Raw genomic sequence first — 72,089 nt, forward strand, 5'->3', positions numbered from 1 at the left:
TTCCAGCCAGCCTAATTGTTTCAGTGAGTTACAGTGATGGGACAAAAATTTGACCTTGATGGCAAATTTGGCTATTCTGTTGTAACACATACCAAATTTGGATTTTGTAGAATTTTGGATATTAGTGAGGATATGGGCACCATAATGGAAAGAGGGTAATAAAAAGGTGGTAGAGCATACCAAACTTTTGGTGTGTTTTTTTGATGTTATTGTTTATGTGTAGGTCAAAGTTAAGGTTTTCATCTATAATAATGCCTAGTAAATTATTGTGTGGAAAAACTTCTATAGTGGTATTGTCTTGAGCATGTATATTGAAGAGTTTTTTATCTAAAGGGAGGGGGGATTCCTAGGGATAAAAACTACTAGTTTAGTTTTTTTTCAGATTTAGGGCAAAATGATTGTTAAGCATCTAAGATTCAGTAGAGTTATGGGCATTCTGGGTGATGTGCTGGAGTTCAGAGTTGGAATTTGCAGTGCGTATTATTGTAGAGTCATCAGCATACTGGATTACTGAGCATTGTGGGAGAGTGGAGTGAAAGTTGTTAATAAAGATGCTAAATAAGAGACGACCAAGAATGGAGCCTTGGGGTACCCCTGTGGAAGTATTGAAAAAGAGATAGTAAGATAGTTACCATTTGGTGGATTGCTGCCTATTGGAGAGATAGCTACTGAACCATTGTAGGGGAGGTGGGGAAATGTGGAGGGTGGTGGTATTGAAAGCTTTGCAGAGGTCGAGGAAAAGAGAAGTGATTATTTTGCCAGGACCCTGTGCCCGCTTAACTGGATCAAGGAAGGAGAGGAGGACAATAGTGGTGCTGTGTCCTGGACTGAAACCATGCTGAGTATGTGATAGAATTTGGTTTTCAAGCAGGTGGCTGAAGAGTTGGGCATGGATGCATTTTTCTGGTATTTTAGAGACGGGTGAGAGAATTGCTATGGGCCAAAAATTTGTGGTGCCTGTGTTGATGTTGCCTTTGTATAAGGGGAGAATGAATGTTTTTTTCCAGATGTCTCGGACAAAGGATTATTTAATCTATTTGTTAATGAGTATGCTGATGAGATAAGCTATAGAGTTTGCAGCTGGCTGCAGGAAGTGTGGGGGTAGATTGTCAAGGGCCAGAGTACAGGGTTTTAACTTAAGTTTAAGTCTTTTTCTTTTTATTGTGGGGGTGGGTATGGAGAAGAATTATAGGTTGGAGTTGAGGGTAGAATTGCTTTCTGGGATGATTTGGTCATCAGCTGTCTTGGTGGTGGTGTTGTTAACTGTAGAAAAGGTGGTTAGGTTAGCTATGGTGTCAATGAAGTAAGAATCGATGAGGGTGGCAAGTTCGGCGGGGGTTTTGTGTGGGCCAGGAGATGGGTTGCTTTGAGAGCCTGGGTGTAATAGTTGGTTGATGTAGGAACAGAATTTTTTGGGATTATTTTTATGTTGGCTTTGTAGGTGGAGGTAGTGGACTTTTTTATCACTAGTTATTAAATGTTTTGCCTGGTTACGGAGTTGCTTGTAATGTAGTGGTTGCTTATATTGTATTTATGTATTTATATATTTCATTTTGCATTGAAAGTGCTTGCATAAGTACTACAATATGCCAGCTGGACTTCAGCAATATGTTTGCACAGACCAATGGGAATTGCTGGAGGTGAAGAATAAGAGAAAGAGGATCTTGGAGACACATACCATATCTCTCAACCTGGAAATATCAAAAATCTGGGCAAGGCCCATGAAAAATAGGTACAAATCTGTACGCTGATTAACATACACTTTGCATACATAATTATGTAACCCCACCCACTCCAATGGAATTGTGGGATACCAACTTTCAAACGCTAACTGAAGAACAGACAACCAAAATATGGCACCAAAGTCCCCCTGCAGCCATTCTAATGTCCCATTACCTGGCTATTTCACCCCCATTTACTATAAACACTAATGTTTGCATACTGCTTTGCTACTATAATGATTATTTGGATTTTATTTTTACATTTTAGCACAACGCACAAACACTAAGACATCTGCTAAACAAAGCAATACTGTTTCACAATGAAAATAGACTTGGCATTTAAACTTCTCTGCCCTTGAAACTCACATTCATTGAAACAGCACTGAAACCCACACCACATCCAAAGAAAATGCATCTGGCCAGTGGTGGATAAAGATTACCTTTGGGCCGTTTCGTTTTCAAATCTTAGGCCCCTTGCACACAAAAGAAGAAACATACATGTGTTCTTTGATACAAGTTTCTGACTTTATTAAATTATATTCCTTGTATAATACAGCACACCTGTCAGACTTAGACTGCATTTTAAATTTATTATTTGAACATTTTTCCAGTAGGCAATGAAACAAAATGCATGCACCAATAATGACAAAACTGCCCAATTCAGAACATTTCCATCATAAAAGTCTACTTCCACAGACACACAATCACATTTTAAATTTATTGTTTGAACATTTTTCCAGTAGGCAATGAAACAAAATGCATGAACCAATGAAATAAAATGCATGAACCACTAATTACAAAACTGCCTGCCCAATTCAGAACATTTCCATGCTCCATCATAAAAGTCTACTTATACACACACACACACACACACACACACACACACACACACACACACACACACACACACACAGACACACACACACAGACACACACAAAGAAAAAGAACACATCTTACATATCCCTTTTTCAGAAATAAAAATAAATGACCATGTGGTTTGTAATACACACTTCATTACAGTCTTCAGCTTTTATACTGCCTCACTGACATTACATCTGCCATAATTTTTCTCATTCTGTTTTTAAACCTGTTGCTGAGTACTACTCCACATTCCTACTGGAAGAGGGGAGAGTTATCCACTATCTGGTATTCAAATGTTATGCTAATTAGATGTCCAGACCTTTGGCTGGATCATGTACCTACTTTTCAAGGACCTGTGTACCCATTTTCAATGTCTGCAGGTTGAGAGGTATGCTAGGAAGTATAACACAGTCACTATGGGGAGTCAGTGATTTCCTGGCACCCCTCCAGCTAAGTTTGTATACAGTAAATTAATGTAGAGCAGCTAGAGTAATACTGACACAATCCATTCGTTTAGTTGTTTTCTTTCACAGCTCAGCTTAAAGAAGCAGCAGATTTCCAACTATTATATTATCTTGGTTACTACTAAAATGGACGTTCTATACTGAGAGCAAGCAATACTACATAGAAACACAAAGAACTAACTTCTTCACATGAAATGTACCGACACAACATTACTAATATTATAACGCCTGAATATCCGACAAATCTTCAATCCTTTCAAATGCACAGCTTGCATACATACCAAGTGGACTAATTTCGGTCATTGAGTTAGTAGTTCTATTCTACATAAAAAGTGCCTAAAACAATACTAGATCTACCCTTTCAGAGCAAATTGTACAAAACAAGATACACTTACACTTTCACGTCTACTTTACAAGTTTTGCAAGGGCCCCCACAATATGGTTACACATTCTTAATCATGTTGTCTTTCATTGTGCAATCTTACTAAACAGTTTGCTTTTTCTGTTATCATTGTGTACAGCGGTGCACTTTACTCGTCAATCACAAAACATGCTCATTAAATGCTTAGCTTGGTATATTACTTTGTAGCATATTTCAACCCATTTACAGTGATAGAAATCTCCCCTGCTGCAAACACCACTACACACTACTCTTCAATGCTAATATACAGACAGATAGAAAGGTACCTGGAAACAAGAATGAAAAAAAAAAGAAATGTCTACATACAATCAAGTAGCTTTAGGGTGAAAACGAATAGTAAACACAGCAAAAGACACTAATATGAGAAAGTGATGCTCAAGCTCAACTAGAAAAGGGAAAGTACTAGAAAAAGGAACAACAGTAACAGATAAGAAGAGAGGAGTACAGGTTATGACACAGGAATGGAACATGGAAGCTATACATATACAATCCAATGGACCAGGTCATACATTTACCCTGCTTTCTGTAGCTCCTTCAGGTAAATAAGCGTGTTGCAAATCCTCCAGCAAATAATGATGCAGAATACTTTAGCGGATTATCCCAGCTATACAGACCAGCTTCCAAATCAAATATCGCTGACAGCGAAATTCTAAGGTTGGATGCCCAAAAGCCAAAGCAAGAGGGTTGTCGGGCACCTGAACTAATCCTCCCCTCCATGTTAGTCCTGCTCGCAGGCAGCCAGATCCATAATAATCCATTTGAAGTGTGTCTTCTCACAGGCAGCCAGAATCCAAAATGCTTGTTACTCGTTTCCTTCCTGCTCGCATGCATTCAAAATAATACTGTCAGGGAATGCGTGCACAACGTACAAGAGAGCTGAGTTCTGACAGGCTGATGGAGCTGACGTCATTGCGCACACAAGATGATGTCAGCAAAATGCGGAAGAATTTAAAATTAAAAAAAAAAAAAAAAAACAAATGCTGGGAAAATCGGAAATGAAGGGGTGCCACTCGGGAATCATGGCACCCCATTTCTTTTACCCCAAAACTCGGTATAATATGAGTAATTCGGGATGGTTGGGAGGTATGACACATACATATTCTGGACTTGTACTGAATTACAAATGTTAAAGAAAGATTTAGAAAAAATGTTTGAGAAATTAAGGAGGAAAGTAGAAATTGTGAGGGAAGACCATTACTTTTGGCTTTGTGTTTTTTTATCATTTCTTTCCAGACCTGATAAGGGAGGAAGGATTAAAAAATACAGGAGCTAGTATGGATAATAATGACTAAAAAAATGGAAGAGATAAGAAAACCCCACAATGAAAAAGGTGGAAAAATTGGTGCAGGGTGTAAGGAAAAGGGAGAGGCATTGACAAGGAAACAAAATCAAATATTTATAAATAAATGTCTCATGTGGCTGAGACTAGTACAGCTAGACCTGACAGACTAAATGAAAGGGAATCTGGTGATTAAAATGTATATTTAACCAATAGCGTGTGTAAATAAGTATGGATATTTTAAATATATCTGTACAAAATGTCATACATACGTTGTGATACAGCAGTGTTTGTAAGCTTGGATACAGGCAAACCTGTACAGAAATGCTTCAATTGTGTGTGTTTGTTGAAATACAGAAAATTATGTGAGTGAAAAGGAGTATATTATATACGGGAATTACTGCTGAGATGATTGATAGTAATCTAATTACAACACTGGGATCATCAGATTTGGCCAGCCTCTTTTCATTCAGTCAGTACTGTTTGATAGCCAACCAGTGATGAATTATGGAACACTCCATGCCTGCAGTTTGCACACAAGTAAAAACAAGTTGCAATACAGGAATCTTACACATAAAATGTACTATAACATGGGTCATGCTGCAAGTAACATCTCAGGGAATGGATTTAGGGGGAACGTACTGTGGTAATAAAGCAAGAAGAACAGTACAATAAAACAGTTATGCTAGGTAATATATCAAGAACAAGGGTGTCAAGGGATAAAAAAGGTACTTTTATCATTTCCAATGGTTCATAAGGGCCATATCTGTTATACTGCACAGTTATATTTGCTTGTTTTAAGAATGAAACAATAAGCCTATCTTGTCTTCCTTCCTAGGTCACACTGGAAAATGGGAACCAAAATTCTGCGAACATACAAGTAGTAACAAAAAACTAAACAAGGTATAGCATCCCTAGCATAACATCAAAACATTAGCAGGATTAACGGTCCTGATATAATATGTCTAGCGGAACTAAAATCGGGTAAATAGCTTTTACTTAATACACAAAAAAAAATCACATTGTGACTTTTTAAAGATCCCTTTATCATGGTCGCTTTGACAACATCACTGAGCATATTAAATTTAAACTTATTTCCACAGAGATAGTTCTTTGCCTAGTAGACAAAATAAACCATTATATAACAGGCCCTGGCCAAGCCTTTTCAGGGCTCCTCTCATACTGTACAGTCTAAAACCCTCCAAGTAAATAATCTCATTCATGAAGCAATGTTTGCTAAGCACAGGCCCTGGGCTGGCTGTGCACAAAGGCTGAGTTATCTTTTCTCTGAGAAGCAATACTTCCAACTCTAAAACAAACAAGACAGGCAACAGTGTAGAATGATTTTAAATGGCTCATTTTGATCAAATATTTTAGCAAGATAGAACACTTACGCCTTTCCTGTGATTAGAGTGCAACTTCTATATTTTGGTGCAGTTACCCAGACAAAAGAAGGGACACATATTTGATTTGAGGGTGGTAACTGTGAAAATATTTTACTGCTATGGAATATTATCATTCTAAATCTAAATATGTAGTAACACTGGATTTGTAATACAGAAAATGAAGGGAAAGTTTTACAAAATGAGACAAATTCTGGAATATATTTTTGATAACAGCATCTAACTGGAACCTTGGAGTGTCACAGTTTCAACAAAGGAAAATTGCAGAAAAGTAAAATATTCAGTCACATATCATATTAGAAACACTGTTGAATACTAAAGTGATAACAGTGAGTCAGTACATGACATAGCAGTAAGATGCAGAAGCAAACACCCCTGCAACAGAATATGCCCAGACATGTTAAAACAAGCTCATGTTCTAGTTCTATATGTTATTGAATTGCTCTGGCCCTTCCTAATCGCTTTTTTAGCACAAAACACAAGCAGCGCTTCTGCACTTTAAGATTGTAACTACAGAGCTAATGTGTTTATGATTGTTCTAACCAGAGATTAAGTTCTTGACACATTTCCCAAAGAACACAGCTCAAAGGTCAAAGAGGAATTGAAATCATACACAGTGCAGTCATTACTTCTCAGAAATGAGGCACACCCTTGTTTTCATGTGATAGACCGTAGCTCTGATACGATAGTGGCAGAAGAGGAAATGCGTGCTCTAACTTTAAATGAAGGAGGTAATACTGACAACAAGCATTCAATATGGAGTTATATTTACGGTACAGCTGGCTTGCCTTGATATGCATTGATTTTCACCAGTTAGGCAGCAACCCTGAGACAAAAACTCAGTACACTCTCAGAAGCAGTCAAGCAATTAAACATTTTCTAACTACAGGAAGATTAAAAGCGAACACTTGCACTGGAAGTATCAGGCGAAGGACAGGCACAGACATGTTTCTTTGTATGGGGTACTTGCTTGTTGATGCAGTCAGTGGGTTTAGTATATTCGCACTGATTCCACCTGGAGTATGATACAGCAGAGCCCTCCTTGTAACCTAGGTGTAGCTGGTGGAATTCTCTGTGACTTAGTGTTGAACCTTTTGGTGGTGATTCTTTTTCTACTGCACTGTAACAGAGGGATATTCCAGCAACATGTTAGTGAAGAATGCAAATCATTATGATAGCAATATAAGCAAAAGGTTAGGGAATGGTGTCTATTAATAACAGGTTATCTGATGTTTTCTGCCTTGGAACTAGTAACCTTTACAAATTCAATGTCAGAAATGAAGAAAGTTTTGCACAATGAAATATCAGCTAATGATAGTCAGTAGAAACCCAACCATTCCAGATTAAATACAGTTTTATTGTATATAACTGTGTTGTCAGACAGTATGTAATGTGACAGTTTCAGCAGGCCCCTCCCCAAGTTAGGCATGCACATAAGTATGCTCTTTTCTCTGGAAACAAGTGCAGACCACTGACATAAACAAAGAGATTCTGGACATGACACAATCTCCTAGTTGAACTGCTTCCACACTACTGTAAATACCCGAGGGGGGAGGGTTCTTTCCAGCAGATGTAACTTACAGAAGGGAACTAGATGTTGATTAAGGCCCATCTTGTTCATGGCTTCACTGTTGGTGTAGGGTCTGAATGACATGTTTAACAAGAGGGTGGTGGTTATCAAAACACAATCTCTGAAAAGCTGATTTGTAAGACTTTTAGAAAAAAATGAGATAGATCAGAAGGACAGTCCTTAAACAGAAATGTATATTTATAATTCTCCCAGATTCAGATGAGCTGAAGTCTATGAAAATTGAACAAGTGAGATCAAGGCCTTGACATCTGTATGCAGGTGCATGTATATTAAACATTATCACATGCAGTACCAGTATTAACAGTTATAGATGAATGGGAAGATTTAGATATTGAACTTTTAAAATAGGGCTAAGCATTCTCTTGATGGACTGAGCTGATTTGCAAAGCCTTGGCACAAACAGAATTAGAGGATCATAGGATGTTACTAGACTATTGGCCCTGAGGTCCTTATGAGCCTAGCCAAGAGTTTAGCCCATGTTTAGTCAAGTCAGCACCCAAAGCCTCTGTCCAGCAGGGACACCGGTGGAATACCAGGGGTGTATTTTCTGTTGCCCATCCAGTTATCCAGGTTGCGCTTGAAAAGGGATAATAAAGTATTCTGCTTAATGTGGAGAGGGAGTGTATTCCACAGATGGGGTAGTCTCTGGGACACAAATCTATCCCGCCAACATGTCCTATTGATTTCACAGACCAGCTTGAGGTCGCGCGTGTGGATTTCTCGAGTGGAGCTTGACGTGCGGATATGCAGCAGCCCCATCAAGGCATGGTCTGAGATTGCTTTGTATGCCAGACAGTGGTCACCTCTGAGGAATCTGTATGAAACTGAGTAGAGGGGCAGGGCTTTTAGCATATCTGTTTAGAGTAGATGTTTGAGGCCTTGGATTATTCTTGTGAGGAACCTCTGTAGTGTCTCTAGCTGCTGCATGTGCTTTGCGAGGTACATGCCGAAGGGAGCATGGTACTCAATAATTGGCCTTATAAGGGAAGAATACAGGGCTGTTATGACCTCCTTGTCCCTGGATGAGATACCTTTACTTATGAGGTGGGCCATGTAGAAAGCGTTCCATACAACAGAAGCAACATGGTGGTCAAAAATCAGGTTGCTATCAATTTGGGTGCCCAAATGCCTCATGACTGATTGCGTGCTTAGGACATTGTTATTAATGTGATAATATGTGGGGACATCACTCTCCCCAAAGGAGATGATGATGTATTTTTTGGCATTCAGCTTGAGGCCATGTTTCTGGCACCAGTCATTTGTTTGTGTGAGACCCTCTTGGAAGACATCCACATCACTTGGGGAATTGATGACTGCACCCAGCTTGCAGTCATCTGCAAACTTGGTCAGCCATAGCCCACTGGTTTTGGCCTGCACCTCAGAGAAGTATATCCCAAAAAACAGAGGCCTTAAGTCCGATCCCTGGGGTACACCGCTCGTTACTGGTCTACTGCTTGACGTGGCTTCCCCTATTTTGATTAAGTGGCTTCTATCAGTGAGCCAATTTGCTACCCATCTGATAACATATGGATTGATGCCTAATTGAGAGAGTTTATCTATTATGCCTGAGTGGGGAAGTGTCAAAGGCTTTGGCCAGGTCAAGGTAGCTGGTCTGCATCATCTTCCCCTCATCCATGGCTATGGAGACTATCTCAAAGAAGTTGACCAAATTTTAAAGACGTGACCTCCCCTAGATCAATCCAAACTGTGTGGGGTCGAGTATTTGAAGGTTGTCAATTTCCCTGTTAATGAGGTCCATGATAATCTGTTCCATGGCCTTACAGATCAGGCTAGTTAGGTTGATGAGTCTATAATTTCCTAGATCAGTGGACGCTCTACCTATGTGTAAAAAGATGACAGTGGCTGTCCTCCACTGGGCTGGGACAAAGCCAGTACTCAGGCTTTAGTTGAATAGGGTGCCTAATGGTGCTGCAAGTTCATGCCTTAGTTCATTTAGGATGCAACCTGGGATGTTATCGGGTCCCATGGAAGTTGTATTTTTTGCCTTTGAGAGGGCAGTGATGACCTGTTCCCTAGAAATAAGGGGAGGGAGCAGGTACTGGGTATATCCTGATTTACTGATGGAGCAGAGGGGTGACATTTTCGCAGAATCTGTCAGCCAGTAGGCTGGCTATATCTACAGCATTTGTGTATGTGGTGTCCTTGACCACCAGTTTTGAACAGATCTGGGTGCTTCCTTTAAGATTGTGGACATATGTGTAGGAGGCCTTATGATTGTCTCTAGTAGATGTGGCCAATTTGGACTCAAAGTTGGCTTTAAAGGATTTCACGAGTGCTTTTATTTGCGTATTCAGACTAAGGAGAGATTGCTTCCAATTGGGTACCTGCTCCTTCTTGGTCCTGGACAGCAATTTTTTCCTTTTGTTATATAGTTTATTTATTGCAGATGTCCAACAGACAGGTTTACTCTTCCTTGCGGAGGAGGATTTTGTCCTGCCAGGTATTCTTGATTCCATACATCTATATAAGTGCTCGTATAGTACTTTGGTGTAGATTTGGACATTGGTGCCAGTTCCAAAAGAGGGGGAGGGGGCTGTGAAGCTGTTCATACCATCCCTCAGGAGGTTGTAATCAGCTTTGGGGAAGTTTTTTTGGTTTTACCCTAGCTGGGGGGGGGGGGTTCAAGGGAGATGCTAACTTCAAAAAGTGACCGCTTTATGGTCAGATCTTACCAGGGATGATGATACTCTAGGGGGGCTGCAGTAGCTACTCATGTTGGTTATTACCAAGTCCAAGATATTATCACGTCTTGTGGGGGTATTGACTCACTGTTCCAAGGCATTTGCATTGATAAAAAAATTGAGGAATCTCTTGGCATTTGCATTCTTGGGATGAGTAGTTTTTCCAATCTATGGTTGGGTAGTCAAAGTGTCCCAGGTTCAGGGTAAAGGGTTGAATCTTGATAGATTCGAAGAGGTCCAGATAGATGGAGTGGGCATCTTGAGTCAAATTTGGGGGCCTGTAGCTAGCTATGATTTGAAAAGGTGTCTTGTCTATGGTTAACTGCACCTGGAGTGTCTCCTGTGTGTCATACTGTTTGACCAGAATGGAGGTGTGCCTTGATCTGCTGATACATTTAAATGTATTGGCATTTTATCAATGCTTTAAAAGCTGTGTTTTAGAACACATGCATTTATTATAAATCAGACCCTTCTCCATATAAAGTAACAGCATAGTCATAACTTATAAATGGAATCTGAAAATGTTGCTTCAGGATCGCAAGAGGCATAGTTTCCTCGGTAACAAACACGGACTGCAAATGCTGTAAGTCAGAGTAAATAGAATTGCTGTGTAAAGGCTCCTCCCCTCCTTACCTCCTTGTAATAAATAGTATGACTTTCTACAAGGAGCCAGGTCTGAATATAAAGATAATGTTAGTGCTCATTCTGTCTTGATAAGACCCACACATTAATCTGTACAATTTCTAGGAGGAAGGGGCTATAATATATATATATACTTTTTTGGCCTACACTTCTCTTTGCATATTTTGCACAGACGCCACACTTTTTTCATTTTGTTGCTCAGCCTTACGTCAATAGGGTCTATATTAAAAGCACGAAGGTGTACTTATCCAAATACGTAAACGCTGACACGTCTTCATCGAACCGCGAAAACATCGATCGTCCTGAAGCACAAAATCTGAAACGTCGAATCGTCATGGTCAGCCCTTCTGCGGTATAGCTCCATAAGGTAAGTGTGTGATAGTTACAGATCTCAGGGTTAGGGTGCGGGTTAAGGTAAGTGCATAGATGGCATTGTATGCGAGATTTAGTGTAGGGTTAGCAGTAGGGTTTTCTTAAGTGTATGTGTGTGGATTATTTAGTTTGTTCGGGTATAGCTTCTTAAGGTAAGTGTGCTATAGTTACGGACCTTAAGGTTAGGGTGCAGGTTAAGGTAAAAGCATACATGGTGGTATATGCAAGATTTAGTGTGGGGTTAGAAGTAGAGTTTAGTTTAGGGTTAGAAGTAGGGTTTTGGTTAGTGTATGTATGTGGTTTATTTAGTTTGTTTGGGTAGATAGTATGTAGTGGTGGGGTGGGACAACTATGACGGTTCAAGTTTTTGAATTTCGAGGTTTAGGGCTTTCGGTGTATTCGCAGTTCGCAGAATATGTGTCGGCGTTTACGTAGTTTGGTAAGTACACCTTTGTTCCTTTAATATAGACCCCATCAATATACTATAGATATTCTACAACCTCCTCCTCACTCTCTCTATGCACACACACACACACACATATATATATATATATATATATATATATATATATATATATATATATATAAATAATCAGATGGTACAGTTTTCAGAAACTTGAAATTCATATGGTCATAACCATATGGCTAAGTTTCCAAAAACTTTAACATCACAAAAATCAAACTTTTTTATGTTTTTGCAGGAGGGGCAAGCCCCCTGCAACCCCATCCCTGCAAATTAAATATACCAACTCAGCCATCGCACTACAGTGAGGAAAATGGTACATTTCCTGTTCCGCACAGTACTGAAATCTCCATTCAAAACCTTCAGGTTTTCATAAACTTGATTATATGATCCTGACTATATGAATTTTGAGTTTTTGGCAACTTGATCATCTGATAGGGATCCATATATATATATATATATATATATATATATATATATATATATATTGATATATATATATATATATATATATATATATATATATATATATATATATATACACACACACATATATATATCTATATATATATATATATATATATATATATATATATATATATATATATATATATATATCTACATATATATATATATATATATATATATATATATATATATATATATATATATATATATATATATATATATACATATATGTGTGTGTATTATAGAATAAAATGCAGCTGACACTTATGAGTTCTTTACAAAACAACTTTATTAACAGGAAAGTATGTAAAATAGAATCAACATTGTTTATAACAGAAAAATTCCTTTCAACTTGCAATCAGGACTAAAGTTTGTGCTCTTTTCTACCCTATTCACTCTGAGGTTCTCTATGGTACAAAACAAAACTTCTGTGATCTCTTATTAAAAATGTTGCAGTACATCTGGTGCAGAGTTAAAGCAAAATAAACAGTCTCGGTTCTCAGGTCAGATCTGAAGACCATCAGGTCTGTCTCCTAGTTAGCCAATCCATCTGAATGGACTGCTTCCAGAGTTGATGTTCTGGTCTCCCCTCAGATACTTGTGAACTCTTCCACATTGTTCTGCAACTTTTTTCTTTTCACATATTCTGATTTAGTCTTAGTGGCTCCTCCTTAGAATGATATGACAGTGCCCCGAAGTTTATTTTTTACAAGAACAGGTAATTCTGCTGTTAAGAATGATAGACACAATACACAATACGTCAAATAATGTTAACAACTCTGATCTGCCATGCACTGAAAAAAATGACAAATGTATACTGTTTCCGCCAGATTCAACAAAGCTTACATGGGCAGCTGTATGCTGCGCAAACAAGATAATCACCTTGACATGCAAATTACAGCATAAGCAGCTAAACTGTATGCTAATCAACCAATCCAAGATGGAGGAGCTATTCAACAAGCTATAAAGCAACCATGTAGAATCAGTGCTACACCATTTTCCCTGCAAATTCCAAAATATGTTGGAACACAGCCACAGAAAAGAAGTCTACACAGAAACAATGTTAGGGGTTGTTGTTCCTTTCATTCATGTGTATATGCAATAGGCTGAAGTCTATGCTGCTGCTGCTAATAGATCAATGCCAAGAAGGAGAAGAGTTTTCAGACCCCTGGTAACTTATCAGAACCTACATGATGTGGAAATTGTAGAGTGCTACAGGGTGGATAGAGACAGACTACAGAAATTCTACGACCTCTGTTGTCCTCGACTCATAGCCAGGCAAACCAAGTGTAACCCATCCCAGTGGAGACAAAGGTATATGTAGCACTTACTATCTTAGCTATAGGTACCTTTCAGAGACCAACAGGGGACATGCTTGGGGTGTCACAGGCATCAGCATCCAGGATCCTCCATCATTTCTTGAATACTATGCTCCAACATGCCAGTGACCACATATATTTCCTCATACTCCTGAGGATAGGGCCAGAAATATACAGGAGTTCTACCCTGGAGCACACTACCCTGAAGTACTGGGTGCCATAGATTGCACACATATAGAAATTAAGGCACTGCCTGGGAAACAGGAATGGCTTTACATAAACAGAAATGGCTTCCACTCTATTAACAGAAAAGTCATACGTAATGCCAAGGGAATCATCTTGAATGTGTGTGCTGGCAACCTTGGCAGTTACCACTACTCACATACCTGGCACACTTCCCAACTGTATCAGATGTTCACTAGGGGGGATATCCCAAGGATCATTTACTGGGGATGCAGGATATGCACTGTACCTGTGGCTGATGACACCCATTAGAAATGCACGCGCACCCGCTAAAGAATGCCATAATGAGGCACACACTCAAGACAGAAATATCATAGAGCATGTGTTTGGGCTGCTGAATGCATTCACAAATTTTTTGAGCCCAGATGATACTGGGTTCGAATACAGGTGTAGTCAATACTTTTAAAGACAAATAAACAATGATAATGCAATGACATGAATTCTTTATAGCACATGTGTTGCTGTGTGCTGGCATAGTGAGCAGGGTTAAGCAGCATTGTGTGGAGGTAACCACAGCACTGTACCTCTGTTCATAGTTGCTGCCCATGGTGTGCGATGCTCACCTCCACACAAAAAAGAGCCCAAAAGGTGAAGGAATCCATAATGAGGCACACATTCAAACCAGAAAAATCACAGAGCATACGTTTGGGCTGCTGAAGTCATGGTTCCGGTGCCTAGATACATCTGCGGGAGCCCTGCAGTACAATCCATGGACATGTAGTGAAATATTCACTGTATGTGCCATACTACAAAACAACATACTGAGAAAACAGCTTCAGCAGGATCAACGAGGGGAGGGGACACACATCCCAACACCAATGCCAAGGTCACCACAGCCACACACAGATGAGGAGTCAGGGGAGAACCAGCAGCTGGGTATAGACAGATATAGGTGTGCTCAATGTACCTTGCATTGTCTAAAAGGCAACACATAGCACACTCACTCACCACCTAAGGGTCTAAAATCTTCCTCCTACACACACACACGCACACACACACACGCACACACACACACACACACATATATATATATATATATATATATATATATATATATATATATATATATATATATATATATATATATATATATATATATATATATATATATATATATATATATACATATATATATATATATATATATATATATATATATATATATATATATATATATATATATATATATATATATATATATATACATAGGTGTACTTTCCTACAATGAAAATTCACTTTTTCAAAATGGGAAAGTACATCCCCACTTAAGCGAAAGTGCACTTTAACGAAAGTGCACTTTCGCTTAAGCTCACTAGACCAAAACTACTGCACCACAATGGAGGACATTGAAAAACAGGCTATATCCTCCACTGTGGTGTGAGAGTCATGGACCTTAGGGTTAGGGCACGGGTCAAGGTAAGAGGATAGCCCTACTAACTATCCCCTTACCCTAACCCGTGCCCTAACCCTAAGGTCCGTGACTATCGCACTACAGTGGAGATTTGAAATGTCTTCCACTGTCGTACAGTAGTCACAAACCTTAGGGTTAGGGAAAAGGTTAGGGTAAGGGGATTGCTAGTACGGCTATCCCCTTACCATGACCCATGCCCTAACCCTAAGGTCCATGACTAGCCCGTCTGGTCTCGGGTTTGGCTTGAGTGCACTTTCATGAAAGTACACTTTCGCATTAGTGTGGGTGTTCTTTTGAAGTTTGAAGTAGTGAACTTTCGTTCTTCAAAAGTACACCCATATATTTATATATATATATATATATATATATATATATATATATATATATATATATATATAATAACATTGATACCAGGCAACTCTCACAACCTTTACCTCCCCATGTTGTACTGCTTGCATCAGAGTCAGCCCTGAACTAAAACTGTTGCAACTGCTGGATTTACAAGGTAAGAGTTGAACCTGGAGTGTATTCTGTAATAATATGAATGACTGACATATCCTTGCATGTTGTTACTTGGTAGTGTAAGCAAGTAAAAGGTGGGGGAGTTGTACAGAAATGACCTTAACATGTGACAGCAGAGACATATTTGGCTTATATGTGTCCATTATTACACAGTAGGTCTCAGGCATCAAAGATTCACACAGTCATACCTCTCAAAAGTAGTGATGGTCACTGCATGCCCTCAGATAGCACCATATGTTTGTGCTAGAAAATCATTAAGTGAGAATTTAGAAAGTAAAGATACACAATTCAGTTTCAGACTTCACAACCCTCACAAGATCATTCACAATAAAGTTGGAAAATGTTGATTCTATCAGCTGTCTAACTTTCTAAAACCAATATAAGTCATAGGTACAATTACCAGTTCAACATCACAAATGTAGATATACTAAGCACTAAGTCAGCTATGCACCCTGAGCATCAGACACAAAGCTTATGTATTCCTGAATCCAAAAGATACAAAACAGGGATATGGCACAGTTATCATCACTTACACAAGGTGTTGTGGGGGTGGGGGGAAGGAAGACTAAGCTGACACAAAAGGTCAGTGATTGTGTGTGAGTAAATAAGAGAAGCAGACAGACATCTGGATAAACCAACAAATGGCCAGTGAGACAAAATAAGTTTTAAGTTGCATGGCTGAATCATGTAACTTGTGTGTGTGTGTGTGTGTGTGTGTGTGTGTGTGTGTGTGTGTGTGTGTGTGTGTGTGTGTGTGTGTGTGTGTGTGTGTGTGTGTGTGTGTGTGTGTGTGTGTGTGTGTGTGTGTGTGTGTGTGTATGTGTGTGTGTGTGTGTGTCTGTAGGGGTCCAGCAGGTGAAATTGGTGTGTGAGTGTCTGCATGAACACCACCAGGCTCTATGCCTTGGTATGTCAGACAGGTGTGACCTGTGTATGGTAGAGGTGGCAGTTCATCATTGTCATCCCTGACCACTGTTATGCCCATGTCCATGGTCAGATGCACTGCTGCTACTTGAACATGACTGATGCCTGCTGGACAAACTCCCCTCACAATGACACCAAGGAACATGACCCTATGGCCTGCTATGTCTGGGTGTGGACAGCTCACCCATTGACAGAGCAGTGGAAGTACTGCCACTATGGGAGTGTGATCGGGCATGTCCACATTGGCTAACAGCAGATAATATGGCTGACCTACACCCATGAGGATGCCGCCCCCCAACCAGCAGATGCTCCATCACAGACATCGCTCATTCCAATGTGTCATTCATCCAATCAATTTAATCACCAACAAGGTGGAGGTAGTCACTTAATTCAGCCTGTGCTACATCTATAACCCTAAGCATTTCTCTGGAGCAACTAGAGGAATGTGCCTGTGCCTCCATGCAGGCCCTAAATATACACTGAGCGGCACAGGAAGAGACACATGGATCAGGTAGAGGATGGACAGCAGGCCTCCTCCGATCACCCCTAACAATCCTCTTACATGGTACTTCACCCACATTTTGGCTATGGCCAGAGTCAATAGGCACTGAAACCACAGTAACCACACTTCCCTGATAAATTGTCTTACTCCCCACCTGTCCAATATCTGCAGACTCACTTGAATGGGTAGGCATAGGCCTACTGGCTGTGTCAGATGGAATTACAGGGGATGGCTGTAAGTCAACCTCAGTGTCAGATTCAACCTCTGCACCCCCCAACTGTGCCTCTGTTTGGCCACCATCATCATCAGAGTCTGCTGATACTCTGACATCATTTAGTAGAAATCCCACACATCTACTGTCAGGATCACTTGTGATAATAAGCAACAAATACAGGAAAAATTAATACCTAAACTGCTTTAGTCCAATATATGCTAACAAAATAACAATGCTGCCACTCTTAGACAGTACAGCAATAGACACAACAGTCCTGACATTAACATCACACACTAAAATATTTCTTTGAATTGCTCATCAGTACTGACATAAAAATATTTGGCTTATCATTTGCAGATGAGGGTATCCTCTGCATACCAGATGGTCCTGGAAGAAGTTAATCAGAAGATAAGGACAACATCATCACAATTAACAGTAAAACAGGGGGTAATACTTTTCTCCCTTTATATGTCCATTAACTATACTTTCAACAAGAACTTGGTTGACAACTCCAACCTAAGCTAATCAATCAGAATTTGTTGTTAACTAGCAATCTTCAATCCCCCCCTAAAAAAAATTATTGTGAAACAGAAATAATGTATTGATTTCAATTGGTTTACTATACAACAGTATTCAACAATTGAGATGCAAAAGTCTACCTGGAAGCTCCTCCTGGGACATGCTTGCTGTCACTAAAACAGTAGCACCAATGCCAAGGATATCCTATTCTGCATTTTCCTGGGAGCTGTCTGGATCCCTGACAGTGGGCAGGAACTCTTCATTTGGTGTTAGTGGTGGCTGTGTATTAGCCTCCCAGTACCCATTTGATCACGGCCTACTGCAGCTGCTTTCCTCTGTGAAGATGAGATCATGCCAGTGGCCCTATGGTGCACCTGCTCATATGTCCTGCCGTGGCCACCCACAAGGTTAACATCGTCAACAATCAGCCACCAAATCTGCATTCTGTGTGAAATATCACCCCATCCCCTTTCGAGCAGGAAAACACCATGTTGCCTAAAATCATCAACAATAACTTGATTTTTAGCATCAGTGAAGGGTGGTTCTTTGAGGATTGAGACACCTGGTGGCATAGTCCTAGGTGTCCTAAAAGCAAACAGAGGGATAATACACATAAGTACAAAATATGTTCCCAGATAAAACAGAAAAGGTAGCATTTCACTATTACCCACTGGAGAAACATAAAGTAGTATAGAAATCTGAAATACAAACAACAGGCTGGAGGCAAAAAAGAGAGTAATAATAGCAACATACCTTTGTTTGTGCTACAAAACAAATGCAGCTTTGCCCCCCCCCCCCCCCCCAAAAAAAAAAAAAAGAACAGGCAAATGGCACATTTTGCTAACAAACCATCATTCAAATGCTAAAAGTACTATCAAATGAACTGTCTCTGGAACATATTATTTATTTATTTATTTATTTATTTATTTATTTTATTTTACATTTGTTGACCGGGCTAGTCTAACTGGATACATGTCCATTTTCAGTAGAGGCACAGGGAGAAAAGCTCCTCTTTAAACTAACTAAATCAAAACAATCGAAAGTACATGCAATATATACAGTACATAAACCTAAAGAATTATTACATCAAATTGAGATGTACAGAATTATAAATATACAGATTGTGACTGGTAAGTTTAATAAGGTAAGATACAGAGTAATAATCAGGGGAGAGAGATAATACTTGATTAGAAAAAAGGATATGGATAAGCCTTTGAAAAGATATAAAATGGCTAAGAATAAGGGAGAAATACTGAGAAGTAAGAGGATTAATGAATGTAAGTACAAGGGGAAGAAGTTACCTTCATAGTGAAAGAGAATAAATTGGTTTATATATACAAGGTGGAAAGATAAGAGCTCTCAGAAGAAAGCAAGGTTGGAGCATATTCAGTATAAGCAGCTTGGGAAAAAGATGCTGAGAAGGGGGGGGGAAGAAATTGCTAATACTGCAAAGAGGGTTATTGGAAGAGAGTTATTGAGTGATGTTATATTGGGGGGGGTTAGTCAGGGTTAGTACAAGGACAAAGCCATTGTGTTTTTAGTTGAATCTTTAGTTGCTTTTTAAAGAATGGTAATGATGAGAGAGATGTAAGTTTAGTGGGAAGCTTGTTCCAAATTTTCCCTACTGTATTAGAGAAAAGAGAATCACCAGCCTTGTTGTGGGATTTCTGGATGGTAACCAGTAGTTTATTTGCTGAGCGAAGGTTAGTAAGGTTTGTGTAGGGGGGGATGAGGTTACTGAGAATAGGAGTATTACTAGGCTGGTACAGAATTTTATGGGTAATGGAGAGTTGTTGAAATTCTAGCTGGTTATTTAGTTCAAGCCATCCAAGAAGTTTGAGATTTAGGCAGTGATGAGTTCTGAAAGAGGACCCAGTAGCAAACCTGGCAATATTGTTATAAGAAGTGGACAATTTGTTTAGGTTGCTTTTGGAAAGATTAGTATAAATTGGTGATACATAGAGGAGGGTGGAGAGCAGGTGTGTCTGGGCAATAGTAGTTCTGGTTTCTGGGGTGAGAAAAGGTTTTATCCTATATAAGGATCCAAGTTTTCTGTTTACAGTTTTAATAGTGGCATTAATATGTGAGTCAAAGTTGAGGTTATGGTCAATCAATACACCTAATAGTTTTGTAGTTGGGTCAGGAGCTATGATAGTACCGTCAATGGATATAATAGAGAAATCCATTGGGGTGGATTTAAAAGTTGGAGAAAAAAGTAATAGTTTATTTTTTTTTTGCATTAAGGAGGAGGCGACGTTGTTGGAACCAGTTTTCTACTTGGTTAAATACTGTTTGGGTGATGGACTGGAGTTCAGATGAGGTGGTTCCTTTACAAATCAAAGTGGAGTCATCTGCGTATTGTATGCTGGTAGGTAGAGGTAAATTAGTAGAAAGGTCGTTAATGAATATAGAGAAGAGTAGAGGACCCAGGATAGAACCCTGAGGGACACCAAGGGTAATAGGGAGAAGTGTGGGTAGGTTATTATCCCAAAGGACAGCCTGCTGTCTATTGTGCATATAGGATTTGAACCATTGTAGTGCCTGTGAGTCAAGTGAGAAAGATTTGAGTATGTTGAGTAGTATTTGATGGTTGACCATATCAAAAGCTTTAGAGAGGTCAATGAACAGAGCAGAGGAGTGCGTGTTATTGTTGCGATGTTTATTGATGCAGTCTGTAAAGGATAGGAGAGCAGTGGTGGTACTGTGGAATGGTCTGAATCCATGTTGGCAGTCAGCTAGTAGGTTATATTGGAGAATGTGGTCAAGGAATTGTTGATGGATACATTTTTCCATTATTTTGGCTAGTGGTGATAATATGGCTATGGGCCGAAAGTTAGAGAGTTCAGTTGAATTCCCTCCTTTGTGAAGTGGGATTATGTGAGAGACTTTCCAGAGTGAGGAAATGGAGCCTTCAGTTATGGTTCTATTGATTAGAATTGAAATGGGATAGGCAAGAGCTTTTGCAGCAGTTTGAAGGTATTCAGGTGGTAGGAGATCTGCTGAGGGAGTACAAGGTTTAAGTTTATGAAGTAGAGTGTAGATGAGGGTTGTAGGAATAGGTTTTAAGTGAAAGGTAGCTGTTAAGGTAGTTGGGGGGGATGAGAGAGTAGAGTTCACAGGTGGTAAGGTGTTAGCTAGAGATTGTACAGTTTCAGTAAAAAAGGTATTGAAAGCATCTGCAATCTGGGTAGGAGAGTTTAGGGAAAGACCAGATGGGGTAGGTGTTTTGGAGTGGCCTGGATGTAAAAGTTTATTTATGCCTGACCAGAAGCTTTGAGGGTGATTATGGTGATTTTGCTGGAGTTTAAAGAAATAGTTTTTTTTATCTTGGATTATTAATTTTTTTGGTGGCATTTCTTAGCTGTCTAAAGTACTGCTGATCATTTGGGTCTTTAGTGTTTCTCCATTTGGACCAGATTTTATTTTTGTAGGAATTTGGAGTTAAAATGGGATACTGCATCATCAATTGGCAGGTGCCTTAGGGGTGACCAGTCACAGGCTTGAAGTTCAGCCTGAAAGTTGGCTGGATCAAAATTTTTTTTGTTGCGGGTGATTTTAAAGGTGGTTTGATTTGGGATAAAGGATTTATGTCTAGATAGATAGGTTAGTGAATGGTCGCTAATATCATCAGGAAGGATACCTACTTTGTAGGAGAGAGGGTGGCTGTTAATTAAGATCCAGTCTAATATACTTTCTTTGCAGCTAGGTTTATGGATTCTGGTGGGGGTAGTAATAGTTTGTGAGAAGCCATAGAGGTTTATATGGGTTGTGGGTTCTAGAGTGGTACAGGTGTTCCAGTCTATATTAAAATCGCCGAGTACAATGGTTTCTTGAGGGAAGGATGTAGAAAGCCAGCAGAGGATATTTTCTAAGGTGCTGATGTTATTGCCTGGGGGTAGGTAGGAGCATATTATGTATATAGATTTAGTTGTATTTAGCTGGAGTTTGGAGATAAGAATTTCCACATTAGTTTCTAGAGGTGGTTGTAGTAGTAAGGGCGTGACCTGTAAATGAGATTTGTGCAGTATTGCTACCCCACCACCTTTTTTGGTAGTTCGGTCTAACCTCAAGATATTATAACCAGGTGGGAGTATTTCATTGTCTTTTGTAGCTGGTTTAAGTCAGGTTTCAGTTAAGCATAATATATCGAAAGAGTGAGTGTCTAGTAGAGCATGTAGTTGGCTTACTTTATTGTTAACACTTCTTATATTGAGATGAGCTATTAGTAGAGAATTTGTGCTTGTACAGGGAGTGAAGAGGGGTGAGGGGTGAATTAGGGTGTTGTTATTTGGTCCTGGGTTGGGATGAATGTCACCGTGAAGGAGAGGATGTCTAATTGGGTAATAAGGATGCTTCAGTGGTTTGCTGTAATTAGGTTGTGATTTCCTATATAGGGTAATTGAAAAATGGGCAACTCTGTGATATTTAGGTGATAGATAGGTTGAGGTGCATGTTATGTTAGAATGGCTATGGAATACAAGCTCATTTATTACTAATGTTTGTTTAAGGGGTTGGTGAGATAATGTGGTTTGTAGGTTTTCATAATAGGTGAGAGTATAGGGGATAGAAAGGATAGATAGTAGTGAAAGTAGGAGAGGTAGTTTTATGTAGGTGAGTGTATAAGTTAAGGGCATGGTAAAGGAGATGATAGAATATAGTTAAGAATTAGGAGGTGGGAGTAAAGAGAGTGTGGAGTATTAAGGTGTGTAAGAGGTAATTGAGAGTAGTTGTCGGTATGTGAGTGGGTGTGCAGATGGTATGTGTGTGATGAGTTGTGGATGGCTATTGGATAGGAAGTAGGGGGTGTGGCTTTATAAGTATAAAGGTAGGACCACTGGGGGTGGGTGGGAATTGGGGGTAGGGTAGGGGAGCGGAGTGATCCCGCAGGGTGAACGGAGCGGGTTACAGAAGGCAAGTGAGAGTCTTCAGAGACAATCAGGGAGCAGCAGGCTCCTGAGGCAAGTTAAGTATATCCAGGTGAGTAGAGTATGGTAAATGCAGGAGAGAGGTAGGGAAAAGCTTTGTGGGAATAAAGGGCAGAAAAAGAAGCAGAGTACAGTTAGAGGGAGGAAGAAAAGGCAATAGTATAGTGAAAGTAGCAGGAGGATTAGCAACTAGTCGAGGGATAAGAGATACAAGAGTATTAAGAGTAGATATTTGGGAAGGTGGAGAACAGGGTGAAACCTTAGACAGGAGAAGAGTGCCACCTAGTGGGCAGAAAGTATAGTACCCAAAAATATAGATATTAGATAAAGCTACAAGACGGAGTCACAGTTAACAAAAGGTAATGGGAGGAAAATAGCAGATTGCTATAGGGGTGTAGGGGAGAAGAACATTGCTGCTGGTTTCCCTGCTCGCTAGCTTAGTTTCTCATGGTACTACATAGGTATAAATAAATAATACAGCTTAATAGGTAGATCCAAGGTGGAACATACTTTCCTTAGTCCTTTTTGGTAGCTGGGAACACAATATATGAGTTGGGGCAGCAGGTTTCCTTGGCCAGACATTGGGATGGTAGAGACAAAAAAGCAGAAAGGGGTCCTGAAAGATCAAGCAGCTCCCTTAGTATAGGATAGGAGGTAAAGAGCTAAGAGGGATAGAAAGATAAAAAACCTTTAGGTGTGAGGACAAACAATAAAATAAGATGTACAGTAAAAAACAATCTAGGTAAGACACAGGTATATGCCAGCAATACAAAAATAGACTATTAATAGATGCAATGGTTACTAATTTCAGTCAGCATTTACAGGTACATTCAATGCCATCAGGTAAGCAAGCAGATAAAGCAGTCACAGTTTAGATTCTCTAACAGTAACAGTTACAGAGCATGTAAAAAGTAATTCATACAAATCACTGAAACTAACAATGCACTAAATGAGAGTTAATGCGATTACACAGGATGTGTACAGCTAGTTCCATAAAACATGGTGTGCGGGTAGCAGCCACTTGTTAAATGTATGTTTCTCCCACCGTGAATAAAGTTCTTAAGATTAGATTAGGAGAGCAATTCTAGTGTATAGGACAGGTTAAAAAGCCCAGGAGGCAATCTTCAAGATGGACATACAAAATTGCTGGTTAAAAAAAATATATATATGCATTGGCATGAGCGCTATTTTAAGAAAAAAATAAATAGACTGTTTCGTCCTCTGTTAGCAATAAGAAGATAAGGGTTTCACATCAAAATATAGCTTAGATAAAAAACAATGCCGCCAGACAACTGCTTTTGCATAAACGCTGTCTTGGAAACATTAGCGGCAACTGCAAGAGATACTAGGGCAAAGAGATTGCAAGAAATGAGGAAGAAATACCTACGGAGTGTTAGTACCTGCTTCAGTAAAGCAGCGCTTATCTACAGATGTAACACAAAATATTCCATTTTAAGGTATTGCCAGTCATGTATACCTGGGAAATGCCTTGGCAAACACACATCATTACACTTCTAATGCATACAGATAAAAGTATAAAAGTCTTTGCTTTAGATTTTTCTTAATTACATTCCAGCATATGCACTATGTAGCTGTCAAAATGCAACTATACCTTCTCAAGTTCAGTAATCCTCTGTGCATATATATCCCAAAGTAAGAGCCTCTTTTCTGTGTTTTCCACATAAACAAGTCTCCTCACCTTCAGTTTTTCTACCTACATGGTAGCCTTTTTATAGTATAGATTCAGTGTTGTTAGTATGGGGAAGATGCAAATCAGGTGTGAACTGATTAGAATTGCTGAATCCTAAACACTTGGCTCTATGTAGCAGGGACTGACCTACATCCACTGGGTGTGTCAGGTTAGACTTACAAAGTATTAGATGCAAGGTTGGAAATGTAAGTAAGCAGCACACAATTCACATGTTCTGTTCATTAAGATCCCCTTCATTTGTTGGCAACTGCATATGATATTATTGCTGTTTAATATCCTCACACAGTTTAAGGTCAATGATATAAAATGGGTTACAGACTGCATGTCTCAGATTACTGGTCAGATAAGAGAAGAATGACCAACAAGCACATACAGGTAAGATAAAGCTGTATATTTGCAAGCAATAATCATAACAGGTTGTGTGATCACTTAGTGCACTACATCTCAAAAAAATAAATGTACAAATAACAGTTGTATGGTTTCATATTACTGTAGATGATGTTGCAGGTGGTTTAATGCAGAATAAGTTAATTTCCTTGCTGCAAAGCTGTTTATGTAGCAGAGAGGGATAAGGTACCCTTCCTGTGTTCTGAAGGTTCATAGGAGTGAGAGTTCAAATCCAGACCTATGTAGAAATATCTCTTTTACTAACATTTTCTAGTGTGTATGCCATAGATTGTTTTACCTTATTTCAAATATGTGTCCTTTTTTCTATTTTTTCCTTTTTTTTTTTTTTTTTTGCTGCTTAGCGCAATCATGGCAAACAGAAGAAAATGAATGTCAGGTTTGGCTATGCTTATCTTGCTTGCATGAAGTATGGCAGTGCACAAACTGGACAACTAGCCCACCCAGGAAGCAAACAGAACACCTGGAGACAGGGCTCAGACAGCCAATAATTGAAACCAGATACATTCAATTAATTCTACTGGGGACTGTGCAAACTCTCTAAACAGTGTTGCATAGTAGTTAACACAGAGACCTTGAAATGATTAGTAAATTAGGGAATAAAATACAACTAGCCCGGTGGCAGCAAGTGTAAGTATAGGGCTGGAGTACAGATGGTCCTGATTGCTAATACAGAGTATGCAACCTGTTTTTTTACTGTTATGACAGTGCAGTTTACAGAAATGAACTGAAAATAAACAAGTGCTATTTCAACATTCTTGTGGCAACAGGTGTAAGTATAGGACTGCCATGCACATGGTATGGGGTTCTACTACATGATATTCCATACACTTCTACTGTTGTTCCACTTCCCATTTTATTCACTCTCACTTATAACACTTTAGATAGTGGAGATGATCTGAATTAAATGTATGAGGGTTGAAACACCATTAGTGTGTTTCCAGATGTATGACTGAGGGTATACTGTGTGCTGTAGTTCTATAAGTATAATTATGGTATCTGGACTTGCATGGCCTTCACAATTACCTAAGACACATACACAACTGGGTCTATATGCAATAACCTTGTCAGGTCAAACATACATACACACGTGTGACAGCTCAAACTGTCACCTGTATTTATGTATATTTCCTGACTATGTTTGTGCAACACTTCTTCTGTGGCAAAGATGGAAAATCAACACTGTGGAAGAAAATGTTTTATCCCTTATGCCTAGGCTTGAATTCCATAGTATAAAATCAATTTTTACAGTGTATAAAGGTAAAACAAATGTGTCAGGTCATTACATTTATGCCCCCACTGCATGTCTGCATACCTAACTCACCTAACAGTTACTTTCAATTTCTATCATATATTTCTAGGCTACATCAGCAGACACTCCTCAAACTAAGACCAAGTGTCAGATTAACCATCCATTTTCAGTTATTTAATTCTTCCCTGCTTGGCACCACTAATCTCTCTCTTAACATCCTGCAAATGCAGTTGCCATCATTACTTGGGTTTGTGCACTACCAGTAAATGTGATAACTGCAATTGGTGGGAAAGCGTCAGTTTCCATTGCTCTAGTTCAGCTGGTAGACATGGCTGGCATTATAAAGGAATGTGCCGTGTTTAGGGCACAGAGGTGGAGTGTACAGGAGTCCAGGATATTTATTGGACTCCTGGCAAAGTACCACAGGCAAAGACTTCTGCAGGGGGAATAATCTGGTTCCCAGTACAAGTCTGAGGTGTGGAATCTGTTGGCCGAGGCTGTATCCAGTACCACTGGTATCCCACACACTGGAGACCAATGTAAATATTATTTTAATCACCTACACAGGAGAAAAAGGGATACTCTCAACCATTGGTTGGAGGAATTTGAGACTTAGGACAGCAAACAGCTGTGTTAGCATGACATTACGAGAGTACCTGTATGACTTAGAAAGCTAAATATAGGCAAGACTGGTATTCATAATGCTCTTCTCTTATTTTTTTTTTCTTTCCCCAGCTGTCACTGAGTGTGAGTTCAATTGGCAGACTCATGTTGCTCGATTGGAGAGACTGAGGGCAGCAAGTGGTATGTATGCAGCAGAAGACAAGTGTAGCTATAAAGTTTAAGATAGCGTTTTTGGTCTTTAATAGAGTTGTATCAAATTGGGCATGCATATCCTAACTGTAAAAGCAAGTATGCATGCATTAGTCTGCAGCACAAACCAATTGTAAGAGTCAGATATTAGGCTATAGTCAGAGGTCGCTGGTTCAAATGTCACAATTCACAAATATACAATACTGTTATTTCTTTGATAATATTTACATTAAATTAAAAACTCTATATCAGTGGCAAATGCCCTGCTGTAAACTGTAATCTATAATTAGAAGATGCATATATGCAGTATATGTAAATTTCAAGGGTTACTTTCTGCAATCTGTAATATAGTGTGCATCCGGTAGGATATATACTTAAATGTAATACTTCAGATAAAAGAATTGTATTAACGCATTGTATGTCACATATAGTGATGTTAATTTTATCTCTTTTTTTCTCTCACCTCCAACACTTATCTCTCTTTTTTTATTTTGTATTATGTGTCATCAAAATGTCTCCATGTCATCCATGTGTATCACATCACTAAATGTTTCACAGCACAGCAAAGTTGTCCAGGCCCAGTATATCAGCCTGCCCCCACTCCACCAGCTCCAGCACCAATACCTAGCACATCTGGGAGCCAACCTGGTAGCACTGCCTTTGCTGCCAGTGCTCTACCTGTCCCCTCAGGTAGTACTGCCCTGGAAGCTGGTGCAGTGATACCCTCTAGGAGCAGTGACATAGGTGGTGATTTCATCATCCACAGTGAGTTGCCAGTGATGGTGTGTAAGGTATCGCACCGCACCACTGGTATACACCTACACTGGATGGAGAGGCTGATCTCTGTTATGGTCCATAGGAGGTGAAGATGTCAAGCACTACATCTACCAGCAGAATAAGGGAACAGTGATGATAGTCCAGTGAGTGAGCACTCAATTCTATCTCCAATGCTTGATGTCTATGCCTTCATTGTCCCCTCCCTTACCATAATCATTGTGTCCCCCACTCTTTTGTGTCCATCACTGTCCCTGTCTCTTGTCTTGTATGTTTGCATTTATTTCCTCACCTACCCAATTTACCTGACCTAGACATACCTATGTCCCTTAAGAAGCAGTCCTCTCTTACTGAATTAAAAAAGGGGCACCTGTCCCACAAAAAAAAATTGTCCCATACATAGCTCTCCATTTCACACATGTCTTCTTTACACTCTTGATATGGTCCAATAGGCTATACAATATGATTGCATTGTTGTCACCTCTCTTTGTGGAGGTGACAGTCCAAATTCAGTTAATATTCTGCACATGTTTTCAGTTTACACTGTTAAAGAAATGGATAGCTATGGTTCTTTCCTACATCCCTCCTGCACATTCCTGTACTGCTTTCCCTTTGTTCTTCCCCGTGCTTGCTCCCCATTTCATCACTTTCCTATCTACCCCATTTTAACACCTTTAATCTGGTCATAAAATAGAATCTCATACAACACACATAAGTAGTAGAAAAAGCACTGGATCCTTTCACTTTTTGGGCTCTATGCTTGCGCACAGGTACACATCATGCAGCATGGTCAGTGACTGTGAGAGGCAGTATGCTGCAGTAACCTCCGTGCAATGCCGCTTAACCCCACTGCACTATGCCAACACACAGCAACACATGTACTATAAAGAATTCATGACATTGCATGATTAATGTTGATTTATTTATTTAGTTATTTTTATTTATTTATTTTACATTTGTTGACCAGGATAGTCCGACTGGATGCATACCCATTTTTAGTGAAGACCCAGGGAGAAAATCTCCAAGGTAAGCAGTTAAAATTACAGATACAACATTACATATTGCAATTAGAATAGTTACAGTGATTACATACAAAAGCAAGTTATTCAAATTCCACAGGTTAGAAGTAATCCCAAGTGTAAGTCAGAATTAAGTTACACAAGTTGGCAGATTTAATAGATTTTACTCATTCTAGAGGAGAGTTAGCCAGGCTTGATACATGGACATAGCCAGTTAAGTGTCAGATGTTGTTTGAGTCTTTTCTTAAATTGACACAGGGTAGAAAGTAAAGTAATATCGGCTGGGAGAGAGTTCCAGGATCTACCAACTGAGTTGGTAAAGAGAGATTCACCGGCTGTGTTATTAATTTTACTAGTTTGAATTAGTAGTCTGTTAGAAGATCGAAGTGATCTAGGATTGTTATAAGGGGTGATAATATTTTTAAGTGCAGGAGTATTGTCTGGATTATAGAGTATTTTATAGGCCAAAATCAGTTGATTATACTGGAGTAGGCTGGGTAGTTCTAGCCACCCAAGCTGGTTTAGTTTGACACAATGATGTGTCCTGAAAGGCAGTCCAGTGGCAAATCTGGCAATGTGGTTGTATCAGATTGAGGGTTTGTTAATGACAGACTTGTTTAAATTAGAGAGTAGAGGTGATGCATACAGAAGAGTAGAAAGAAGGTGAGAGTGAGCTATGGCAATTTTAGCTGGAGGGGTTAGGAAGGCTTTTATTCTGTAAAGTGACCCTAGTTTTTTATTGATGGTTTTGATAGATTGGTTAACGTAGGTCTAATTTTAGATTATTATCTATGATGACACCTAGTAGTTTTGTAGAGGGGTCAGGGGAGATTATTGTGCCATCATTTGCTTTTATGGTAAAGGTGAATGCATTAAACCTATGTGTTGGTGAGAAAAACAGCATTTTAGTTTTTTTTTGGGATTTAGGATCAGACAATGATCAGAAAGCCAGTTTTCTATTGTATTAAAGGTGGTCTGGGTAGCTGACCATGGCTCGGTTAGGGATGTGGCTGAGCAAATCAAGGTAGAGTCATCACCATATTGGATACAGCTGACTTTTGGGATGACAGTATAAAGGTCATTAATGAAGATGGATAACAGCAGAGGACCTAGTATAGAACCTTGTGGTACACCAAGGGTGTTAGGTAGCAGGTTAGAGAGTTTATTTTGCCAAAGGACAGCCTCCTGTCTGCCATTCAAATATGATTAAAACCATTGAAGGGCTTTAGTATCTAGACAGAATGTTTTCAGGGTGTGGAGTAAAAGTTGGTGATTAAACATGTCAAATGCTTTGGAAAAATCCAAGAAGAGGGCCAAGGAGATATAATTATTGTTGCAATTATGGCTTATTTAAAAGTCTTTAAAAGTATTTAAAAAGTCTTTAAAAGACTGTATTGGATAAATCTGGATTCCAACCCAACCCAACTATACTCAAACATGGAAAGTATTGAAAATGTGTATCTCGCATGCTCAAACACTTTACCAACCATCATGCAAACCTGCTGCATGCCACTCTGTGAAAAGTCCATAATCCATGTAAAAAAAAGGCAAATGCTTAAAAATCAATAAACCCACAAAAACAATACCAAGCCAAGAAAATGTAACAAGGAAACCTCGGCAGTTAAAGCAATGTTAAACTTTACACTTTAATGTAAAAAAAAGTAAGCACTTTTGTCATTAAATTCAGGACTTCTTCAGAAGTACAAGTCCTCAAAGAATTCATCAAGGGCATGCATGATGACAACACTATTATCCTGTTAACTTTAACCAGGCCAAGGCATTTGACACAATGAGGTAATCAATCAACAATCAACAATGATTATTTACATTTAAATGTGCACGACATGTGTGACAAAGGGAGATACTTCCCGCACAGCTATCTGGAGTTTTGTAAATAATTATATGTCATTTGGGAATATCAACAAGATTCATATAAGATGTTTGTGTTACAAATTTATTAGAGCTGTATCTCATATAAGATGGTTTGTACAAACGTGTGTGCTGAAGAGGTATTTTACAAGTGCAATTTGAAATGTATCCACAGTGTACCTTACTGGAATAGAAAATAAATGTACATGCACTATTGCAACTGTTTAAATGTACATTTTTTTTAACAGTGGAAACTGAAATACAGGTGGTTAACTTCAGAAAAATAGCTGGAATTAAATTACTTTATGACAGCAAGGAGACACAATGTCAGAGCTCAGAAGTTTTCTGTATTGTCTTTCAATGTAGAGGAATGTAAATTGTTTTATGACTTCCACCACCTGCCAAAAGATCTGAGGTCTATGTATTTTCAAAGGTAGATGCTAAATGCTACCAGCTGATATTGGTGGTTGTTTTCACCTGGGATAGAGTCAGATAACAAGAAATTATGTCATTCTGCAAAGCTATACCCACAGTAATATTTGAGATATTAATTTAAGACATCTCTTAGAGAGAGGCAGCATTCTTTATTCTGTCTTGGACCTGACAAGATCTGTGATGCCCATGCCCTAGCCCAGCAATCAAAGAGCCTCAATCCTCACCACTGATACCAGAGAGGGCATCCCATATAGGAGGGAAGAATAATAAATACACACAGTAAAGTGCAATTTCCCTTAAAAGCACACAGAGATCACAGTCAGTCTGGGGATGGCCGCTCCCTTGCTCTCCAGGTCCCCAATAAGACTCCCCACTGGCACAGCTATAGGGTCCAGATCTCAGCTTAGCTGGGCAAGCTAAAACCTCTCTGTCCAACCAGTGCTTTGTGTCCCTGCCCAAGTAGCTGACACAAACACACTTTGAGATAAGAGTTTATACAACCACACAGATACTCCTGGGAAAGGCTGGCACAGGTTCTCCAGCTGTGCCCCTATTACCCAGACTATACGGTAGTACCACCTGCCACCACTCAGCTAATATTTATCAGCTACTGAAAGGCCCTTAAAAGGGTGTCTAATTATTACTGTGTGATATTATTTTCCAATTGGTAGTATAACTAAACCGTCAAGGCTTATTAGAGTGACTTGGTACAGTAATCACAATAAATATGCAATGTACTCTAGAGCTTAAATTATCTCTACACAAAACAGCCACAGTTGAAAGGTTTTAAAATGTTTAATAATAAATAATAAAAACACAAGACAATACTTCTTACTACACTGTGCCAGTCAAGAGTTCAGAGATCACAGAAAAATACTTAAAACAATTCAGTAGTACAGTTCTGACATCACAGACAAACACTTAGTCTAATATTTCTAGTTCCTAGCTATTTCTAAAAGGAAACAAAAGTCTAAGATAACTTACATATGAGCAAGGCAGTGCTATGAGTTGGATGGTCAAGACAAAAATGCTTAATAATCTCTGGTTCCCTCTGTTTAAATTGGAATTGCAGTTTTGATTTGCATTACATCATTCTTCACACTTTCCTAGGGATCCTAGGCTACACATTACATCATTCTTCACACTTCCCTGGGTTTCCAGGCTAATAGAAACTGCATTTACATTCTTAACATCTCTTTTTGTTATCTTGCAGCTGGTCAGGAAACAGAGCTATAAAAATTCATTTGCATGTTTAAATCTAGCAATTTAACTCTTGGTTAAAATAATAGCAAGAATTCCTCCATCTAGACACTTTGGCACCACTTTCTACATTAAAAAGGTCACCACATGCTTTACTTTGTCAGTAGAGTGCACGGTTGTCACATTTTTCCCATTTCCACATGTACCACTATTTCTTTACATTTAAGACAACATGCCTGTAGTTTACATTCATATTTACAAATGACAGAATTATCTGCACAATTCTATCTGTCTAGGCTGGTAACCTTCACAAGATCCATTCACCACACCTCTGCCTTGCTCTGAGTAAGTAAGTCTAGGGAGTGTTATAATTTTCTTAGATATAGTTAGGAATATAGCAACACTTAGTTTATATATTTTTTTCTTTATTTATTTGTCCTGCAGTGTTGTTTTAAACACTTCTTGTGATTTTGAAGTCTGATGTCACTGTAAATATATACTGAGTATTTTCTTGCTCTTTTATTATTTATTATTAAATATATTTAAACTTTTTATTGTGGCAGATCTTTGTAGAGCTACTTAAGTTCTGAGAGTACTTGCATATTTATTTGGTGACACTGTGGGCCACTCCTAATAGCTTTGCTTTTGGTCACACTACCATTTGTATTAAAAGTTACATTACACAGCAAGATTGGACAACCTTTGTTAAGGGACTTAAAGTAGCTGATAAGGGTTTTTGGTGGCAGTGCTAACTATCTTATAGCCTGGGAAGAAGGGGGCATAGCTAGTAAAACTGTGCCAGCCTTTCCCAGGTGTGTGTGTGTGTGTGTGTGTGTGTGTGTGTGTGTGTGTGTGTGTGTGTGTGTGTGTGTGTGTGTGTGTGTGTGTGTGTGTGTAAGACAAATCTCCAAGAGTGTGTGGACACAAAGCACTGTTTGGACAGAGAGAGTGTTATAGGACTTGGCTTGGAACCCTGGCTAAGGACTCAACTCTATACCTGTACCACTGGGGACTTTTATTGGGGATCAGAAGAAAGAGAATGAGAAACCAGCTATGGATTGACTGTGGTCTCTGTGTGACCTTAAGGAACACTGCACTTGAGGGAGAGAACTGCATTTGGAAATAGTCAACTTGTCATCCTCCCAGTGTACGTCCCCACTGGTGCCAGTGTTGAGGATTGAGGTTCCTTAATTACTGGTCCAGTGGTGGTGCATGACAGCATGAATATGCGATGACTGCTGCTACTCACTGCGCATCACTGCATGCCCATGTAAACTTCATATAGGCTTGCCGCAAAGCTTGCATGGAGTTTATTGAATCCTGGGGTTTGCATATGGAAGCCACAACACTATATCTAGCTAATATCTCTTTCTATATCTATAGCTATATCTATATACCTATCTCTCATATATAAATAGACAGATCTCTCTCTCTCTCTATATATATATATATATATATATGTATATATATATATATATATATATATATATATATATATATATATATATATATATATATACTGATTCACTTCAGAATCTCGAAATTCCGAAACATCAAATTTCATATGATCATAACATTTTGGGATATCTTAATTCTGAAACAAAAACAGCAATTTAAGTGTTTCTCCAGGGGCCAGGCCCCCTGCATCCTTACACCCCCACTACTTAAATATTCCAACTTCGAGATTGCATTACAGTGAGAAAAAAGGAAATCCCCCATTCTGCATTGTATGCAGATCTCCATTCACAACATCGGGATTCCAAAAGCTCGATCATATGGTCTCGGCCATATGAAATTCAGTCTTTCAGGATTTCAGCATTGTGAAGTGTTCCCATATATAAATATACATAAACATATTCGCACATGTATAATTTTTAGTTTACGTACAATTAAATTATGCATCTACAATTTTGTACCTGCAGTGTCTCAAAATATTATGATTCTGGTTTGCCTTATTCTGTTTCCTTGTACCATGAGATGCTCAGCATATTAGTTATTTTTCAATTAATAGTTATGATTTAGTTAGTATTTACTCTGCAGATCTTGCCCACAGGCACATACTTACAAGTGCTAACTACTAAAATTAATGAATCTTGATTTGATTTAAAATCAACTGAGTCAGTACCCTGAATGAAAGAAGTGCAATCATTTCTGAATATTTTGGCTCTTGAGAACACATAAATTAATACCCTAAATAGCTACCAACAACAACATCCCCTAATAATTGATTATGGGTATTTGCACCAGTATCCCCATGTTAGAGTTGTTTCTGTTATGTCACTGGCATTTCTATTAGGATACTGTTAGTTGTGCAACAGGTAACACACTTACCTTTGATTCAAAATTCTGTGCATTTTATTCCCATACTGGATAGATGGTTTGATCTCACTGCAATGCAGTATATGGGGAGTGCTGCACTTGTGAGTGTGTCATCATTTGGATGAGATGTTAAGCCAAGGTCCCATCTGCTTAAGTTGGTGGTAGCTCAGGTGAATGTAAAAGATCACATAGCACCTACCAAAAAGAGTAGTTTTTTTTTTTACTTAAAAACATTACTGGCAAATTATATATTTACATATTTACAAATTTATAGTGTACAATTTTCCATTCCTTTCTGACATTGTCATACAAAGATAAATATCTTACTTATCATTATGTTAAACATCTTCATTATCTTTATTTGACCCCTACCCCTTTTTCAACAACCAAAGTCTAATTTTTCTTAAAATTACTGCTAGTATCCCTTGACCATTAAACATGATTTTGTTTATCCTTTCATTCCAGATAGTCCACACAATCTACTTTACTATCATATTTCTTATTTTTATAGCTATAATATCCTTATGTAATCCTTATTTATTTCAATTACCACAATTTTGTAGCCCTTGTATATTGTAAGAAAACATGTTCTGTAGTTTATTACAATATATACAAACTTTTTCACTGATTTTTTTAATATGACATATTTCCTTTACTGCTAATTTATTTATCACTAATCTCCATAAAAAATCTTGAAATTCTATTTGCTTATAACACCATGCTTTCCATTCATTTTTAGCTTTAACTTTTTCATTCACTATATCAGCCCAAAAATTAACGTAATAATATATTGTCATGATATTTTTATACTACACATTCCTCACATTTTCTATTTCATCAGTTTGTATTTTACATAAAATATTTTTTTCTTGATAACGTCTTATTTCTTTATTTAAATATACTTTTCGTCATTTGAATTTTTTAACATATCTCAATGCTGTTCATATTTTTACTTTAGTAAATTTACTTCTAACTTTTCATTTTTATCATTTATCCAAAACAAAACATTATACAAATTCAAAGAAGCAGCATATACATTGAGTTTCTAAATCATAAACATCCATCTTCCTTGTTCATCTATAAGACTACTGTCTTCAATGGATTCAATCTTGAGCCCCCTATACAAGAAAACATTACTTGTAATATTTCTTTTTCATTATGGCAACATATTGACCCAACCAATATACGCAATCTTTCCAGGCATAACTAATTTAATCAAATAAACCTTTATATTAAACAATAGAGTGTGGGCCGGATTCACGAAGGCTTGCACAGAGTCTAAGAGTAGAGTAAGACTCCAGACATCCAATATGTCTGCCGAGCAATCTCGCAACAGCTGGCAGGGGCATGCATGAGAGCTCCTAAAACTACTCCTGCACGGACAGTGTTATGTTATGCAAATTACCTCATTTACTGCTAAAAGCTATGCAAATGAGGTAAATTTGCGATCCAGGAAACACTAACCTGTCCGAGTAAGAGTAGAGTTATTTGCAGAAATGTACTCTGTTGGTAACGGAGTACCGTTCTGCAAATAGCAAAACAGAGCTATGAAAGCTCCAAATAAAGGATGCATCCAGTTGAGGAAGCATGCCATTGGCCAAATATAAGGCCATCGTCATTTTTATCTGTTGCAAAATATTAAAAATAAATTATTTTTTTTTACCGATCTCCAATGTTTAAGTGTAGGGCAGCGCCGCGCAAACGTGCGGCGCTATAAAAACCAGAAAATAAAAACAAAAAAGGCAAAAATAGGCATTTTATTAAAAATATTCCTCTGCCATGCAGGTGAATGACAGGCTGAAGACAACATAGCTACTGAGTAGTGGTTGCTAAGGGGGGAAGCTCAGTTTGAGAGATGTAACCAAGCATTAGTAGGCAATCCTATGCAAATGTGGATAAGGATAGTGAATCCCAATTTTCTCTTCCATGTGAACCATGTCCCTAGAGTGTAAGTGTAGGATTAGGGGAGTAGTAGAGTAGAAGATAGGTGACATCATGAGGGGGTATGTATCAAAGACTGTAAGCTGATTGGAGCAGAGTGGCATGTGTTTGCTGTGAGTTACTCAGGACTGGAAGAGGCATGTCTACAGTTGTCTTAACAGAAACCCAGAAACCGAAGGTGTACGCCGTGAATATCACTAAAGTTTCTTGCAAAGATGCTTACACTGTGTGTGCGTGCGTGTGCATGCCCGTAAACCCGTCTAAGCCTGTGTGCACGTGTGTGCACCCGTGTAAGCCTGTGTAAGGCTGTGTAAGCCTGTGTGCATGCATGTGTGCATGTTTGCGCTTGTTTGTGCGGTGCTGCCCCCCTGTGGAAACAGAAAGGGAAAATGAAGGAAAAGAAGTAGTAGGAAATTAACCAAGGAGAACTAGCAGAGCTGCCAGGTGAAATCAATCAGAATCAGCCAATTACACAGGCAATACACTAGCCCAGCCCAGCACTTAAAACTCTGCAAACAACATTCCCCCATGTTTTTCTCAGAAACACTGCAACACTGCAGTCTACAAAGAGAAGTGAAAACTTAAAAAGCTTAATTGAGACAAAAAATGTTAGGGGCTGCCATTGCTATTATAAGGCAACATGTGCAAGATGCTGAGGGTGGTGCCATTGCGAATGCAGCTGAGCAACCCACAGTGAGGAGATGGAGAAGAGTGCACAGACCCAGGGTAACCTACCAGGGGCTACATGAGCTGGAGATAGTGGAGCACTATAGAGTGGACAGAGACCTCCTGCAGCAAATCGTTGAGCTGTGCAGGTCACGCCTCACACACAGAACCAACAGAGGGGAACCCATCCCAGTGGAAACCAAGGTATGTGTTGGCCTAAGAATACTAGCAACAGGTACCTTCCAGAGACCAACTGGTGATATGATGGGGATTTCACAGGCATCAGCATCCAGGGTACTGCACTAGTTCCTGAATGCCATGTCAACACATGTCGGTGATCATGCATATTTCCCCAATTCCCATGAGGCATTGGCCAGCAATATGCGTCTTTTCCAGCAAATAGCAGAATACCCTGAGGTAGTGGGTGCAATTGACTGCATGCCCATACACATCAAAGCATCAGCTGGTGAGTAGGGTAGGGCCTACATCAACCGCAAGGGCTTCCACTCCATCAACTGCCAGGTCATGTGCGATGTCCAGGACATAATACTGAATGTGTGTGCTGGCTGCCCTGGAAGCTACCATGATTCCCATATCTGGCATCTGACGCAGCTGTACCAGACATTTACCAATGGGGACATCCCTGACAGTCACCTAGTGGGGGATGCTGGATACGCACTGGAGCCGTGGCTGATGACACCCATCAGAAATGCACACACACCTGAACAAGAACTCCATAATGGGGCACACGCACAAACACAAAATGTAATCCAGCGTTTGTTTGGGATGCTCAAGTCATGGTTCCAGTGCCTGGACACATCTGGTCGAGCCTTGCAGTACTCACCAACTACGTGTACCCAAATTGTCATGGTATGTGCCATGCTACACAATATGATCCTGCAAAAACAGCTGCAGCAGGAAAAGCATGGGGCAGGGCAAACAGCCCCCCACCATTGCCAAGGCCTGCACAGGCACAGCGTGACTCAGAGGAGGAGCAACCTGAGCCTGCCCCAGTAGGCAGAAGGAGGCGTGTCGAGTAATGCCTTGCCCTTGGCAAAGAGATAACGCATAGCACATACACTGGCTCAGTAGGAACCCTGGAAATGATACCTCTCGCTGACTCGCACATAAAATAAAAGGGATGCCTAACTTGACACTACCTGTTTTCACACATGAATAGGGAGTGTACTATGTGCATCCAACATAGGCAGCCCTGCAGCACCACCTGAGGCATGGTTGCCATGTTATAAGCAATATAAAGCAGTGCTAAGCAGCTTTTACCACTATTTAGTATATGTAAACAAAATTGCCCACGATAACTAGCATAACGTCGGGCAACGTTGAGCAATGTTGGGCAATGTTGAGCAATGTTGGGCAAGGTCAGGTAAAGTTGGGCAAAGTTGAGCAAAGTTAGGCAAACATGCTCATATCTGCTTTACTGTTCCTTAAGCAGTCTGGTCTGCCCAGCATGGAAATAAAAAGCAGTAACAGGGCTCAAACCCAGGATACTGTGCACTATAGTCACAGTACCAAACCACTAAGCCATGACAGCATTTCACTGGCACAGACACAGCAGGACAATTGTACACTAATGCAAACACAAAGAAATGCTGTAGCATGCCCCTAAAAAGGCATATGGGTAACCTGCCCCACATGCCTATGCAGACACAGAACAGCAGGCCAGGCGGTATGATGTGGGTTGGGTAGGCTCTGAAGTCGAAATCTAATATACGTGACAGTGGACGCTAAGATCTGTAGTACAGTAGTATGCCTTAAGCCAGTATGATAGGCAACAGCACAGACTGAAATGTAGTACCTTACATAGCAGTGCAGGCCTAGCAAATGTGTATAAGTGTCAGGTGAACCCCTCATCCTATGTACACCCACAGTAACAATCAGGTGTGCTCCTGGGTAGAAATGTACAAAGAATAGCTGTCCCCCTGTATGTAGAAATGTTGATAAGTCTATGCAAAGTGTCTCATGGAAGCCCTGCAGGCACAGCATGATCCCTGTTTATTTATGACACAAAGGTGAGCCCTGCTGTAAAAATACAACTTGATTTTCCACACCCATATAGTACAAATGTCTATAGCGGCTGTGCTCACACACTTCAGCAAATGTAGTGGATTTCATTCAGCATCACACTGAAAGGTCATACTGGGCATGCTCACACACCTAAATAAATGAAGCAAATGTCAGACAACATACTGAAAGGTCATACTGGGCATGCTCACACAGGCTAAATATGGAGGTGATAATAAGGGATCTATGGACAAATGTGGTTAGTCATCTCTACTTCCAGAAACACATTCACAAAGTGCTCAGAAAATCATGCTATGTGTTCACACAACCTGCCAGCATCTGTGCACGTAGGTCAAAGGAGGTTCCCTCTACTCATCAGTCATCAGACCCGTCAGAGAGTACCACAACACACTTGCGATGAATCTGACTAGACACCGTCAGCAGCTGGAAAGACCACTGAAGTACCGCAACAAGAGGATTACTGGCCTCAAACAGTTGCCCCATGCAACAAGACTGAATTAAACCCAATCTGTACTCTGTTGCATACTGTCTACTCAGGAGATCTCTGCACAACAGACAGGTCCATGTCATGGCAACACTCAGATCTGTTCTGAGTTACAGCTCAATGGCACTAACTATACAGACCCAACTGATATTGCCAACATCCTGGCAGATAGGATTAGTGTTAACTTTACCCCCCCTCTCACCAATGAAAGAGCACATCACTATAATGGAAGACTGCAAAGTTGCTGTCATCACGGCTGCACAGGTAAAAAAACACTCTCCTAAGCCAGTATCACAGCAGCCATGGGACCAGATAACCTCCCAGGCTGTGTTCTACACAAACCACAGAATGAACAGGCACCACACCAACATACCATGTTCAGTCATAGCCACACCTCAGGCTTTGTGCCAGCTGAATGGTGCACAGCGAAGATTATCCCACTACACAAGGGTGGAGACACCACGGACCCCAGGAACTAGCACCCCATTAGCCTGATGAGCCTGCCCTTCAAGGCCATGGAATTTATCATCATACAACTTATAAAAGAATACATTTGTAATCCCCAAACCCTGGACCACAACCATGTTGGGTGTGTAAAATGCAGATCATGTCTCCTAAACCTGATAGATGACATTGAATCAGTCACCAGAACCGTAGACAAGGGTAAGGTGGTTTGCACAGCCTATGTAGATCCTGCCACGGCTTACAACACCACCCCACACTCTGTAAATATAGATAAACCAACTAAACGAGGTATAAATTGCTATGGCACAAGATGGGTTGCCAACTGGCTCACTGACAGAACACACACTGTGAAAGTAGCAGACTCCATGTATGACTTTGGACCAGTGACGAGTGCAGTACCACAGGGTCCAGTCCTGGGTCCTGTCCTGTTTTGTATCTACTTCACTGAAGTAAACTTTAACATGGAAGGTCTGTGGCTAATGAAGTTTCCAGATGACTGCAAACTAGGAGCCATAATTGTAAATACTAAAGATGTGGACATCCTACAAAAGGGCCTCACTGAGACAGATGGCTGTTGTCAAAGCCATGGGCTCAAGCTCAATGCCAAAATGTGCATTGTCATCCCCTTTGTTAAAATCTCTGTAGCCATGAACTACAACATAGGTGGTAGTATACTTAACACTGAAAGTGTGACAAGAGACCTTGGGTTACAGGTGGACAGTGGACACAACTGTGATAATCACATCCCCACAGTAGTCAGGAAATCCTCCTATGCGACACATCTCATCACAAAAGGTGTCTCATGCAGAATAGAAGAGGACATTGTTCCCCTCTACTCATCACTCACTAGATCCATAATAGAGTACAATGCCCCTTTTGCTATGTACCTCACAAGACAACTACAACAACTTGAAAGCCTGCACCAATACCTCACAAAGAGCATTAGCGGCCTGAAATACATGCCATACACAGACAATCTCAAAATGCTCCAGCTGTACTCCCTTGCATATCGCCTACTCAGAGGTGTTCTCTGCCTAACATACAAAGCTATGTCAAACAGAGAGCTGGTGGACATGCTCCACGTAAAACACTCACATTCCCTCTGATTTTCAGACCCAAAACCATGAGTGAAGTACCAAAGGAAGGGGTGTATCCATTTACCTTATGGATACCCACACCTACAGGTTAGTGGCACAGCATGAGGCATTGGAGACCATGCAAGTGCAACAAAAATTGGGCAAAGCTGCTTATCAGATTGTAGCCTGCTACAGATCACCTACCTTGTCTCAGGAACCTCAGTCAGTATTCCTGAGAACAGTGGAAAATACAAAGGTCCTATCAAACACCATTATATGAGGAGATTACAACTACCCAAACATTGAGTGGGAGAATTACTCGTGTACAACGTCCTTTGCCCAAGGTTTCCTAGAGTTTAAAAACTCAAACACCCTGGAACAACTGGTCTCCATGCCCACTAGAGGTGATAACATACTGGACCTGATCATCATCAACAAGGGGTACCAGTGTACCACAACAGAGATAACCCCCTCGCTGGTAATATCAGTTCATAAAGTAATCACAGATGGACATCCACATCCCCCCCCCCCAGTCAATGAAACCACTGTGAAGACATTTTCAAAAGCAAACTGCACACTTCCCAAGACCAAAGTGGAAAGTTCCAAAGCCCCCTTGCTATAGGATAATGCCATACAATTTGCTGAATAATTTACAAGTGCATCCTATGAGCATTTACAGGGATGTATTGATCGAGACATCCCAAATAAAACCAAGATGCACTCCTCCAAAAATAAGAAATCAGTCTGGTGGTCATCACCCATAAATAAGCTAGACAACAGCAGGAGGAAATGAACACATGATAGAGAAAACTTCACATAAGGAAAGGCATCACTGATGATTATTAGGAAGAAACAATGATCACTCATAAAATAATCCAAGGCCAGTTTCTAAAGACAAATTGCCAAGGAATGTAAGAATAGCAACCACAAAGCCTTAATTAGCTATACCAAACATGTAGGTGGCAACTTCCAAATATGCTGTCAGCTACTGAAAAATGGCAAGAAATACGCTGAACCAACTTACATTGCCACATCCTGGGGGACAGGTTCAGTGCAAACTCCCCCCCATCACCCCCAAAAGGGCCTGTGTCCATCCCAAAGGAATGCAGAGCCCCAGACTTCATGGATATGCAGGTAAAGACAGCCCTCTCCAAAGCTAAGAACACAGCATCAATGGGACTGGATGGTGTCCCAGGCTGTGTCTTACACCAGCCCCAAAAGGAACTACACCCTCACCTACATTCACTGTTCAGATTCAATAGTACCACAGGCTGTGTACCCAAAGAATGGCATACACCAACAGTCATCCAGCTCCACAAAGGGGGTGCCACAACAGAACCTGGAAACCAATGCCCTATAGGTCTACTTAGCCTGGTCTGCAAAGCTACGGAGCAAATTATCATGGAACCCATAAACAGAGATATTGGGGACCTCCAGACACTGGACTGTACCAAACTTGGCCTTGTTAAAGGCAGATCCTGCCTCCTAAACCTAGTTGACTTATTTGAAACAGTTACCAAGGACATAGATGGAGGTGAAAGTAGTCCACACAGCCCACCTGGATCTTTCTAAGGACTTTCTACACTATTCCCCACTCTGTCATCATGGATAAGCTTACCAGCTTGAACATTAACCGCTATGTCACAGGATGGGTGGCCAAGTGGCTCACAGATCAAACACACATGTTCAGGGTTGCAGGTGCCACGTCCGACTCTAAACCAGTCACAAATGACATCACACAGGTCTTGGTCCTAGGACTCCACCTGTTCAGTTGATACTGCTCAGAGGTATAGGCAAGCTTGGGAGGAGTATGGCTGAACAGGTTTGCAGATGACTGCTAACTGTGGTCCATAATTGACTCTACGGCTGACACAGACATCCTCCAGAAGGGTCTTACAGAGACAGATACCTGGAGTCAAAACAATGCCCTCAAGCAGAATGCCAAAGAATGCATAGTCATCCCCTTTGGATAAAACAAAGTGCACACAAATTACCACATAGGTGGTAATCCTGTATGTACAGAGAAAGTTATAATGGCCCTGGGGACACAGGTAGATAGTAAACTCTCCTTTGATGATCACATGGCCAAAGTGTTTAGACATTCCTTCTATGTAGCCCACCTAATGTCACCTAATGTAACCCACTTTGTCTAGTCTGATGATGTCTCCATCCTACAAATACACCTGTGGAAAGGAAAGCTTAAAGTAATGTGTATAGCGCATCGTGTAAATGCGTACTACTGTAGTATTATGAAGTAGTTAGGTAGGGGTTTGAATCCTGCACTTGACAAGTGTGTGTTCATGTGTGATCTCCTTGGAGAGGAGCAACCTTTTTGGAGAGTAGTAAAATACCTTAAAAGTGGTATACTAATCTTTGTCAAGACTGATGATGTCACCATCCTACAAATATACCTGTGGAAAAAAAACTCCCAGTAATGTGTATAGCGTGTCGTGTTAATGCGTACTCCTCTAGTATCATGAAGTAGTTAGGTAGGGGTTTGAATCCTGCATTTGACAAGTGTGTGTGATCTCCTTGGAGAGGAACAACTTTACGGGAGAGTAGTAAAATACCTTAAAAGTGGTATGCTAATCTTTGTCAAGTCTGATGATGTCACCATCCTACAAATATACCTGTGGAAAAGAGAACTCCCAGTAATGTGTATAGTGTTTATTGTTAATGCGTACTCCTGTCGTATCATGAAGTAGTTAGGTAGGGGTTTGAATCCTGCACTTGGTGTGTGTGCTCTATGGGTGGGGCACTGTTGGTCAATGTGTTGTGAGTTTTGCTTTTACTACTGTATGACATATCAGTATGACAAAAGTATGTGGATTGCACATGTCAGGTAGCTTTGTGGAAAATATATATATGTACATGTGACCTCAATTATTTTATAGGTGGGAACCCTGCTTTCTCCATGAACACATCTGTCATCTTTGCCAGAGTGTGCTGCCACTTTCCAGACCTTAGGTCACATCTGTATGCCTGTGACAAGGCCAGCCACTGCAGTGAACCCTGGCCTAGGTCATCTGTGTCACATACACTCATTACAGCTTCTATTGAATTGTGTGAGTGAGGGTTTATGGCTGAGGTATATTACAGACCTGTTCAAATGCAGCAAAGTCAGTCAATGATGGCTATTCATTATAGGTGTACAACAACCTTTGTGGATATGCATGCAGACCCCTTATTGCTTATATGATCCAGCGAGCGATTTCTAAATACCTTTGGAAATGTGATTACCAAAGTAAAGATGATGTAACGCTTGGCTGCATGTGCACATTAGTACCTTTTCAACATGTTGGTGGCTACTACCTATGTGGTACTGTGGGGATACTATGTTTCGTAAAGGTGGATGACTATGCTCTGGTTGGCTTATAGCTTTACAGCATGGGTTTGACAACAGGTATCTGTCTGTATGATACCCTTGTGGAGGATGTGTGTGTCATCTGGAGAATGCATTATAGGCCACAGTATGCATTTCCAGACGTGGACGGACATATCCCTACTGTGATTGCTTGTACCTAAGAGAGCTATATGGCAAACAGGAGTGGTCTCAGGAATGGGTGCAGGTGAATACCACTGGTTACTGGCATAGTATAGTACCTGAAGTATCCAAATGTTACTGTGTGTCCTACATGTGTGTGTCAGTTGTCAAGACATCATCTATTGATTGTTTATGGTCAGGCTGTTGAGGTTATGTATACTACCAGAATGCAAAACAATGACAGATAGTAATAGTATCACCCACAGCACACTGTCAAACCATGTCATACACACATGTGTACTCAAGTTCCAAAATATGTGTAGTACAATGCATACTGGCCACCAATAGAAACTATGGAGTGTTACTGTGTAACACAGGGCATGTCACCCTGTCCATGTGTCCACTATACACGTACATGCAGACAGTGCACCTCCACCATGTTCACAAATGTACACCTGCAAATCTGTGCTACATACATCCCACACGTACTGTCCACTCTCTAACACATGCTGCCAATACTACACACATCAGCCAAGTGGCACATGGGCAGACAATACACTATTGGAAATAACACTGGTGTAAACAATACTACATTGACAATAATAGCTTTACTGCATCATGCCTGCTCAGCTACACCTTCAAGGATATCATTACACTCTACTGCTGACAACATGCTAACATTGCTATACTGCTGTAAAGTCACCCTGTGCATCAGCATCATGGTAGCCTGTTCCTGTATCAATGTTACAGATGACAGGCGGTGGCACAGGTTTCATCATATGCACAGGGTGTGTTGTTGGTTTGCCAGAGGCCTACACTGAGTCATACAATCGACATGTATGTGTGTGTGTGTGTGTGTGTGTGTGTGTGTGTGTGTGTGTGTGTGTGTGTGTGTGTGTGTGTGTGTGTGTATGTGAGGGCCAAGAGTACTGCTATGGGCCAATGTTGATGTAATGTGTGCGGGTATGTGTTAGCCCTAGGTGTCTGTTTTATGTGTGTGTGTGTCTGCATGCACACAGTTCCACCATGTGGCTGCCATATACGGAGATTTGTGGGACAGCCACAGACTGTACCTGCCAGGCTTTACAGATCACCGTCTCTGGCCATGGACATGGTACCTGTGTTTGGCAGGTGTGCTACTGACAGTATCAGGTACTAGGCCAGACTGGGTACTATCCTCAGAGGTGGACAGATGCACACTGGACCCAGGTCACTGCTGAGACTGTCCAGAGCCATGTGTGCATGGTCTTCTAGGATGGTCTATGGACAGCCCACCCCCAACATTGCTGGGGCTGGCACTGGCACTTCGGGAGTGGCTGTGGCTTGAGGGACGTCCGGGGTGACTGCCAGCTGCTGATGTTGCTGGCATACGTCCACATCGATGCCTCAACCATCCCACACTGTCCTGACACATGGACATGACATTGCGGAGGACATCTAATGTCTCACCCCAACGTCTATCAGTGACCTCAGTGTAATTACAGATGGCACCTGCTAGGTCATGGATACTGTCACTTATTATGTGCCCTTTGCGCCCTTATTCCCTGTCTGGTGTACTGTTCCATATGTGCCTGTGCCTCCATGACAGCCTGGAACATGCATGAGGTTGTAAGACCTGTGGCATGTCTGCCAGGGGCATGATGAGCAACAGTGCTCCAATGAGAACCCCTGGACATCTGCCTATGTGGTACACTTCCAGACATCTGTGTATGGCTGCTGTGTCAGGATGCATGTGCCATAGATACCACACTGTCCTGGCCAATGCCGACTGTACACTGTCCTTCAGCTAAGGGCATTGGAGATGGATGTATTGGCAGTATGACTGTGTGCATGGATGGGTGGAAACTTGTGTTCTGTCGATTGGTGGCCCAAAGACAGACCCTGGCAATCATGCCTGTGCCTCAACACACCTATCCTCATCATCACTATTTTGCTCAGTGACATCATGTTCCTTGCTGCAGTGAACCAGCCCAACCTCAGCACCTGTTAGAGAAAGACAGACAGAAAGCACACTTTACGACCTGTACATGATGTCGGAGCACATGCACACATGCACACATGCACACATGCACACATGCACACATGAACACATGCACACATGCACACATGAACACATAAACACATGCACACATGAACACACACACACACACACACACACACACACACACACACACACACACACACACACACACACACACACACCACCAGCAATCCAGAACATACTCAATAGCAGTTGATGGTGGGGGTAAAGTATTACAAGCCAAACAGTCATATCACACGTGTCAGCATGCAGGACATGTGCTGCTCAACAGCATGCAGTGTGGGTGTAGACAGCCCTTGCTAATAACAGTATACATGGCTCTGATGCATGTGCGTTGCTGTTCAGTGATTGGCCTCACCCTGAAACGCATTGTGTACATGGACACAACATTGCTGTGCAAGTATTGAACACTCTGCAATGTCCTGTGCACCATCACTCACAGGTATACATACCATGGCTGCATGTGTATCTGTGTGTCACATAGATATCCATTTCAGATTAGAGCATCTGTGTCTTTAGCAGATAATTGTGGACACAGGTGTAGCACATGCATGCTATGTATACACACAGGATGAGTGGTGCATGTATACCTGATGGAATACCATTGCTCAACACAGCCATTGTACAGTGGTTATGGTAAGTGTAGGACATATTATGTACATGCCAGTGCCAGCCATGACATGGCATGCTACAACACATCTGCAACATTAAACATCATACATACCCAATGGGTGTCATGTGACCTATACACTGCATAGCATTACAAGACATATATATGTCACTTTGTACAAATGGTGATGGCTATGCATATTGTGTATAGGTGCATATGTTTGCACACACACAACAGTGAGGTGCATAGCAATGAATGCTATGTGTAGTGCTGTGGTTATTGTAACTGGATGGGGTGTAGTACCATGAGCCATCATCATGCAGCATCATGTGGTCACTCAAGGCTACTAATGTGTGCCAGACCAGCACCTAGCATGCTGTACCTGAACTTCAGTACCATGGCTACATTCGCCATTTCACAACCAGTTGTTACATGGGTTTGTAAGGTGCCTAATAGGGAGCAATGCCTAACATGAATGTGTTATGTGTTGCAGAGTGTCGCACAGCCCCATGATAGGCCTCTACCCCTCAGGTATATTATGTGTGCTGTGTGGATGACATTTGGGATACTGGAGTGTGATCTTACAGCGGGTGTCTGAATATGCCATGTGTAGCATATTAACGTATACTGCTTATGACAATGTTGTGTAAGTTGTGCGCATGTGTATTGACTTTGCCTATCCAATGTCCACTGCAGTTTTGCCACAATTGTGTGGGATGCTCTGTGTATTGCATGTGGTTGAGGCAGCTACACACATTACTGGGATGTGCATAGTCTCACAGCAAACATGCACAACATGCATTATGCATAGATGTGTTATGTGTACATGTTCTACACCTCACCTATGACATGCACATATATCATGCAATATTAAATGTAGAACACCCTCACTAGCATGGGTCTGCTGCCTTGCTGTCACACCAGAGTGACCTACAAGGATATGAGACAGTTTGTCAGTGGCAACAACTGTGGAATTGTGGCATTGCTACTGTGGGTTTGCAATCTTACAGTAGTACAACGGTGACAGTCACAGGCCTACAGATTATGTTCCAAATTATCAGAATTGCACAACACCAGGCTCCACATCTTCTAACTACACAGTACACATCTCACATATGCATGATCTACCAATAGAGGGAACAGTAGTCTACAGATATGCCATGTTACCTGCATGCTCCATGTCAACTTGCTGGGTGGCTCCGACCTCCATGATGATACATGTTTGCTGTTGTTGTTGGCCAGAAGGCACAAGGTTGAGGAACAGCTCCTCCACTCTGGTGAGGGGGGGATGGATGGCTACCCCACCACCTGTGGCAAGCTGTTGTCTATGGACATCAGACGCACGTTGCCATACATGTCTAAGTAAATCACTGCAGTGATGGCGTACCTGCTCATATGGCTGGTTATGCATGCTGATGTCATTTACCTGACGGACAACATCTTGCCACAGTGCAGTCCGCTCATGCTGGTCCTGGCTGGTTCTTGAGAACAGCAGGGCGTAGTGCTGAACCAGACTGGTTGTGATCTGCTCATCCTTGGCTGGGCTATATGTCGGATTGCGATGGTGAGCCATGACCCTGGAAGACAATGAAACAATATGTGTGAGCAAGTCATGAGTCACACTTAACATTGTAAAGTACAGATATCACTGAACTGCCATATATAGCAACCTATTGGCTGTCAGAGGGTACACACTTTCAATACCGCATATCACTGCTCATACCACAACTGCCTGACAGTGCCTGGCAAGCTCTATATATCAAACCATGTTCTGCACAGCAACAAAGAGAAACCAGTATGTAAGACTATACAACAGTACATGTCACACTGTATGTGACACAATGCACTACCTAGCCACAGGAGGTATATATCAAGCTAATGCATAATGAAATATGTCATCCATCGCAATGATTGTACAGTCCAGTTACAGTATTACCAGTATACCACACTAGTTGTTGGTGGCAAACCCCTGCCTAACATATGTGCACATTCGTTAGTATAGGTGGCATATTGCTGTACTAGACTATACATGTTGCTAGATACGCACTTATATCCTGTAATAAACATATGACTGAGGGCATGTTACAGGCATACTCACACACACATCACACATATATACAAGACACAAAGGTATGGCAACCCAGATGAGCTTTCCCTGTGTACCATACAGTACTGTGTGTCAGTACTTACATAACATTATGCCTGAGGTATGTAATCTGTGAGGACTACAGGGAACACACATAACAGTGTTTCCAAGCAATGTGGACATACAACATACTGTGCTGTTTAGGCATACAGCTTCAGGTAGTACTACAGTTCATACGGGATTTGGATTCACCAGCAATACCAATCAATAAGCATACATGTACTGCTTTAGCCTACAATGGCACACCCCAGTCCACACCAAAGGACTACGTCAGACCATATGCCATACTGCTTTTTCTGCCTAGCAATAGCATACACATCTTTTGCTGGGATCAGAGCTAGGACACAAAATAGCATGAAAGAAACAGTTTCCTACTAAGCTATCACACATTTACAGAACCTTGACACATTCACCAACACATTCACCATCACACTCAGTCAACCTCACATAGCAATTATTGCAACAAGTACATGTGGGTGTGTATCGGTTCATAGGTAGGTAAAAGGCTATTGGCCCTAGGGCCTATAGAAGCCAGGCCATATGCTACCCTGGTCTTTGACACACATGTAATCTAATTTTACGTGCCCCTGTCCAGCAGAGCCATAGAGGTGATTCCTGGTGTGTATTTCCTATCTCCCATCCAATCATCAGGATTATTCATGACGACTGCTAACGAGGAGCTTGGTTTGCTATTGATAGGTGGTTTGTTCCAAAGTATGGGATGTCTCTGAGATAAGAATCTATCCCTCCAGCATGTTCTGTCTATTGAGATGACAAGGTTTAGGTCCCTAGAGCGTGTAGCTGGTGGGGATTGTGATCTGTTTACATGGAACATGTCCAGCAGCTCTGGGTTTGACATAGCTTTGTATGTTAGGCAGAAGACATCTCTGGGTGGGCGGTATACAACACAGTCTAGCTGTGGTTTTGTGAGACAGTCTGAATAGGGCATCTGTTTGAGGCCAGTATTACTCTTTGTGAGGTATGTCTGTGGCTTTTCCAGTTGCTGTAGATGTCTTGTGAGGTACATACCACATGGGGTATTGTACTCTATAATGGGTTTTATGTGTTATGAATAGAGGGGAACACTGACCTATATTTACCTGGATGACACACCTTTTGTGATGAGGTGTGCCACGTAGACAGATTACATGACTAGTGCCTGTGATTATCAAAGGGGAGACTACTGTCCACCTGTGTCCCATGGTCTCTTATCACACATTCGGTGTTAAGTAGACTACTACCTATGTGGTAGTTCATGGGTACGGAGGTTTTGCCAGAAGGGATGCCAATGCAGTTTCAACATTGAGCTTGAGTCCATGGCTTTGTCACCAGGCATCTGTCGCCATAAATATGACCCTCTCTCTCTCTCTCTCTCTATATATATATATATATATATATATATATATATATATATATATATATATATACACACACATACATATTAACACCCATTGGTGTACATATAGATATACATATAGGCACATAAACAGTCCACCTTTCATGGTGGGAATATCAATTATGCGAAGGTTGTGAGGTATACAGTTATGTAATAATATTGCACAGTGTTGTGCGGAATGCATTGAATGTGTTCTCAGGCCATGTAGCTTTGGCAGGCCTCACTGGCTGCAACACTGCAAACCTGACAAATCATACCCATAGCGTTTAACCACCACGTCATATACCAGCACTGTATGCTGTCTTGTTTGCCACACACTACAACCTAATAGAAATATGCACATAACAACCTTCACCAACATATATATGTCCACCCTTCACAAACAGTTGCAGTATGCCTCTTGCTCTATGCACATGTACAGATGCTAATATATCTGACACAGACTGATCTCTCCGTATGCGTGTGCCATAAACACACAAGGTCTACACAGTTGTAAGTCCGTGGACCTCACGGCTGACCTTTTGGGCCTTGCTGCAACATGAACAGGTGTCACACGTGAGCACACAGTAATATTAGAGGGTGTATATATAGCTGCAAATGCTAGATTAGCATACTAGCCTGGTACAGCTGTTGCCAATGCTAAGCTGCACGTTAATATGACTATCATGTGTTACTCTGTCACATCCATGTTTATATAACTGTATGCGCTACTCCTCAAACAGACATTGTACACACTACTGTACAGAACACAGATAACATGGATCAGATGTTTGACATTTAATGCTGAACTACATATGTCACAGTCATATCCAATTGCACACAGCTACACACTGATTTCTCCATGGCAGTAGTTATGGAGGGCATCTCTGCATTGATACGTACTGCTGACACATATGGATGATTCAAAGTATGTAGACTACTCTTGAAAAACATCTACTACATGCCAGTAAATACATATCTGTTACATACCTTTCCTTTGTATGTGTTTGTATTTGTCAGTTCCGTGTGTTTTGTATTTGTTTTTTTTATTTTTTTTTTAATATAACTGTTTTTTTTTAATATTTTTTTATATCTTTTTTTATATCTTTTTATTTTTTTTTTCTGTTGCTGTTGCTCTTGTTGTAGATGTTGGTGTCTCTCTGTCTGTCTGTCTCTCTCTCTCTCTCTCTCTCTCTTGCTCACTCTCTCTCTCTCTCTCTCTCTCTCTCTCTCTCTCTCCGTAGCTGCAATGAAATGATTGCATGTGTGGACAGCAAGTACAGCCTGCTTTTATAGGTGTCTGCACATGTGCATGTGATGGCCTTTGCACCACATGGTGGCCACCATTTGGTAATTGCATGCAGCCTGCTGTGTGGTAATTGCAGTACTCACTGTCATAGCAACCCAATGCTATAAATTGCTAAGTCAGGTAGGCATAGCCCTTTCAGCTTTTCAAAGTGGGGCTCATGCTTGCTTGCTGTGGACACCGTTGTGTAAGTCAGAAGGTTGGTATACTTCTTATATCTGAAACTAGGGGTGTAGCCAGTGATTTGAATGTTGTACTCAGACCTGAATGTTGCCACTTCCAGTACACAGTTGTCAGTGTAGAATTGTACTCACCCCTACAAATGTTAACACAAGATACATGGGAGTATGAAGTTTCTTTTCTACTTATACAATTAACTGCCATACATAAGTAGTTATTGAGATGTATTCATTTGGCACATGAACTGTTTGTGAGCTGTTATACTGTAATATTAATGTACTCACTTCTGCACTGTTTCTGCTTTTTTATTGTTGACATTAGCACAGGATGCTCAAGAAAACTGGAGAATTCCAGTACTGAGTATGCCTACCTACATCCTTGGTGGACCCTGAACACACAGGTATTTTGTACATTTGGGTGGGGATTGTCCTGCTATGATACTGTGTGGGGGTTGTAAAGTGCTGCTGTAACATCATTTACTGCTAGAATGGCTGGTTCTCTTATCACAGTCATGTAATGCAATTCCACAACAACTGCTGGTAAAGTTCCACAGAACAGGTTTTGTGTTATGGCATTGCTATCTTTCCTTTACATTCACTCACTCTGATGCTTGATATATCTATTTCAGCAACAACTTGCTGTATATCTACTGTGGCTTAGTGGTACTTCATGCAGTCTAGTGTGTCCAGGGTCCGGGGTTCAAGACTTACAGAGGTGTTTTATTTTGCTGCTGAGCAGAACAAGGGCCCTCACATGCAGGGTGACTAAGGCACTTTTAAGCAGTTGTATGCGGGTTTGCATGGGTTTGCACGAAGCTTAGCAATACTTAGCAGACACTCACGCAAACCCACTAACTACTGCTTAAAAGTGCTTACTCCCGCTAACCCCCACTACAACCAGTTATGGCAAGTATTCCCGCCTATGGAGCTTAAATATGCCTCATTTCCCACACTTATTTGTGATTGGCCGGTTTGGAAAATTCTCAGCTCAAAGCACACCTGCTTAGCACTGGGTAAACTTTCATTAATATGTATATGTGTGTTGAGAGTGCATGAATATCAAAAGCTGTCATGGCTTAGTGGTTCAGTACTGTGATTATGGTGCACAGTATCCCGGGTTTGAGGCCTGTCATTGCTTTTTATTTTACTACTGGCCAGACCAGCTAGGAGGTCTGGTTGTGTTTAGCTGACTTTGGTCAACTTTGCCCAATGTTGCTCTACATTGCTCGACGTTGCCCGACGTTGCTCTAGTTAGCGTGGTGCGCAGCTACACGCAAACATGTTTTGTTTGCACTAGTTGGCGCATTGCGCAGCTCCACACAAAGCCATTGCACTAGTTAAAGCAGTGCTAAGCTAGGAGCAATTATACTTAAATGTGCTTAATACTGGTAAACTTTGCTTAGCAGTGCTTCACATTGCTTAAGATACGTTACTTATGCATTCATCAGTATGCATAACCAATTCACCTTCTTATATATATATAAAATATCATTCACTACTACATAGGCCATTTCAATCCTTTTTACTAAAATTTAAAAGATAAATGTCAGGAATTATTTTTCTATACAGATTTCCCACAGAAAATTGAAAGGGGAGTGGTGGGACTCGAACCGGGAATGCCTCCTCTTTGTGTGAAGTCTCTATCACTACACTATTGCTATTTGGATTAATTTGCATATAAGTAGTTTATTATCCTCTTCGATGTGTAAACTGCTAACTGTAGCTAAGCAATGATCAAACCCACGCAAACACGCGCAAATACGGGCAGCTATTTTGGGTATAATAAAAAAAAAACTTAAGAGTTTTACATTTTATAATTGTACAGGGGTTTAGAATGTGGGGGTGTGCAGTGTTGTGTATGTACACATTTGAGCGGACTCGCTCATGTCATTTACATTACACGATTGTGGGACTTGCAGGGGCATGGATTTTTGGACTGCTCGGCAGTCCAACATGCCCTCTGCACTCGTGCATGCTCCATGTTAGCCTTAGAGTTGAGTCAGCATGCCCTCATGAATATGCATGGCGTGCTGACATCATCCTTTTAGGCTGCAGTTTCTGTGTAAGACTTATTTAGTCTTACATGGAGGATTAGTGAATCACGGGGTGTATGTTTTCCAGAAACAACAAAGCAGCTTTATTTCATCTGCTTTCATATTCCATTGTTCCTCACTTACATTTTTACCCACAAATCCTATTCCTAACACAGAGGTTTCTTTCAGCAAAAAAAGATACTCCTCCTGTCTTTACTATATCACCCAGACCTTTACTTTTTTCTTTATTTAAAGTAATGCCTTTCATGCTTAAACATTGATTCATATAACATATAACTTTTTGCATCAATACTTTGCCACACTCAGTAGCATATCATCTGCATAACTGAACATAACTGGAATTTTTATCCTTTCATTAGTATTATAAGTAGCACCTTTCATAAGCAAATTTACATCTCTGACTAATACATTCATAACTACTGCAAACAATATGCTACTCAAAGGACATACTTGATGTATGCCATTCTTTGTATCTATTTTTTGCTTAACCACCCATTCACCAAATTTTTACTTTAATTTTATTATATGCAGAACAACAAACATCTTTAGTTTTCTTACATAATTTCCACAAAAGTTCACATTGTACTTCATCAAGTACTTTATTAAATCTCCTATCATGATTTTGGTCTTATCAGCCCTGTTTATAATATCATCTGCAATTTCCCTTACAATGAATGATAATTCCTGATATCCTTTTTCTAAAAAAAAAAAAAAAAAAAAAAAAAATATATATATATATATATATATATATATATATATATATATATATGTCTTCCATAATACTTTTCATTTTACTTTCCATTCTCTTCTGAATTATTTTCATAAAAATCTTATAATCTGCATTGTTCAATACTATTGGTCTCCAATGTTCAATTGTATTTTATCTTCCTTTTTCCATACAAATTTAAGTACATCACCGCATAAATCTTTATAGATAAAATCATCATTTAACCACTCATTAATAACTTTTAAGATGCATTTCTTTTCTGTCAGTTTGTAAAAGTCTTATAAAGTTGATATCCTACTCCCTTTGATCCTGAAACTGGCTGTAAATTAATTTGAGTACGTTATCTAATTCATATAAGGAAATCTCATTTTCCAATTATTTATTTTCTGGTTCTGTCAATTTTTTAACATGCAATACTTTCTTTATATCTTGAAACATTTTCTTTACATAATTTATTATGATATTTATAAATTGTTGCTGAAATCTTCTTACCTCTCCCCTATCATTTTTCATTTCTCTCATTATACTAGTCTTCTCTTTAACTATGCTACACAAATAAGATGATACCTCTTCTATTTCACCTTGTGAGAAATATCTTTGCTTAAATAATAAATATTTAATTTTCTCTTCATTTTTTTCATAAATTCTTTGTTCTATCACATATTTTCTAATGTTTCTTTCCAAGCCATTCTAAAAACATTTTTTTATATTTTTCTTTAAAACCTAGATACCAATCAGATCGATGTTATAACACACTCTAGAGATGTGATCTTTCCATAATCACATACTTATTTTATTTTTTTCATTCCATAATTTCTCATTTATTATTTTTATTAATTTTCTCAATCTGATATATACTCAATATTTTCTTGTATTTCTAACCATATGGCTGAGCAATCTGAAAATCATGTTCCAAGTATCTATCCCTTAGCTTTATTTAAACCTTGTGATATAATAAAATAATTTATTTCCATCTTATACACGCCTTGACTATCCACAAATTATTGTTCCAACTCTTTTAATTGCCACATTTTATAACTTCAAAAATTTTCTTAACATCATTGCCTCTTTTCTTCTTTTTTCCTTCAAATCACAATTAAAATGTCCTGTTAATATTATAGTCATATTAATTACTACATAATCCAGGAATTTATGAAATAAATGTTCCCTTTCTTTTCTTATAACATACGCACACAATGCTAAAATTTTATATACCTGATTATGCCATCTGAGATCTACTATAGTTAATCTTCCCATCATTTCCAGCATTATGTTCAATATTTTCAGTGACTTTCTGCAAAGTACTGTTATGCCTGAACACAGAACTTTTCCTAGTTTCCATATTGTATCTCCTCCATAAAGTTTCTTCCTTTGTAATCTCTCTTCTTGTGACAAAAATCTTACACCCTCCAATATTAAATTGTCAAAATCACACTTATTAAACCAATTTAGGAAGCGTATTTTTCTACTTATATTATTTTCATACTATTTACTTTTACTGAATGCACTCTAAAGTTGCAATTATGTCTATGTTGTAACTTACCAGAAATTTTGTACATTTTAAGTACTTATCTCATTTGTATTATCAATTTCCTTTCTTTTTTGCTTTTATGCTTATCCCATTGAACTTTTGTTCTCTCTTACTCTTTTGCTAATAAAATTCTTTTTTTTTTTACTATTTTCCAATTTATATATTCCTCATCTCTTATTTCAGAACCTTCTTCTATATTATCTTCTGTTTCCTTTTTCTCCTTATCCTTATCTTTATTTTTACCCTGATCTTGCTTCTCTACTTCCTCTTTATCTTTCATTGTGACTGTTTCTTTCTCCACATACTATATTTTCTAAAGCCACAGTAGTGCTCTACTTCCTCTTTATCTTTCATTGTGACTATTTCTTTCTCCACATACTATCTTTTCTACAGCCACGGTGGTGCAGCGGTTAGCATTGTCACCTCACAGCAAGAGGTTTTCCCATTTAATTCTCGGCTGGAGCTCCTTCTGTGTGGAGTCTGCATGTCCTCCCCGCGGTCAAGTGACATTTAAAGACATGCAGGTAGGTGCATGCATGAATGGGTGTGCCTCCTTTGAAGGTTGGGAGTCGGGCTGGCAACTCGGCACCATAAAAAATCCACTGCCAGTTATTAGCGGACCAGAGTTCCACTGCGGTGACCCCTAACCGGGAAAAGCTGAAAGACATTAGTTTATCTTTTCTCTTGCTTTCTTCTTCTTCATTCTTTTTCTCTAGATTACAATTCATCCATAAATGCCTATTTTTTTAATTTATAACATTTCAATTCGCAGTTTTTTTTTTTTGCATCATGACCTCATTCCCCATAGATATAACATTCTCTCTTATCAAAGTTACTTATCAAATGATCATCTTTCCCACACAAAAACATGTTTTTGCTGTCCCTGATATTTTACAACACCTCTGTTACCCTTTACATTTATCATACTAAGGATATGAAGAATTTTTTCTTTCTCCTTTTTCAGTACAATTATTTATTTATATTTATTTATTCCAGTTTGGTGACCGGGGTGGTCCACTGGGCTCGAGAGCATTTTTTCAGTGGAGGCCCGGGGAGAAAAGCTCCACAATACAAAGTTACAATATAATAGTCCCATCCATAACTCTGTAATCCTCTGTTATCATATAGTTTGCTAATTGCTATAACTTCTTTATAAAGTTTTCTTAAATGCCTGTTTAAAGTCTCTTTTTCAACTTCAGTTCGAAACTGAACATGTATTTATTGTTATGTTTCTCTGTGAAATTCTTTAACCACATAAGAATTCTATGGATTACAGTTCTTTTTCTTCTCATACCCCCAAAAAACTTTCCAGAAAAAAAGTTTCAAAAGTTATGTCACAAAGTGTCTTTTTATGAATAAGAATAGAAGCTCGTACCTCATGAGCCTTCACTTCCAGTGGGACCATTAAATTATCCCAAATATCATACCTGTACATTTCTTTTTCTTCTTTTCTATGAATTCTCACCATGAATTACCTTTGATTGTGGACATTTCCTTTCCTCTATTCATCTCTTATCACTTTGCCTACAGTGTCCTTAACAGTCTGGGCATATGATTTCTTTTACTGGCAATCTTATTTTAAAATGGCAATAACAAAAGTCCAAAATGGGAGTAAACAAACACAGCTCTCTTGATAATAAAAGAACAAAACTTTTATTCAGGTACAAACTAGTGAGCCCTTTCATACCTCCTGGCACTTCTTCAGACAAAACAAACACTGCAAAAATCTCAATAAAAAGGGTTGCCTCACCCACATTATTTCATAGCAACCAATCATATATTCTCAGCAATTAAAATTCACCTGCTGACAATTGTCAACAAATATATGAAAATATATGACTGGTTGCTATGAAATAATGTGGGTGAGGCAACCCTTTTTATTGGGATTTTTGCAGTGTTTGTATTGTCTGAAGAAGTGCCAGGAGGCAAGAAAGCGCTCACTAGTTTGTACCTGAATAAAAGTTTTGTCTTTTATTATCAGGAGAGCCGTGTTTGTTTACTCCCATTTTGGACTTTTGTTATTGCATTTTACTTTTTTGGGAGAACTTCATTCCCAGCTGCTTTTGGATTTGTGTTTTGTTATTTTAAAATGGCCTCTGATTCCTCTGATTGGATGTTGTCCATAATTTCAACCCATGAAACATCTTTTCCACTCACCATCTCACTCTACAACAACAATTCACCCAAAATATCATCTCTTAACCCTCCTAACTGGAGGGATGTAATAATGCATCCATCATTGTTTTGAATGTTTGCTTCCAATGAAACAAACAAATAATCACGTAGAGCCTCAAACACTATACCTGCATTCACCTCTGTGCTATCTGCCATCTTGGATCTCCTTGAGTGCTGTTCTGTCAGCCACCACTACACTAGGATCAAAATAAGCACTCTCCTAGTGAGTAGGGTAAGATCCTGGATCCCCTGGCCAAATTTCCTCTAGTAGTATAAGTACCTGTATTCCCTGAAAAGAGTCTACTAGTCTAGTGGAACTAACACAGTCAAAAAAGGAAAAGAAAGGAGAGAGGGAAATACACAATTTCACTGGTGGCAAAATTCTAACATACAGACAAGGTTATCAAGAACATACACACATACTACATTCACCACACACATAGAGCCTTTAAACTCTAAAAGCACTCAACAAAAGCAACACCACATATACATCTATACCCAGTGGAGCTCAAAGAGCAAATGACTCCTGTCATAGAAGATTCCATTGTAAGATATACAGATGCCCTGCTCATCAAACTGAACAAGAAGAACATAAAAGTTAGTTGTTTATCTGGATCCAGAATCCACCAAGTTTTGCATGCACTCAAATCAATACACCACAGGTAGCAGAATGATTCTATCACAGCCCATGTGAGCGTTATTGACAGATATATTTCCTTGTATTATATGAGCATGTATAGGTATGTGGCTTACAATGAGCATCATTCTACCTTCACCAAGTATGATACTACAGTAAAACAAAGGATGATTAACATTAATAACTGGCTTAGTTTCTGGTGTCTTTCTAAGGGTATTCAATATTTGTCAACATGGGAGGACATGGTTAACAAACCACGTTGCTTTGCAAAGGATGGCCTGCACTTGGCTACCCTAGGCTTACAAATATTGGCTAAAACTTTATCCTCACCCTTAGAACCTTTTATAGGCAATGCAGAATTGAGAAACCTACTGACATAACAAATAAAACCTGAAGTTGTTACTGCTCCATGCTAGGAGCCTAAACAAAAAATTCTATGTTATACAAACTTTCCTCATTCGGGAGAATATAGACATCTGTGCCATTACTGAGACATGGTTTATGTTTGCAGAAAGTACTCTGCCAATGCAAGGCTTCAGTGCCTTTCACACATTTAGATGATCGGCTGCACAGACATGGATAAAAAGGTGCAGAAGCCCCAGTCTATATTAGCAGCAAGCATATCTGTAGGTTGGTTAAACAGGAGAAGTTCCTGGAATTTATCAAATGTGTGAATTACCATAGACAAAGACCAATACCATATCCTATCAAGTTATAGATCTCTCTGTATGTCCCTAGAATCCCATAGCTCATACCTAGACCTACTGAAGACACTCATCACTGAACCTAATACCCTATTCATGAAAGACTTTAATTATCCATGTATACACTGGGAAACAAACACTGCCTCATACTCGCAGGCACAATGATTTCCAGAGTTCATTAACTCATTACATTCAAGTGATGCCTCCAGGTGCATCTGCAGTTAACTCCTACTGATGCCTCTAGGAGACAAATACTGCATGTTTGCATTTGCATCAATAGTTCCAAAACCATGCTATGTACAAGGTTTTAAAAGATTTCATTTTAAAGTTTAGACGATGGCCAAGTTGACTGCATTAATACTGGATCTCTGTCTAGTGAAGGCAAATAGATATTAGCTGTTGTTTTATGATATTAATTTATATAGATATACTGTTCACATCTTTCTAAATATCTCAACAGCCAAGTAACACAGTCATAAATCCTTAGCCTGATTTGAAAGCTCTCAGCGAGATGAATAAAATGCTGCTGACAGTATGTATGTAACTTGAGTGGTTACTGAGATATAAGTTATTTACAAAATATTATAAATGTAATAGTTACTGTGTTTACTGTGATTTATAAAATTTGGTTTAAGACCTAGAACCTAAAGAATACTGCCACTATAAAAATAGTTTATGCTGAAGAGTTTGGCATTTGTATTTCTTTAGTAACCTCTATGGTTTCAGAGATATGAACATTTGAAATGTGAGCACATAATTTAGTTCTGTCAAAAGGCTTAGGCTCCACCCATTGGAAGTTATACTGCAAACTTCCTTAGCTCCATTGAATGAATGAGTTAACACAAATACCATTGACCAGATAATGCACACATACACCAGAGGTTCAACCATACTGGACCTGGTATTTGCCAATATGGAAGAATGCTGCACATCCCCCTTCCCAGTGTCATGTCATCACTGGTAAGGTCATAACACAAAATTGTCTCCTTTGAAGTAAAAATCATCTTGGAAACCCTAGCAAACCCTGTAACAGCTAAGAACTATTCCAAAGTAAACTCCATCCTATTAAGTTTGTCAAAATTCAATGCCCTTTCCCACACCAAGTTCACTGCCACCTATGTGGAATTGTTCAAATAAACCCTGTACAACCATGCACCTGCTACAAATAAGCCCAAAACAAACCCTAAAGAAAAACCACACTGGGGAATCCTAACCTGAATAGGGTATACAACAAAAAAAAAATGTCATGGCTAAAATCAGGAATAGCAACTCCCATAACAATAGGAGCTCTCTAATTAAACTAAACAGGAAACTAGGAGGAGTAATTAAGCCCAACAAGACCAATTATGAGGTCAATATAAACTCACAGGCTAAAGTCAACCACAAGACCTTCTATAACTAGGTTGAATCCTCAAAGTCAGCACACATCAGTGTGCCGAACTGGTGGTCAAAGATGCAGCCATCACAGAGCAGAGCAACATAATGAATTTGCTAGCTGAAAAATTCAGCGCAAACTACATCCCCACTCCCCCCTGCCTCCCCTTATGAAATACCTACTAGTATCACCCCCCAAACTATTAACAGTGAGAAGGTTCTGGTGGCATTTGCTAAAGCCAAAATCTCAGCCTCCTTGAGACCTAACAATATCCTGAGTTGCCTCCTAAATAACTTGAAACATGACCTATAAAGATCACTTGAATCACATTTCAACTATGACCTCAAAACAGGATTTGTACTGTGAGAATGGAGGACTGCAGTGATTATCCCACTTCACAAGGGTAGACCATCAAACAACCCCAAAAACTACATGTAAAACAGAGTGTGTGCTGTGTCTTTAAGAAGCATTTCAAAATGAGGGCATGTGCATATAAATAGAGAGTACATGCAGGCAGCAGTGCCATTTTGAGAGAACAGCCAGAGTGTTAGCATGTATGCATGCAGTAGTTAGTCTGTTTATAAGTTTATTTAAGTTTAAGCTACTAAGCCTCAATCCTGATGTGTTTGTATATAATAAAGCTGCTTGAACCGAACCCACAACTGTTCATCTGTTTTATCCTGACCGGGTGAGTGACATGGTGTCAGAACCAGGATAGAGAGTACAACTTCTTCAAGCCATGCGGTGCAGAGTTAACAGTGAAGGTACATTAAGAAGGTTGGTTGATACAGTGCTCAAATGATTAAAAAAAGGCCAGAAACAAACTTCAGGTAACCAAAACTTACATAAATGATTTATTTTGTAAAGAAAATGATACGAAGCATTTGGGAAGTACAAAATGCATTATTAGTTGAACGAGTAGTACAAAATGCATTATTAATCAAACGAAAGACACAAAATGCATTATTGATTAAATGAAAGATTCAAAACCATGATATGTGATAGAATGATCAGAAATACTTATGTGGGTGCTCAGAGTTACTTTCAATTTGCATAATGAGCATGTTAAAAGCAAAACAAGCACAAAAAAGTATAATGAGCATAATAAGAGGTCAAATAAACATAACGAGAACAATAAAAGGGCAAAATAAGCATAAAAAAGCAAGGCAACTGCATGTCTTTTTAGTAAACGACCATGTTTTCACGAGCTAAAATTTTGCACTGACCAAAGCTATTCAAAGCATAACTAGAGTTGTTTGAAGTATTTCAGAGTGTGCAAAGTGTGTGCTCTATTACAGTACAATTATTTTGAAGAGTTTACTTTGTGCAAAGTACAGTTATTTTGCAAAGTCCAGTCAGAATACAGTCATTTTGAAATGTTGCTTGTGCTGTGTACATTTTATTCACAAAGTGCAGTCATTTCAGAGTGTTTCTTACACTCTACAGAGTTATTTCTCAAAGTACAGCCATTTTGAGAAGTTTGTTGTGCTGTGTACAGTTCATTCACAAAGTGAAGTCATTTTGAAGTGTTTGTTACACTGAATAAGGAGTGGGTTCACAAAGTATATTGGTTTCAAAGTATTCTTGTGCTATAGACTTATTTCACAAAGTACAGTTATTTTGAAGAGTCTCTTGTGCTATTGGGCATCATTACAAGTTCTGGCATAAATTTCTGCCATATATCTGTGTATATTCATAAATAATTCCAAGGGTCTTTATTACTGTTTGTTGATATGGCACAGGCATTTTGCAGACCCAGTCCACTTGTGTTTGATCATAATATTGCAGAGATGGGGAGAGTATTTGAGCAGGAATATGATATTTTCATACAAGCAGGTTTTCTGATAAAGATGCACATACGAGGACATTTATTTTACTTAACTTAGCAGGGTCAGAAGCCAATTAGAGAGAGCATTCATTTGTGTATGCACCAGCAGTATATGCAGGAGAAGGGGAAAACTGCCAAATTGTTGTACCAGCTAAATCAAGGGAGGACCCTGAGTGCTTGAAACATAAATTTAGAGAAATGTATAACGCACAGACAAATGTTATGTTGGAGAGGCACCTATTTTATACAAGAGACCAAAAGCCAGGAGAAACTTTTGCAGCTTATATTACTGACTTGAGAAACAAGGCTAAAATGTGCAGGTTTGGTGATTTGAAAGACAAGTTGACAAAAGACAAGATTGTATGTGGTGTTAATAATGCTACAGTGGGGAAGATTTTGCTTCGTGACAGTGATTTAACGTTGAGTAAGGCTACAGAGATTTGGCAGATACATGAGCTTACAGAAAGGCATACAAATATGCTTGCAAGTGATAAGGCCATAGTTTCAGCAGCCTCTAGAGAAAACATAGACTGCATGCAGCACATGGCTAGAAGAAACAAGCCTAACCACATGGCAGCTGCACCCCCTGCAGGATTTCCAGGGAGAACCCGCAACCTTTTAGCGAGTTCTAAAACTAGCTCAGTAAACTGGACATGCTCAGTACAGCATAAGGGTGAATCAGCAAAACTTAAGTCAAATCTTATTGCTAACTGTCATAATTGTGGTGCCAATCATAAATCTAAAGGAGAGAAGTTAGACCCAGAGGTCAATCCAGTGATCAGACCAGTGAGAAAAGTTCTGATAGCTATGCAGGACAAAGTCAAAGTCCAGTTAGATAAAGTAGTGCAACAATATGTGATTTGTCCAGTCACAGAACCAACTGAATGGGAATATTCCATAGTAGTTGCTCATAAGAAAAGCTCAGATGAAATCAGAATATGTCTTGACCCAAGAGACTTAAACAAAGCATTAAAGAGGCCCCATCATCCTATGTGTACAGATGAGGAGGTTGCTACCCCCATGCCAAATGCCACTGCTTTTTCTGTCCTAGATGCAAAGAGCTCATTTTGGCAAGTAATGCTTGATCGCAAATCTTCACTACTGACTACATTCAGCACCCCATTTGGTGGATACAGATTTCTCAGAATGCCTTTTGGAATAAATTCTACATTGAAGTCTTTCAGCATGCAATGGAGCATTTTTTTTCAGGTTATCTATGTGCTATAATAGTTGATGATTTAATAGTTGGAGGTAATGGCAAAGCAGAGCATTCTGGACAGAGCGTGTGAAGTGAATTTAAAGCTCAAGCTTCTGAAATGTAAATTCAGGCTACCAGAAGTTACTTATGTAGGTCATTTATTTACCAGTAAAGGCTTATGACCAGATCCTTCCAGACAAACAGCCATTCTTGAAATGCCAGCTCCAGACAATGACCAAGCCATACAGCATTTTCTTGGTATGGTTAACTATTTGTGCAAGTTTATACCAGACTTCAGTGAATTATCAGCGCCTTTAAGAGAGCTGACACACAAAAATGTTGCCTGGTCATGGTTAGAACAACACCAGAGAGCATTCAATGACCTTAAACAAAAAATTGCCAGTCCCCCTATGTTAAGATACTATGATGTCCACAAACCAGTAATTCTTTCCTGTGATGCTTCAGAGTTCGGTCCTGGTGCAGTTATTCTTCAAGAGGGCAGACCAGTAGCTTATGCATCTAGAACTCTTACCCACATTAAGATGCAGTATGCTCAAATTGAGAAGGAACTTTTGGCAATTGTGTTCGCATGTTCGAAGTTCCATGACTATAGTTATGGCAGAGCTATCCAGATCGAGACTGATCATCAACCCCTAGTCACTATTTTAAAGAAGCCTACGCATACAGCTCCAGCAAAATTCCAAAGGATGATGCTCAGATTACAAATGTACAACTTCAACATGGTCTATACAAAAGGCAAACATCTTTATCTGGCTGATACCTTATCCAAATCACCCATAAATACCACAGAAAGCTTGATGCAAGGAATTTTGACTTCATTGTCATGGAGGTGTGTAATTTTTCTACCACAAGACTTGATGAGCTAAGAAATCATACAAAGACTGATCCAGTTTTGTAAAAGCTCAACCATTGAATCAATGTCGGATGGCCATCAAAGCAAACATGTATACCAATGGAAGTGCAACCTTATTTTCCTTACAGAGATAAGGTGTTGATGGAAGATGGTATCATTTTTCAAAGTTCCTAAAGTTATCATTCCTACTTCCTTACAACATGAGTACATTCAGATTTTGCATCGTGGACACCCAGGTTCCAAAGCTATCAAAAGAAAGACACAAGGACTAGTATGTTGGCCTTCTCTGTTGAAAGACATTGATAAAGTGCTTTCATCTTGTTCAGTATGCAATAGTACTAAACAGCATTTGCAAAAAGAGCCACTTCAGCTAAGCCAGATTCCTGAAATACCTTGGTCAAGAGTAGCCACTGACATATTTGAATGGAGCAATCAGAATTACTTAGTGTTGATAGACTCTTATTCAAACTGGTTTGAGATCGATCTGCTACCTAACCTAATGTCTAGTACTGCTATTACTAAGGTGAATCATCACTTCTCAGTCCGTGGATATCCATACAAAGTTTATTTCTGACAACGGCTCCCAGTTTACCGTTCAGTTATTTCAGAAATTTGCAAAAGAGTGGGACTTTATCCATATTACTAGCAGTCTGGAATACCCCTGGTCAAATTTCCTGGCTGAGAATGCAGTACAAAGTGCAAAACAATTACTAGAGAGGTCAAAGTGTGACAATACTCATATCTTCTTGAATTTGCTTAATCTCAGAAATATACCCCATGACAACTTACTTGGCTCGCCTGTTTAGAGACTTCTATCTACAAGGAAAACAGATAGAGTCTTACAAACAATGAAAAATAAAAGGCAGCTGTTGCAAGACAAAAGCGACGCTTGGTAGATGGTAAATCCTTTATAAGCAGAAAACTCCAAATCCAGAAAAATACAGACAATATTCATTCAAGATAAAACAGTGCAAGCAAACACAGCAGTATTAAGTGCTTTCGTCTGGTAGATGACTTCCTCAGAATACAAAATACTGAAATTAGCACCTGTTTACATTGCTTACCCAATCACAAATAAACTGACATCATTTCCCCCATTAACAAGGCTGCAAATACTTAATACAAGCCAAATATAAAACAATAGTACATATAAAAAGTTTAAAATATCCCTAACAGTATACATGATTAAATGAAAAATATAGATTTTAATTTCAACAGAGAAGATAAAGAAATTCTATCATTTAACCCAGGAGCATGATAAGCATCAAGCCTGATTTACTCATTTAAGGGTCCCCCATGAGGTCCCAGATCTACCTGTTCCAATATAAAGAGCAGGAAGGAATGGGTAGGTTCACTAACCAAATGTTTATATAGTGCATTCTTTTCATTTTTATTTCTGATATCATATAAATGTTGATAAATCCTTAACCTTAGCGCATTCTTAGTTTTACCTACATAGAAACTTGCACAGAATCTACACAAGGCCAAATACACAACCCCTTTAGTGTAACAGTACATCCTTTTTGAACTGGAAATATATCCAAAGTTTTTGAGCTTGATTTTTTCTCTGTCCATAACATAAGGGCATTGGGCACACCTCCCACACTTAAAAGTACCACCATTGTGGGTGTCACATTTTTGCCTTTCAAACAGTCCTTTAAGGGAAGTGTCTCTTTTGTAAACCACTTTCGGTTCAATACCAAATTTCCCTGATAATTCAGGGTCAACATCAAATATTTTCCAATATTTGGAAATAATGTTTTTAATGTAATAAAAATCGGATGTGTAAGTAAGAGTAAGCACCCGTCCAAAATTTAAAGGTTTACAATCATTATGACTTTTGGTAGACACCTGCCCTTGTAGTGCAAGAAAATGACCATTCATTCTTTTAGTCTTAACTTCATTAAAAATATCTATGACAAAGGTTTCAGGGTACCCCCTCTTACAAAACATGTTTTTTAATATTTCACATTCACTAAGAAAAGACTTCTATCTACACAAACCAGAACAACCTTTCCTATCAGTTCCAATTTGTTGGAACCTAATGCTAAAAACACCAGAGCAATCAAATCCCAACTATTTAAAAAGTGTTACTTTCAGAAGTCCAGCTATGATAAAATGAGCAGATTTCTTCATCCATTGAAAGAAGGAGAGATAGCGAGGATGAAAATGGTAAAAGGTTTTGATCGAATTGGTCAAGTGAGAGGTATATGTGCTGAGCCAAGATCCTACTTAGTGGAATCTGTGGGTATAGAATTCAGAAGAAATCGCAGGCATCTTCATCCAGTGTCTAAATCAATGTTGCAGCATCATACCTCTGATGCAGACTCTAGATCTCAGAGCAACCCAGACGATGTTCCTGTTGAAGGACATGTCTCAGTACCTATTCCCATTCCTGATGATGTCCCAGATGTCCCTGAAGTTGAACATTCATTAAAGACAATCCCTATTGCTAAACCTAGTTCTAATTTTTATGTCACATGATCAGGTCATATTTCTAGACGTAGTGTAAAATACTCAGCGACCTGGACACGATTGTTTTATTTGTATTTAGTTCTGTATGATTGCATGTCAAAGAATTAGAGCTATATAATTGCATGTCAAATGATCATTTCTGTACAATTGCATGTCAATGAATGTTGTCATTTTCAGTGCATGACTTATTTCTCAAAGAGGGAGGATGTAGAACAGTGTGTGTACTGTGTCTTTCAGAAGTATTTCAAAGTGAGGGCACTTGCATAAAAATAGAGACCACGTGCAGGCAACAATGCCGTTTTGAGAGAACAGTGAGAGTGTTAACATGTATGAGTGCAATAGTCAGTCTGTTTATAAGTTACAATAATCAGTCTGTTTATAAGTTTATTTAAGTTTAAGCTACTAAGCCTCAATCCTGATGTGTTTGTGTATAATAAAGCTGCATGATCTGAACCCGTTCGTCTGTTTTATCCTGACCAGATGAGCAACACTACAGACCTATTAGTTTGTCTAGTTTGATATGCAAAGCCATGGAATGAATTATCAAGGAAATAATCAACAAAGACATAGGAAACCTTCAGGCACTGGACCCAACCCAGTCTGGCTTTGTTAAGGGAAAGTCATACCTACCCAGTTTGGCTTTGTTAAGGGAATGTCATGCCTACCCAGTCTGGCTTTGTTAAGGGAAAGTCATACCTACCCAGTCTGGCTTTGTTAAGGGAAAGTCATACCTACCCAGTTTGGCTTTGTTAAGGGAAAGTCATACCTACCCAGTCTGGCTTTGTTAAGGGAAAGTCATACCTACCCAGTCTGGCTTTGTTAAGGGAAAGTCATACCTACCCAGTCTGGCTTTGTTAAGGGAAAGTCATACCTACCCAGTCTGGCTTTGTTAAGGGAAAGTCATGGCTACTAAACCTGGTGAACTTCTTTAAGAAAGTCAGCAAGGCAATGGATGAGGGAAAAACAGTACATACTGACTACTTGAAATTGGCTAAGGTTTTTGATACAATATACCATTTGGGAATAGTTGAAAAACTCACCAAATTGTGCATAACCCCCTACATAACTCAGTGGATTGCTTGCTGGCTCACAGACAGAATCCAGGAAGTCAGGATTTGTGATACAACCTGCACTAAGAGAACAGTTACCACTGGTTTACCTTAGGACTCCATGCTTGGAGTGCTCCTATTTGTCATCTAATTCTAAGAGGTAAAGGCTAATGTCAAGGGCCTTTGGCTGACCAACTTCACAGATGAATACAAATTGGGAACTGTCATAGTTTCTCCCATGATGCAAACATCTTACAAGAGGGTCTAACACAAACAAATGACCAGTGACAAAGTCATGGATTAAAATGCAATGCCAAGAAATGCTTTATAGTGCCTTTTTGGAAAACTGCCACCCAGACGAATTACTCCATTGATAAGATAACCCTAAGAGTTGACTGGAAGTCAGGGATCTGGGAACATACATAGCCAATATTTGGGTCCTTGAACAACATGTGGCCAAAGTAATAAGAAAATAATTCTATGTCACCCAACTTATAAGAAAGGGAATGACATTCATTTTCAAGGAAGTTGTTGTTCCACTTTGTTTGGTCGTTATGAGACCCATCATTGAGTATAATGCCCTGTTTGGCATGTACCTGACTAGACATATGCAACAGTTGACTGCTATAAAGATTTCTCACCAGGAAAACCCAGGGTATAAACAGATTGTTCTATACAGATTAACTTAAACCTTATTTCTATACTTGGTCTCCTACAGGATAATGAGAGGTGATCTATGCCTGGCATGCAAGGCATCTTTGGGTACTCCTCTGGTGGACCTTTTGCACATCAAAAAATGAACAGCATCAAAACCACTTGATCCAAGGATTTAAACTGTACTTGTGACCTAACTAAGATGTGCTAGTAAGACAGATATGTGTCTTACAGGATACCCACACTTGGAAAGGGTACCTCATCCATGTGAAGCAAAGTCCATCCCTAACCCTATTTAAGCTTAACATTCAATGGATGGGAAATCAGAAATTCAGAGGCAGAAGCAATAAACAGTGCAATTAAAGTTATACACATCAAATATGATGGATTGTTATTTTTACATGGTTGAAAAACTTTAGACTCTTTGTATTCAGTTATTAAACAATTCTTGCAAAGTACAGTGTTATATCGTTTTACACATTTCAAATACAGTAGCAGGTTTACATTAGGTTTTATCAGTTTACATGGGTTGCAAAACATTTTGGCTATAAGAAATTGTGTTTCAAAGGTTTAAGACTGAATTCCTTTGAAAAAACAATCTCAAATGGAAGCGAGTTAAGAAAATTGAGATTAAAAAAACAGGCCTAGTCTTAGGCCTAGAAGGAGAACACAGGAGTCAGAAGAGTTAAATGGTGAAGGAAAACAGTTCAGAGACTGTAAACATTTTTAAACTTTCAAACCTTTTAAAGAGTTTAACTATTAACTTAGACTAAGAGGACTTGCTTGAAATAACAATCATATGAGTACAATACTTTGCACTGCTGTGTTTTGTTGCCATAATATAACAGAATTTTCTATAATAACACATTAAGACTTACCCTCCCATTAAGGCTTTTAGGTCACAGCTGAAAACACATTTATTTTAGTATTCTTGAATTGGTAAGTCTATGTGTTATGTGTTGCCTCTCATTACTGCCTGAAAAGCTGTTTTTTTAATATATTCATATAGGGTTAGTAAATACCTTATTTTTTGAAATTTTTTTTAGTACAAAGCCAAATTACTGACTGATAGTCATAGATGGTCTAGTAGGCACATATGTTGCTGCATCTAGATTACTAATGTCTTCAGTGCTACTAAGTCCAACTAATCAACCACCTAGCCAACTGAGATGTGATTTTAATATTTCAGAAGACGTCAAACACTGAGATCTTGCTATAGTAAAACAGAAATGTTTTTCAAGTGATAACTATAAACTGATAAGAGCATGACTCTCCTGTGTGCAGCAAAGTAAATGCTACTTCCTCACCTCATAAACACTATCAAACTAGAGTTGTGTAAGTTGAACTTATCATAACAGTAGATGTTCAAATGATCACTGTTGCAGTAGCCTTAGCTATATAGGTTATTTTGTGCCAAGGATATAACAGCTAGCCAGCTGCCAAAGCTTCAGGTACCTTCCATATGTCCAAACTATCATGCAGGTTGAGCTGAGTTGAGCTGACAAAAAGACAAGTTTGGGTGCAAAGCCCTATATAGAGCTTTCCTGTAAGCAGAAATAGGGAGGCTAAGCCCTGAAAGAACTATGTCAACAACAATAAAACATAAATGTCAATAAAACATAAATGTCCACCCACACACTGGCATAAAAAACACACCAAAAACCAAGAGGAATGGAGGGATACAGGGTGGGAGTAGCTACTGCAGCAGTAATCATTTGAACATCTACAGTTATGGTAAGTTTGCGTATACAACTGTACTATGCTTATCATATGGATCACTGCAGCATTAGTCTTAGCTATAAGGGTAAATTATCATAGCTAACTATATTTGGGAGGTGGAAGGAGAATAGTCCAGTAACCCATGGAGAATGACCCTAGCAAAGCTTGATCTGGACTAGAGAAGGAATCAATTTTTGATTTTCTAGTAGCAGGCTTTCTAGCCTCCATTAGTACCCACTGCATATCTTCAGTAAACAGGTGCCTAAAAGGAATTAAGACCTTTTCATCCAAGCAGTAAATTGAAAATGATTGATGTTAGAGTGTATCAAACACCCCAGTCCTTGTGTGAATCAATCCAGTCTATGAAGAAGCTTGTGGTGATTGCCCTTTGCGATTTTTGAAAGATGGGAGAACCACAGTTGCCTAGGCCAGAAGGGAGTCACCTCAATGATCAACAAAATCTTGCAAGTTGATTGTTCAAAGAGGAGGCAAAAAAGTCTACTTGAGGA

The sequence above is a fragment of the Protopterus annectens genome, chromosome 12.part0 (genome assembly GCF_019279795.1).
Source record: "Protopterus annectens isolate FY-2018-M chromosome 12.part0, PAN1.0, whole genome shotgun sequence".
Lineage (NCBI taxonomy): Eukaryota > Metazoa > Chordata > Ceratodontiformes > Protopteridae > Protopterus > Protopterus annectens.